The sequence below is a fragment of the Falco peregrinus genome, chromosome 1, assembly GCF_023634155.1.
Source record: "Falco peregrinus isolate bFalPer1 chromosome 1, bFalPer1.pri, whole genome shotgun sequence".
In the NCBI taxonomy this organism is placed as follows: Eukaryota; Metazoa; Chordata; class Aves; order Falconiformes; family Falconidae; genus Falco; species Falco peregrinus.
The window spans coordinates 68,616,991-68,677,938 of record NC_073721.1 but is presented as its reverse complement, the minus strand read 5'-3'; the positions used below and the strand labels follow the sequence as shown (position 1 = coordinate 68,677,938).

At 40.0% G+C, this 60,948-nt stretch overlaps 1 long non-coding RNA gene across 4 annotated transcripts; it reads right to left on the bottom strand.

Annotated features, from left to right (window-relative positions):
* Positions 1 to 457: 457 nt before the first annotated feature.
* On the bottom strand, positions 458 to 38,152 carry LOC114013972 (uncharacterized). 4 transcript variants are annotated; one of them, XR_003557276.2, is made up of 6 exons: positions 37,443 to 38,152; positions 35,281 to 35,381; positions 16,910 to 16,971; positions 12,385 to 12,588; positions 7,344 to 7,442; positions 458 to 915 (listed from the first exon to the last, which is right to left on the bottom strand). It is a non-coding gene; the product is annotated as an uncharacterized LOC114013972 (long non-coding RNA). The 4 variants fall into 4 exon arrangements; XR_003557275.2 differs by lacking the exon at positions 12,385 to 12,588 and adding an exon at positions 5,600 to 5,700 and having other exon boundaries at positions 37,443 to 38,147; XR_003557277.2 differs by lacking the exon at positions 12,385 to 12,588 and having other exon boundaries at positions 458 to 695; positions 37,443 to 38,134.
* Positions 38,153 to 60,948: the final 22,796 nt, after the last annotated feature.

Genomic DNA, 60,948 nt, shown 5'->3' with positions numbered 1-60,948 from the left:
GAGGTGGTCTGACTGATCCTCTAGATTGCTCTTGCAACTCTCTTTGTGGGAGGAATGGTTAATATTCATTAAACCACTCTTCGCTGCTACTGAGCAAGCTGTTTTTGTATGTTCCAGTAGAGCTCCTTAGCCCCTGGATCCCTCTCCTGTTTTTCAGTAGCCTGCTATTGAAGGCCCTTATAGGATGCTCTACAATTTACCTTTGTCTTATTCCTCATGCTCTCTCATTTAACACTGAGCCGCCTCTTCACGCAGTGCATGGAGAAGCCGCCTCCTGCCCTGGGTAGCAGAGCTGTGTGTGCCCTGGCATCCATGACCAGGACAACTTTCTTCCTGCCTCCAGATGGACTTCCAGGTACACCATTGCTTTATTAGCCGGTTGGATGCAATAAGCACATAGCCATCCAAATCTGCTTGCATACAGGTAATAATACGCTAAAGAAATTAAAGATTTTGTCATAAAAGTTTTATTAGTGTCTCGGAAATTGTGTTGCCATATTCCATGGGTAGCTTCTGCTTTCAAGGCCTAATAATTTTCATTTTAAACATGAAACACAAAATAAATCTAGAATTAAAGTCTCTGTAGGAAGCATGATGTGCTTTTTTTTTTTTTTCCTTTATGGTGCCAGACTGCATCTGAACAGAGGATGGTCACTGTTTCTTTGTCATGGCACGTGGCTCTACTTGAAGACTGCCTGCACAGAGAACATGCTGTTGTAAGTAGCAGAGTAGCCAAAAATACTGCAACTCAAATTTGCAAATAGACCACATTTGATGTTCAGGCTAGGTGGAAAGATGAGGTATAACATGCAATGTGGCAAATATGTACAGATGCATATTGCAAAGGTAAATGTGGTGGGATTGTTTTCTTCTGTGTCAGGAGGACAGTTCTTTACCCAAAGCATTCCAGAATATCTGCAAAAAAGCATCCTGTCAACATGAAAATGAAACTGTTTTGACAACTTAACATGGGCTCTAAAAAGAAACACTGTGATTGTTTAATCAATTAGTAAAGCACTTTACTGCTTTATAAATAAAAGGTAATAAAGGCCGTGCAGTGCATAGCATTGCCTTAACTCCTAATGGCAAGGAGATTACGGTCTAAACAGGCTGGATAAATGTGCAGGGAAGGCTGAAGAGAGAACCTGCTTGGCCACAAAAACCCATCGAGAAGGGAATCAGTGGCAAGCTAACACTTTAACCAAAAAATAGGCATAGAAAAGGAAGAAATCTATTCAAGGAGAGTATCCACACATCCCTCAAATGTCTAGCAACCAATATTGTTATGGCTTTTGCTGTTTAGGATTCAGTTATAACTTTGATATTTAGGAAGGTTACAATTCTATTAACAAATTAATGGGCCAGTTATTCTATTTTTATGGATGCATTGGATGGCTCAATTTAATAGTAAATGACAAGCAATTCCCAGCAGAATTCACTGTCATTTTTGTTATTCAATAAAATATTTCTGAAGAAGAAATCCCTTTTTTACAGTAATTTCATTTTAGTCTTTCACTTTCAGGAATTTAATTTATTCCTTTGAAAAAATTATTAAAACCTATATAAACTGGCAGCGGTACTATTCTGTTAATTTCAGGGGGGAAAAGACCAAAAGGTACATTTTAATGTGTTTCTTGATCCAGGGATTTTTTTTCTCCTTTTCGGCCAAGAGGAACATTTTTGCCTAAATGTGGGCAAATCCAGAGTTTCTCAAGCTCATGTACTTCTGGGATACAGGACTTGTCACAAGCTAAGGCAGACTTTTTTTCAAGAACATGTTGGTAAAAGCATTGGCAGAGTATGATACAGAAGGCTTAATGAATTCCTTGCTAGCCCTCTGTTAGAAAAACCTCCTCTCCTTACTGATACGTTTTAACATGTGGAGATTAAACATATCTAAAATGCAGAAAATGCAGCAAATACTTGTTAGCTTCTGTGAGTAGACATATATTCAGCAACAAAAACTTTCATTCTAATGTTTTATAGCCAGACAAGTCTCTTCAGAGCTTCTCAGCTACGCATCCTGTTGATTAAACTCTGAGTTAATTACATGCAAGAGTACTGGGGCAGAGTGTTGTCCTTGAAAACCTCACGAGGCTGGCAAGAAAAGATGTGCAGGTGATTGTCTGATACCTGGAGAACTTATCTGGCTTCTGTCTCAACTGAAACCTGTGCCTGTGCCAAGCACTCTGAGGATTCTGTTTTCAAGCATTACACTGATATTAACATGGCTTAATATTCATCAGAGGACTTATTTTTATAACTCTTTCCATGAACTCCATGAAACCACAAATAAAGTTCAGTGGTGAAATTGTAAAACAGGGTTTGCAAGATAAATAATATTTCCACTCTTCCTTCCTGGCCCCGTGTTTCTCTGGTGGTTGTGTATGGCAAGTGCTTCTGTTAGGGATGAATGGTCCAGCACGGCAGAGATGGGAGGAGGAGGTAAGAAGTATCACTTGGAGAAAAAAGACACCTGGTTTTATTTTCTTTTTTAGCAACATGCTGTTGAACAACAAAAAAGCAAAACCAGAGAAGAAAACAGCTGGCACAGTAAGATCTCTGCTGTTTTTTCTGAACTGCAAACAGGCGTAAAGATCCGTAAGCCACTAAGTTTTCTATTCATATTATTTTTAGACCACAGTGTGACAAGACTGTGCTTGGATGTAACGGACACTGAGGTACCAGGGAAAAAGGCATTTTATGCCCTGAGTACCCTCTTATGAAAGCAATGGGTGTAAACTAGCTGAGGTTGGTTTAGACAGAGGCAATGTCCCAGGCAGCATCGCTATTTGAATGCAAAGAAGTAAATCAAGAGGGGATAGAAAAAGGAGGGAAGTCAAGTAGATGAATAAAAAAATACACATGGAAATGGAGGAAGACTAATAAGAATCTAAAAATGGCAGTAAAAAAATCAGCAGGGCAAGGTATAGAGGGAAGGAGAAAACGTACTAATTTTAAAAAGGGCAGAGGAAAAGAGTTTTGTTTTTTTTTTAAATTAAAAGTTTGTTACAAAAATATATTTACGTGTAGTTGAAATTAAATTATTTTCAGTGTTGTGTGTGCATAGATTTGTGGATGCTTGCCTGTACCTTAGACTGTCTAAATTTGATTTCTCTAGAGTTCTTGCATGAGATGGTTGTGTGCAATATTTTATTATATTTTAAGTGTATTTGAAAGAAAAATATTGCTTTTCCAGCGTGAAGTGCATAGAAGGGGGCTTTGGTTGCAATCCATGTAATTACAGGATGGAAAATTCCTCTTGGCAGTGGCGCTGCCATTCTTCAGTTCCTATCATTTAAATTTCAGGTGGTCTTGGAAATTGTTGCTAGTTTCATACTCACTTAAGAAAGTAAGAGCCCCAAACATAGTCTTTAGTCACCTTTATTCATCCTTGAATTCTGTTCAAAATTTGCTTCACAGCACAGTTTTTTTAGACCACTCAATACACGTTCATGTATATGAACCTCTCCTCCTACCTGCTGTTTCTCGCTGTGCCGGGGTGGCCTTAGTGAATTTATCTCTGGGTAAAATGGACAAGGCTTGTCTTCATTCTGTTCTTATTTTGGGGGAGCTCACTGAGCTGGGGGAAAAAATGGTTGCAGGTGAAAAAAGAGGTAGAGAAAAAATTATGAAGTGCTATCCATGTCCCTGAACCAATTTAATTGTGATCCGGGTGATCTGATGACTGTCTCTGCTGAGCTGAGTCATTTGCTGACATTGACTCTTGCTGCAGCAACTCTCAGTAATTTGAAATGTGAAAAAATACAAGTCAGTATTTATATAAAATTGAGATTTTTACACTTTTGACCCTCTTTCACTTTTTTAAAAAAACACACTGCATTGAAACACATCTTGTTAAAATACTAATTTTGAATCAGTTTTTGTCTGTAGCCTTTGTTTCGCTCCAAATCCAAAGTGTCTTTTGTTGTGCTCATGCATAGGGCAGTGTTTTCAAATAACTCGAGGTCTGCCACACTCATTGGTAAAGCATGAACAGAGAAGACTGATGCTGTTTAGCACTTTATATAGATAAAAATTTGTTATGATCAACCGAAAATAAGCTTCAATTGAGTATCATTATGGCCAGTACAATGTGGCAATTACTGTCACACAGAAGAAACATTTGTTCACTAATTCACTTTTTGGGGTATTTTTCCTTTTGATATACTTAAAAATGAGAATGCAAAGGTATTTCTGACAAAAAAGTACTGAATTTTCCACTCTATGTGCAAATAATAAGAACAAGTTGCTGACAGATTGAAATAATTTCTGTGAGGTCGCTCATTTTGATAGCCACAGGTATCAAAATTGGTTTAGTACGAATTTCTTCTAAGCTCTTAACTGGAAAACTGCATTTATCTTTTTTTTTTTTTTTCTTTTCCTTTTCATCTTTAGTGGTACAAATAGCAATGAACTCTGCTTTTTTTTTCATTTCAATAATCTGGAAGACAGAGATTGCTGAAATGATAACAAGGATCTCTTTTGCTTGCAAGATTCTGTATCTTCACGTTGAATGATAAAATGCAATGTTTAATCTTTAGCCCAGGTGAAAAGTTCTGCTATTTCATTAAAAAGGCAGGATTAGTCATATTCTCAAAATAAATAAATGCTGTTTTAGCAGCAACAAAAAGGCTAGCATCATAGATTAAGACAATCATAATGTAATATTTCACAAATAATCCCAGACTCCATATGTTTTGTTCCACTTTCTTATTTAAAGGCAGTGATTTAAATAAGATTTTGATGTTAACCATGTGCCATACAGTGCATATATGCATCAGTGGTTACGAGTCTTAAGGCTGTTATTTTAATCCAGCAACAGATTATTAGAAATTCGTAATGAAAATAAAATCCATTTTATCCTTGCAATTCTTTCCTAAAATCATAATGAAGATCTGCCCTGCAATACTAGACACAGCCTTCTCAAATTCAGTATCACCAAAGGTAGAAAACCCAGAACTTCTTGCCCATCTCCCTGCCATAATATAATTTACAACAAGAAAGCACATACAAATGAAGAACTTTTCTCAAAAGAAATTAAGAGAAGCAGCCCAAAGGGGAACATCCTTGTAGGATACTGTTTAAAGCTACCAGAGACATCTTCTGTTGTGGAACTTCTCTCCAAATGAGAAAACAGAAAACCCTGGCAAGGCAATGCAAAACTGTTATGAAACTGTCCAAAAATGTTTTTGAGCCTTGACTTGCTAAAAGCATTAGCACAAGTAATAACAGCATTTAAAATGCATAAGTAAAAAACCTGACCCTGTAGTTCTGATAGAGTGTAAAAGAAGCATTCAAGAAATACAAGATTTTAGCAAAAAACCCACTTGACCCTAAATTAATTATTTCTATTGTTTTTTACCGGGAAAGAGCAAAAAAAGTTGAGTTTTTTTCATCATGGAGCCCTTCTGTATGGAGACCAAACTAAGGACCTCTGAGTTAGCTGTCATTAAAAAGGTTTAGGACAAATTGATATACGTATAGTAGCAAACCAACAGAAATAAATTGTGTTCATCTAAGAACTCTAGCAGAAATCAAACCTAAAGTGCTGAACTACTCCCTGTAATGGATAACTCTGACTTACATCAGCCCATACCTGAGGAGCAGAAAGTGATAGTTGTGAAGCCAGGCTTTTTAAAGAACCTGTAGGGTGTGAGACTGAAGTTCATTAGTGAGTCTGGGGAGCAAGCAAATTATCTGAAATTATAAAAAAGACCAGAATTAGTACGCTACAGTGTTTTAATGTGTTGTAATGGCAAAGAATTGGCACAACTTGGATATTTAATGTGTCTCACCAAAGGTAGCGAAAATTACCTGATATGGGATGTGGAATAAGTTTATTCCTGAATCAGCAATAGGTTAAAAAAAAAAAAAAAGGTGTGTGTGTGGGGGTGGGGTGGGGAGGGGAAGGAATAGGATAGATAATCTTTTTCCACAGGATTCAGCAGAGGAATGAATGGAGCTGTCTGCTATTCAACATATTCTTAACTGATCTAGAAAAGGGAATGAATGAAGAGTTTTTAGCTGATATGAAATTACTCAAGATGGCCAAAGCTTAATGTAAAGAGTTGTGGAAGGATTTTACTGTGTTGAATGATTGCGTGAGAAAAGGCCAAATTAATGCAAAGTAATCCTCCTGAGGATAAAACAGTTTTAATAATGAAGCTCTCAGTGGTGGGCTCTAAATTAGCATAGAAGATCTTGAAGCTCTTCTGATTAATTCCTTAAAAACATCAGCCCAATTCTCAGCAGCCATCAGAAGACAAACAGAGTATTAGGAAATATTGGGAAAAGAATAATAAAAAAAAAGAAACAGAAAGCTTGATTATGCACATATTGATGAGATAGGCACATAATGAATGATTTGTGGAAGTTTGTGGAAGGATATAGAACCTAGAAAGGGCAAGGAGAACAGCAGAGGGGAAGATCAGAGGTATGGAACAGCTTCTGTGTAAGAGATATAACTGTACCTGTACTCTTCAGCTTGGCAAAGAGACAACGAAAGGCGGGTGTGATAGAGGAATATAGAATTATGAATGACATGAAGAAACTGAATAGGGAATGATTACTCACTGCAGGGTACCCAGGGAAACTATTAGGCAGCAGGTTTAAAACAAACAAAAGAAAGCCCTTTCCTGCATAACAATATTACATTTTAAGATTCATTTTCATGGGATGCCAAAATTACAAAAAAGTTCAAAAAGTGATTAAGCAATTTATAAAGGAAAGACCATGAAGAGCTATTAAACATGAGATGGATGATTTTAAACAGGAGTACCTAGCAGCTACTCTCTTTCTTATGTTCTTTTTTCTAAACATCAGCTGCTGGCCACTGGCTGAGAAAAATCTTTTAGTTTGATCTAGCATGTCTGTTTTTATGGAAAACAGCACAGAAAATACGGCTTATTCAATACTAAATATGTAAGCTCTGATTCTGCTATCCTTTCTACTGGCCTATTTTCAGTATAAAAGCTAACCAGGTTTCATAAGGGTTGCATGATCAAATGTCATATAACTGAGCACTTCAGAATTGTTAATCTTTCAATAATAATCCAATGAAAAACTTCCGTCAAACTATTATTTTTAGACATTTATCATATATCTAATAGCATACAAATATTTACGATATAGCTAAGAATAAGGAATAAAATAGAATATACAGCTTGAGACTCAAAGCAGTAAGTATAGTGTGGGTTAAGGACAAATGAGAGATATGTGTCTCCCCAGTCTAGCAAGGGATGCTAATTCTGTTTTGCTACAGTCTTGCTTTAGTGAAGCAAAAATAAGGAAGGAAGGAATGGTTCAGTATTTTCAACATCTTTGTGTTTATAAAATAGTACCAGTAGAACAGTAGTCCAGGTGTTCATCATCCTTTATTGCAGTATGAATGCCGAGACTTCCATTCATTTCAAGGGCTGCCCCTACTAAATATGTGGTTTCTGTGGGAACAGAAAACAGCTTGGTCAGAGAATGTGGGTGTCTTCATGGGCCTGCAAAGCTGATATGACAATGATGCTTTCTGTCTCAAGGCTCAACGTGAACAAAAATGCAACTCTGGTATCGGCACGTGGAAGGTCTGCAAAATGTTAGCAGGGTTTTCCTCCCCCCTTTTCTGAGGAGAGAAAATGAGATTCTCCTGGCTGCAAAGCTGAGCAAGTTATAGTTTAAATTTGCTCTGCTAAGTGAAAGCATTGTGCAAAAAAAGCCCTAAATATTTGAGGCAGAATCAAACCCTCAGAGTTTGTGAAATGTGAGTAATGACAGAAAATGGAAAGGCTGGCTGTTAATGTTGCCATCAGCAACTGAAACGCTGAGATGAACTGTCAAGAATCAAGTGTTCTCCTATTTATTTAAAATTTATAGACAGGTACTATTGTATTACCTGGAATATTCACTTCTCAAAGCCGAAGAATGAAAAAACCTGTTTGAACGGGCACCCTGCTACTCAGGTGGCTTCCTAATGGGGCTGGGACTTGTGCTGCCGTTTGTTTCCAGCACAAGAGCTCTGGCCGTGCTACACCGGGCACTAGCCCCGTGAGAGGATGCGTGTGCCACACTGGGCTCGGAGAGGTGCCCAGCTGGGCTCCAGCTGTAGGGCTAGCATGGCTGGTGCAGCAGGTTGGGCCAGCTGGAGATACCGTGTGGAGGTGCATTTATTCAGTGTTGGACATACTGCACAATGCAATGGGCTGAACGGTCCTGTTGAGTGCAGTGTAAGAAGAAGCACTGTCTTGGGCACCGTATCGACATCCCGACCTTCGGGACTCGGACACTCTCTAAGAAGCCTTTCACTTTGTCCCTGAGCAGGGCTTGGGTGTCGTTGCATGTGCTTCAGCATCCACGTGTAGGTGCTTTGAGGAATTTGTGTAAAAAATTGAGATGCAAATTGAATGCAGGTATCCATGAGGATTAGATTTCCAAACTACCGTCTTGAACTTTTGCATTTAAGTTCTCATCTGCTCTGGTATGCTTGATGCATCGTGGTCACTGCCAATTGCTTTCTGATTACATTTGATGTATGTTTGCAGCTGGTGGAACCAAGTAGCTATTTGCAGAAACGTTCTGAACTCACTTCTTGAACTCCTGGAATGACAGTTCGATGAAACCAGAATAGAAATGGGATTTGCATTTATGCCGAAGTAGGAACACTCAAAATGGAAAATTCCTAGCGTGTGGTCTGGATCAGCCAGTATCAATGTCGATTCGCTTTCTATGAGCTATGGAGAGACAGTGTTGGGTGAAAAAAGCAGGATGCAGCTCCTGCTGTTATTCTGCAGTTTTGAATAGAACATCCGAGACTCCATAGGCTTTGTTTCTTCATGCTGTTAAAACGCAGGTAGTAAACCTTGGCCATATTTGTAAATGATTTTGTATTTAATGTTGATGATATAATTTGGAAATTATTTTAACAAAGAAAATGAATATGAATATGAACATGATGTTCAGGACAAAAAGTTTCCTCGAAAAATTTTGAGCATGGTGTAAAAGAAACCTATAATCTTGGTGATCATTATCTCTAAAATTTTGCTTTGGACACCAGAACTGAAGCTGGTATTTGGCTTGTACACAGTCATACAAACGCTGGCCCACTGATATGAAACTGATATAAATAAGGTATGAATAATGGTTCCTCTCCTCCTAAGATATATAATACTGATAAAATTGTTGTCAATTCTTTTAACAATATGCAGATTATAATCCCTGAAAATATCTGATCACTTTCTCTTAACCATACAGTTTCTGCTGTCAAAGTTAAGATTGTCAAACAGGCAGAGTTGATAGACTTTTCTTTGGTAGTATCCATCCAAAACTAATGCTTTGGACAACACATTTGTTCCTTGTGTTTATCTGTAAAACTTAGTTCAGCAATTTAGTATATAATACAGAATCTAGTGCTGTTGTACTGCTTGCATGCAGTTATACTAGTGATAACTAATAACTGGGTGGAGGATGGGGGGAGCAGGCATATTTCTGTTCATTTTCTAGAATAAAAATGATGGAGATAAAGTGCAAAATATTCTTCATGTTAAGGCTAATTATTGCATTTTTTTGTCCCAAAGTTTTTCATGTATGGACCACATTTTAAGATGCATTATCCTCTGTAAATTGCATGACATTTCTATGGGGAGGTAGAGCAATAAGGGTGTTGGAGAATGTGACAGGGCATGGTGCATATTTTTTTTTTTATATCCCCCAGTGCTAGCTGGCAAGGTCACTCTCTGAATGGCTTGTCTGCTTATAACCTTTTGTGTTGTACAAATTAGAGCTTTTCTGATGCAGTTCTCAGAAATTATTAAAAACTTAAATTAAATATTCTAAATTTGAACACAGATTTTGTAGCTTTCCTTTTGCATTAGCATTTTGGGTAGTCCCCAGATTTGTTTCTTGATTTGAAAACGTGCTTTCTGCTATATCCTCTGTCTGGTCGCATGTGGTAGTATTATGTTTTCCTGAAGCTGTTGTTGTTTGTGATGAACAGGAACTACTGGAATAATCTGTAACGACACTAATTCACATTCACTTGTAGTGCTGCTGCCTAGATACATAGTAATTGTTCCAGGAGCCTCCATTCTGATAAGGACAAATATTCATGATGAAGACATCACTGATTTTTAACTCATTTGTTCTTTAAGCTCAGAACACTGTTTGTTCCTAATGAAGAGAAGCAAAAGGGTAGGTGTATGATAGAGGTTTTGAGGGTGTGTATATATATGACTTTGGTAATCCTAATGTACTCTGACATGTTGGGTGAATACATATGATGTGTATTGTTTATAGATTTAGTCTTGTTATGTCGCAATGTATTTAAAGTATGAATGTCTTGGATATTTCAATGTTAATGTCTTCCCTATTTTGCAGCCCTCTCCGTCCATCACTAGTATTAAGGCACTGTTGTATAAGAAGGAGGAATTTTCCCTGAAGATGAAATGAGGAGCATTCCTCAATCAGCTCTTGGTTTTGTGTGGTAGTAGTGCACGATGTTAGGATGCACAGAACTACACCAGGCTGGGCACCTGTAGGCTGTCATTAAGTTTAAAATTACTTAGTTGCAATCCACTCTGCTGTGTTTTCAGCCTTTAAAAACCCAAAGATAACTTTTTTATTTATTCCAGAATGGTTTAGTGTATGGCATTGAAATAGTTTTAATTAAAAAAAAAATATATATAGAAGAAACTAATCATTTAGGGTGTTTTGCTTGCTTGCACGGTATGGGCACGCTAACTATGCAGCTGTCAATTGCAAATGCAGTTGTCTGTAGCCAAGTGTTTTTGCAATAGTTTTTGAGATCAGATTCAGAAACATTATTCTTGAGTGTTCACTTGAAGTCGGGATATCTGATAGAAGACAGCGGTAGAAAGAGATACAGGTAGAAAAAAGCTTGTAGAAAAAGCCATTGAGACAATATCAGCAACTTTGAAGTGACCATTTTTAACCACGAAGGTGAGGTGGTGGAATCAATACTGCCTGGCATTTAAAAATCAAAATAGCTTACCTTGCTTAAAGTCTCTGAATGCATAAAATAATCGACCCCATTTGTGTCATAACATTCTGTTGGGCTCTGACTTAATGCGGAGTTTTCTTCAGCTGCGGAGCTGCAGGCTTTGCTTTCAGAGCACTCCCCTCTGAGTTTTATCTCCAGCACTGCTGCTCAGCTCTGAGTGGCCATGGTGTTCATGAGACTGACAACCAGCAAATCTCAGAAAGTGAGAGGACTGCCTTGGTGTATTCATAATACCATATTTTGTTTATTTTACTGTATTGGAGTTTGATAAGCTGGGTATTTGTTTGGCTTTTGCTCTTCACGAGCAATTTGACATATGTTTTATCTCGTTTAACTTCCCAGCTTCAATCTTCTTGCTTTAGCTGGCAACTGTTAATTTGAACCAAACTGAGAAAATGCTGGAGAGCTTCTTTTGTAATGGCAGTTTGCTAATCTGACTTCTTTGTCCATAGAGAAGCCAGGGAATTGGCTCTCAGAATAGCTTCTCTTTGTTCTATCTATAGTACCCTTAAAGGCCTTTTAAAAATGGTGATTGGGAATTATCATATATAAAGTACAGAGAATCTATATGGGAGAAGGGAATGTAAGAGAAAATAAATTTGCATTCCAGAAAAATTGTATTCCAGAACAGAGTGGGAAACCAAGAAAAACTGGTTTTCTTTTCATCTTCTAAGACAGAATTTTATGATCTTTTACATGGCTTTGCTCCTAGGGAAATGAATACTTGAGGTTTGGATGAAGATCAATTAAAATCAAACTAAATATATATTTATTTACAGAGTATATCGATTTTAGAGGGCTTATTGATACCTGTTAGAATTTAATATAACATGTTCATTTAAGGATTACTGGTGTATGCTTTACTGGCTACCACTTCTCCATTTTAGTATTTAAATTATTTAATAAGAGGGGAACTTGGTAAACAATAAATAAGCAGTTTACCTGTTCTTCCATCAGCAATTGTGGACTGACTGCTTGTTTTTCTAACTTATACGGACTGTTACTGTTTACTGGCATTCTTCTGTTAGAAACTCATTTATAAAATACACTTCTCTACAGTTTAGGGCTTTACAGTGGTATCTCTTGGCAAAGAACACTTCTATGAGTTGTGTATCTAAGAAAACAAACACAGCTTTTCCAACTTAAAAACTAGTTATTTATTTCCACCTTACCCATATTGACTCCATTCCTTTCAGTAACTAGCATCAATAAGTTTTGCCTTTTAAAGTGCTGATGTTTCCTTGCAGTATCCTTTATTAAAGCATATTAACAAAATGCTGAGAAGCAACTGCTTTTGGATTTCCCAGAAGGTCCAGAGCCCATGTGCAGACAGACATCGTCTCGTTTGGGGAGAACAGCTGATGGAGTTATCAACTTACACAAAGATTGTAGATGGAGTAACTGCAGAATCTTTCCAAATGGGTAAGTTGTGCTTTCCCAAGTTATTCTCAGATTTGACTTGGTTCTGTGCTGACTTTACTCAACTTTTTCTGGAGACCGTGCGTGAGAACTAAGCAGCAGCCCACTTCAGGAGATCTACAATGCAGGCAATATTCTCACCAAGATAATTACCAGATAATACCCTGTTAAAAGTTTCAAGCATAAAGAACATAAAGATAGAAAAAAAGAGGCCATACTGCCAGTGAGGGAAAATAACCATGTTATGTGTTGTGCAAGGCAACAGCAGGTCCCTGACATGTACCAGCAGAGGCAGCTGTGGCCGTGCAGCCAAGCAGTCCCCACCCTGACTGCTCCCTGAATCCCCACACTGACAACTCCAGCGATTTCCACACAGTGGACCCACCCCCAATTCTTTGCACATTTGGCTTCCACATCCATTTGCCACAGGACTTGGCCTATTTCTGGCTGCACAAAGCTGACAAAATGTGTCGTGACTTTTTCTTTCTTCTCCTCTTTGCCCTTCCCTCTGTTCTCCGAGGCTAGTGAGCCTTCTGTCCTACTTTGTGCCCTACCTGATGACCACATGAGTGCTCTCCTCCAACATTGTCCATAACTTCACACTTTCCTCACAATAAACAGCACGTTTTATATCCCTGTTCTAAAATTATGAGACCTTTCTGCCCACCTACTTCTTCCTTCCTGTTCATCTCACAGATGTCTGATCTCAGAGATGCTCTGTTACCAAACTCTGCTTCAGTTTCTGTCTTCCAATTCTACCCTTGATTCTCTTCATCTGGTTTTAGGATCTACATTTGACTGATATTTCTTTCTGTCACTACAGCTTCTTTTTAGACAAATTTAGTAAACAAGTATTCTAACCATATCCTTTGGACTTGTTGTCCAAGTGTGACTGTGACATGTTTATTTCCTCTCAACCCTTCATTTGCTCAGATCCTGTCCTCTTCTGACTCTCCTACTCCTGACTGCTCCAGGAAGGATTTCCTTGGAGAAGCTGTCTGATTCACCTTTCTTACAAGTTTTGTAGTGGTTCTGTATGGACTGTGTCTATTTTCCTTAACTGTATCTCTGGATATCTGCCTGTGAAAACATGAATTTGACAACCTTTTCTAGGCTGTTGCCTCACAAACCTGTTTCTCTACTCCAGTGTTGGCTTATTTTGTCCAAATTAAAATCTTAAACCAACTTCCTTGTATGTCCTCAAAGAGGCCTGTGAAGTCAAGTTCAGTTTGGAGACAGCTACCAACCTTTGACTCTAATTGCATCTACAGTTTCATTTTCCTGAGTCTGAACACTGCTAGGCTTGTCAGCAAGGCACGTAGCGTGGGTTTGCTCAGTAGGTTATTTCTCTCATTCAGACTGTCTTGATGATTCCTGCTGCAATATTCCAAATGTTTCCTGTCTTTCTGTCCCTGTAGCAGAAGTTGGCACTATCTTGTACCTCAGTTACTATGACGTACTTTTTATCTTCTGTTGTAATTCTGTTCCTCTGTCAATTTTTCTTATTGCTGCAAAGATCGTCCTTGCATTTAATTCCGTTGCTTTGCAAAATCCACTCCCCTCCGCTTGCCTCACTACAGCTGAGTTGTTGATTCATTCTCAAGGCTTTTTGCAACCTCTTGCACCATACTTAGTACCTTATCTTCAAGACCGAGGGTGACCGCCAACCCCCAGTTAGCCCACAAGCCCAGCCTTCTCCATCTACCTGTTGAAGTTCCATGCAGATACATTTGGTTTTTTCCCCATAGTATTCTATACCTCCCCCTAAGCTGGGCAAGGGGAATGGCCCTATGAGCAGCCCCAAACTATTTTATTATCTTCCAAATCCCTGCTTAATATTCTTCTTAACTATGACTAATACATGAGACAGCATGAGAACAGTCTCCCAAGATCAAGCTGAGCCATGCTGCTTGCTTTATTTCCCCCAATGATCTCTCTGCATTAATTTCCTCGGTACTTGCAACATAAGTCATCTGGGGCAGACACAAGTACCATAAACAACTTCAAAGTGATAGAGTTGATAGGTCATGATTTTGGAAGGCTGGCTGGCACCTCTAGGAGATTTTGGAGTGGTGGCCGATGGTGTGTGAATGCTGCAGAACATGTGCTTCCAGCTGAAGACTGAGAAGGTGTTATAGGATTTGCTTTCCATTTCCTTACTTTGGTGAAAGGTTGATTTTATTTTATAGAAAACTGTATTGTTTATCAATTAAGATGTTTGTATATTAATGGTATCTATGGATAGCACAGGATGATAAATATTGAAGTGGGATGTGGAAGTGATTCATGTTTCATGAACTCTGGTCCTGACCTTCTTACAATTACCAGAACAAATTACATTAATTACACTAAATTATATGACAGGTGGAGGAACTTGTCATTAGTATCCATTACATACAGCAATATAGAAAGAAATTCTCTGATTTTCTGTAGTAATTGACTGTGAACATGACCAGTTTTACGTAACAGCAGTGCATACTCAGGAGGTGATGTTAGTTCTGCTTTTGCAGTTTTCATGTAAAAACAGCTTACTTATTGCAGAATAAAAAGATTGTTCCTGAGTGATGAAGTCAATGAAGCCTGGATTCCTATAGGTTAGGCCCCCCAGGGACCACTATTGCAGCGGCATTTATGCCTCCCTCCATGTCCTCTGTAGCATCCTTGACTGGCCAAAGGCAAGCAATGATGCGGGTGCCTGGGGTGAGGTACACTGACCTCCTGCCACTGCCTGTGTCTCAGCTGCAGAGGCTGTCTGTCCGTCCCTCAAGCAGCCAGGAGTTCCTGTCCTTTCCTCCCCATTGCTAACTGCAGGTCTTCAGGAAACCTGTAGGAGTGCAGCCATCTATAGGACTTGTAGTACCTTTTAAATTTGGGTTAATAATGGTTCTGTGTGTGACGTTAGATGAGAGATGGATACTGTGGTAACATAAACCTTTTTTTTCCTAGGCAAAGAAAAAGGCAAAAATATATTATTTTTTTTTTAATATGAAGATCAGCATCTGAAAATACAAACCTGAGAGCCGCCTAATGGGGTCAGGCAGTGTGACCCATGTGTCAGGCTGCTGTAGCACGACATTATGCTCCACCAGGAGCCCCACCAGCCCCTACCACAGTGTGGGCATCACAATTGCTTTTCCTTTCTAGACACAGTGCAATGTTTCTGAAGTGAAAGACCATAATGAAAAAGGGACATATTCTGATATGTATAAGTTTTCTTAATGCCTGCTATAGCTGAATTGTTTACTAGACAGATTGGAAATTCACATTTTACCAAAAATAAATTTTCCTTCAGTTTTTTCTATGGGAGAAAGAAGCTGAAAGGCACAGATAAGGTTTTGTTTCTCCTTCACTTTGTTTTCCAAAGCCTTTCGCTTTGTTCTTCCCTGTAGAGCTTGTAGTGCATGCTTTGCTTTTTGCTTTTTGCTTTTTTTCCTTGTTCTGTTATATATCCTTAAAAATGTTTTGTCCCTGATGTTGGATTCTGTTAAAAGAAGTAATTTTGGTTTAAATCTTTTAAGGTATTATTAAAAAAAAATATAGAAAAATATAGGAAAAAGAACTGAACAACTTCCTTTTAATAGATTAAAAAAAAATATCTCTGATTGTGAAGGGTTTAGAGAATATGACTCTAATAATATATTCTAGAGACTGGTTTATTCCATGGTCTGTTATCTATATTATTCCATTTGTTTTGTAGACTGTTTTTAATCAGCAGAAAGGTTCAAGCAGCGTAGAAAAAGTGGAGACATCTTCCTTTTCTGGATGTCTGAGCAGAGCATACTTTGACCTTGGATACAATTTATACATTAAAACATTTATACATTATACATTTTAGTAGGGCCTGTAGCAACAGGACAAGAGGTAATGGTCTTAAACTAAAAGAGGGTAGATTTACTTTAGATGTTATGAAGAAATTCTTTACTGTGAGGGTGGTGAGACACTGGCACAGGTTGCCCAGAGAAGCTGTGGGTTCCCCATCCCTGACAGTGTCCAAGGCCAGGCTGGATGGGGCTGTGAGCAACCTGCTCTTGTGGAAGGTGTCCCTGCCCATGGCAGGGGGTTGGAACTGAATGATCTTTATAGTCCCTTCAAACTCCAACCATTCTATGGATCCATGATTAACTTTTAAAATACTGGCACAGCTTTTCTTTAAAATGCATAGCAAGATTTTTCATTGAGCACTTGAGCTGAGGGGCACCAGATCTCTAAATATCTCCAAGGGCTGGGGCCTGGGACCCTGCTAAAGTAACTGACCCTTGGTACACTGCTGTGCTGAGATCCAGTCCCATGAACAGCTTCATGAAGGACCATGCGCAAAAATAACATGTACAGGTATTTGCTTGCACATACGTACATTTTTCATGCTGTAGGCATAATAAGAACAAATCAAACTGCTTCTACAAAATCCAGTTTGTTTCCTAGGTAGGCGAATGTACAATTTGGTATACGTAAAAAACCCAGCTATTAATAACAAATTGTTCTTACCTTAAAAAATGCAATGAGTCTCCTATTTGAGTGATGAAGCAGTCATCATTTCCACGTAAGGTCTGTGGTTTCAAGAATGTAATAAAACCCCATCAGCTAAGTTAGGAGCATGAGAAATCAATAAATATGTCTCAGATCTTTACAAAAAAGACAACAGAACCTGTCAGAGGAGAGGAAAGGTGTGAACGAAGGCTTAAAAAAAGAGAAAAAGCTAAAGTAGTCCTTTAAAATATGGTAAATGCACCACAGTACCTGATGCAGCAGCATTGGAGGCAGTGATGTGGTTAGCACGGGTGTCTGTGACCTTCCGGCCCACCTGGGACAGCTCGTGGTGGCCTCTGGCTTCAGTCCAGGACCAGCCATCAACCAGCGATCCCACAGAAGGGACATTGTAACAATTCTGTGATCATTATCTAGAGGGTGCCTTTAAACAATTCAAAGTTACTGTATGACCAAATAACTTTTCCTCCTGCTGTTCAAAATACTTTAGATTGATACTTTGTGGAATAAATAATGTATTTCTGCTATAGGCGCACTTTGTCACCAAGATGAAGAATGCTAAGAGAGCCCTGAGGCTGGGGACAGTTTTATTGTGTATAATGAGATTTCTGCAATAGCTAAATGTTGTAGAGATCACAGGGGTGGAAATCCTGGAGAAAAGAATAAGGTTTGTGCTTTGCCTTGCACAGACTGAAGCATGTATTTGCTGGATCTGTGCAGAAAAAGCTTTTCTTTTTGAGCTGCCTGACACAATAGAAGAACTTGCCTTACACATGAAATCAGAATTTAGAAAGCTTTTTGTATTATAACAAATACACAACCTATTAAACTACAGTGTTGTAATCCAGGCCTTCAGCAGCTTAGTCTGAAATGTCATCTGCACATGCCAGCCCAAGATGCAGAAAGAGTGGAATATACGGTGCACAGGATTTAACCCTTTCACAGTAAATTAAATAGGGCTTCTGACACCTTTTGAAACTGTGTTTATGAAATTTTGTGATTCTTAGCTTGCTATATAAATGTTAAGCCCTGATGCCCCTTTCCTGGGAAATGATGACACTAAAAGAAAATTTACTTGTTTGGTATGTTATTACCATTTTTCTTCAAGCCAGCATTGAGCTTTAGTACTTAGTACCATTTAACACTGTATAATCATTGAAATCCACTTTAATGACTTTTGTAATATAAATGTTTTAAGTATAATAACAATTATTTTAACAAGTGTTTCCTGATTCCAGGCATGTGTGAAGAAGATGGGGTATGTAATATGTCTGACCAGATAACTGCTTTTACAAATTATATTCATTCTTCTTTATTTAGCTGCAAAATTAAGAGAGTTCAGTCTAGTTCAAGGAAAGCATTGTGGTAAACAGACAGCTTAAATGTGAGCAGTGTAAAGAGCAGCAGCTTGCAGAAATATTGCTATAGATACTAAGACCGTATCCTGCCTCGCTATGGACCACACATAATTGAATCATGTTCAATAGAAGGCCATTACAAAACAGAGCTGATTTGCAATGCTAATGTGGTGAAGACAGCTGTCACTGGGAATTAAATATGATCATTCAAAGCCTGAATAAATGAGGTGCCCATTATCTTCTGGCTCTGCTGCAGCCTGCTTAAAGAACACAAATAAATGATACTGTCTCAATAACCAGCTCAGTTTTGTCTTCTAGCCATAGAAATATGAAGAAGACAGAGGGAAGAGGGAGGGCACACAACAACATCAACAACAAAAAGCAGAGTCAATTTACAAAGACATGCAGAGAACCAGTGCCCTAGGACTCCATTTTCAACAGAACAGTATTTGTGGAAAAATGGAGAAAAAGCTCCTTAACCAAGCTAACATGTTTTAGTGTGGAGCAGGCATACTTATTTATAAAGAAACGGCGAAAAAAAGAAGGTGTCTAAAAATCCCAGCCAGCGGTTTTCCAAAGAAATCAGTCAGAGAATCCAAAATGCCAGGTGAACTGGCACAGAGTCTGCAAAGAGTGATGAAGGATAGGTTAAGGCAAATTTCTTTTCCTTCTGCTACTCAGTGCCGTGTATGTTGTAAAGTACTTTGATTTTAATGTGAACCATAATCTATACACAAGGAAGATGCTGATAAAGGTGGAATAAATATGCATTTGTCTGAAGAGGAAATTTTTGGGAAGTTTGTGTCGTTTCACAGACCACATGGAAACCAACAGTAGTAAGCAGAGGGAAAAAGAAAAGTTAATATAAAAATGAAGGGTATTTCTACTTCAGGTAAGGCTGTCGCAGACAAGTTACTAGTCCCTCATGTAGCTAATTTGGTCCTAAGTGGAATCCTCCCAGTTTAAGCTGCAGCTGGGCAGTGCAGGGAAGAGGCTGAACCCAAGGGAGAGCTGCGCGGTGCCGGGGACCTGCATTCCGGAGGTGGACATCCTTGGCTGGCAGGCTCCGTGTCCCAGCCGAGCGGCACCGGGATGCTGGCAGCGGGGAGCGCTGACAGCTGCGGTGACAAGCACTGTCTTAGTTGGTATGTAATTACCAACTCATGCCTATGGAAAATACTGTGTGGAATCTGGACTTTAAAGAAGAGAGAAGACAGAAGTAACTTGCAGAAATCGTATTGATAGCATGTATGCACGTGTATGAGTGCTTCTTTAGACCTGTGATATCCCCAGAGGATAACCCTATATGAAGGACTATAGAGATGCTTTTCTTCCATCAAAGTATTTGCCCACCCACTGCCTCTTCACAAGGTTTTACATTTTGCACTAGGAAAATCAGCTGGCAGAGCCTGGAGATGGTCAATATTGGCTGGGCAAAGCGGGAGGAAAGGAGCTGAAGGCCCCTATGAGAGCTATGACCCAGGCCCCTATCTTTTGTAACCCCAGGTCCCAGGGCAAGTGACCGGTCAGAGCCCCGTGGCAGCCCTGTGTAAGTATGTGACAGGCAACAAGTTTCACAGTGGAGCTGGCTGTGCCCATGAGGAAATCAGCTAGTCTAGACCAGTGAGCTAACCGCAAAGAAAATTGAGGTATGAGCAAGAGATTAACACACACACTGCACAAGAGCAGGCAAAAAAAAAAAAAGGCTTAGAAGATATATGACTGTGAAAAATTGCATCTGACAAAATATTAAATACCAGCAAGTGTAAGGTCATACATATGGCACAGGAAAGCAAATCAATAGGATGGATAGAAATTGGGGATTAGCTCTTTAGAAGTTAGCAATTTTAGGAATAGGTGGAGTTTTAGTGATAGCAAAAATAAATGTGAAGTTGCAGATGGAAGCGCAGGCTGGTTTTGATGGAATTATTGTCAGTTGGTGCACAAATGAAAAGCAACAGCATTTTCAAGACACCTGGCGTTAATGCACCTGCACTTGAAACGCTGTTTACTTATGTCCTCACATGTACTGACATGCTTATGAAGATGAAAAGAAGGACAATTTAATACAGGGGAAAAACATAATACAGAGCACATGCAGAATGACCAACAGCACCCGTTTCTCTCTTCTTTAGAATTCAGAGGATTTGGGGACACATGTAAGTCAAGCTATACCTGAAGAAATGGAAGTATTTATATTCTGAAAGAAATCATGGATGTAAGAGACACCAGAGTAATGCAGGTGTGAGGGTTTCAAGGCCAGAATTCTTTGCTAGCTAAACATTTTGTAGGTAAACTTCTCTTGTGAAATAAAATAGAGCAACTCCAAAGAAATACAGATTTGAAGTTACTATTTTAAGTTCCTTCATCTATTGCTTACTTGATAACTATGCAGTTTGCAAACCCCTTAGCTGTGAGCCACTAAATAGAAGGCCTATTGTGTCCTACTGTTGAGAATACCTTTAATGGATTCCCTGTTTTCACAGTTTCACTTGGATTTTAGTATTTTTCCTGTTTTAAAACCCAGGGAGGGAAAACCTTATATTCACTGTTTTGAAACTCTGTGGGCGCACTATAGCACCTGTACATTTAATATCAAAGTCTAATTATGTTTAGCCGAGGGGGTTCTTCTTCCCTGCCCTATTCCTTCCAGTGTCTACTGCATGCCCTGTAGATTTATGCATTTTACCACTTCAAGAATTTCAAAATACATTTTAATTGCTAGGTAGCTTTGTCTGGAAGGCTCTGGTTGGTGCAGGTTAGTTCAGTGTTTGTAAGGGGACTGGCAATGCCCCGGGCGATACATAGCCAGAGAAGGAAGCAGGGCACAGGAAAATGGTCGCACACTGCATGATGCTGCAGCTCCGTGCCTGTGGGTACAACACCTCTCACAAACAATGGGAACATGCATGGCAAGGCCTTCCAAACCCCCTCCTCTGGCTCTCATCCTTTTTTTGATGAGACTTGCTACAGATTTCTTCTCAGATGTCTTCATTCCTCCCATCTTGCAGCCCCCCCGGCCACGGCATTATCTTTTCCTTCTTCTCCTTTTTGTTAGATGTTTTTACTACCAGACAGATTGTTACGTCCATGTGATCAGCACTTTTATCGCCAATATTATTGCATTTTTTTAATGCAGGGGCTACTGTGTTTACTTCACAGAAGGAAACACAAGTCTCATTTGACAGCCTTCTCAGGAAAGCCTTTCATGCATCACTGGATGAGAATGGACAATCCTACTGCTTTGCAAAGGAAAACCGGGATAATTCAACATTTCTCCATTTTTAATAAAGCACTCAGTGTTTTCATGCATTGTAATTGTAACGTTTAAAACTGTGGACATGGCAAATAGGAGCAATTCGTATCTTTACCAAATGGAAGTATGGCTCATCAACAAGGTACCCTGCTAGCAGTGTGAAAGCAAACTGCAGTGTTACTTAATAAATTACTGTTCTGTTAATAAATGAATGTCCTATGACCTGCCTAGCGGATGAGGAAAAGGCTGTCTATCTGGACTTCAGTAAAGCCTTTTTGACATCATTTCCCACAGCATCCTCCTGGAGAAACTGGCTGCTCATGGCTTGGACAAGCATGCTCTACACTGGGTACAAAGTTGGCTGGCTGGCCAGGCCCAGCACGTGGTGATGGATTCAGTTACACCCAGCTGCTGGCCAGCCACAAGTGGTGTTCCCCAGGGCTCAGTACTGGAGCCAGTTCTGTTTAATGTTTTTCCTGGTGATCTGGATGAGGGGATCGAGTCCACCCTCAGTAAGTTTGTAGATGACACCAAGTTGGGCAGTGAGTGTTGATTTTGAGGGTCAGAAGGCACTCCAGAGGGATCTGGACAGTCTGGACAGATGGGCTGAGGCCAATTGGATGAGGTTCAACAGGGAGAAGTGCTGGGACCTGCACCTGTGTCACAACAACCCCTCACAATGCCACAGGCTTTGGGAAGAGTGGCTGGAAAGCTGCCTGGTGGGAAAGGACCTGGGGGTGCTGGTCAACAGCCAGTTGAATATGAGTTGACAATGTGCCCAGGTGGCCAAGAAGACCAACAGCATCCTGGCTTGTATCCAAACCAGCATGGCCAGCAGGGCAAGAGCAGTGATTGTCCCCCTGTGTTCCACGCTGGAGAGGCCGCACCTCGAATCCTGTGTTCAGTGCTGGGCCCCTCACTGCAAGACAGACATGGAGGTGCTGGAGTGTGTTCCAAGAAGAGCAACAAAGCTAGTGAAGAGTCTGCAGAACAAGCCCTTTGAGGAGAGGCTGGGAAAACTGGGGTTGTGTAGCCTGGAGAAAAGGAAGCTTGGGGAGACTTTATCACTCTCTACAACTACCTGAAAGGAGGTTGTAGCAAGGTGGGTGTTGGTCTCTTCTCTGAAATAACAAGCAATAGGACAAGAGGAAATAGCCTCAAGTTGTGCCGAGGAGGTTTACATTGGATATTAGGAAACATTTCTTCACCAGAAGGGTTATTAAGCATTGGAATAGTCTGCTCAGGGAGGTGGTTGAGTCACCATCCCTGGAGGTACTTAAAAGACATGTAGATGTGGCACTGAGGGACATGGTTTAGTGGTGGACTTGGCAGTGCGGGGTTAATGGCTGGACTCAATGTTCTCAAGGGTCTTTTCCAACCTAAATGATTCCAAATACCCTCTTGTGGTTAATTTGTCAATTTAGGGTGATGCTGTCTCAGCATAGAGAGAAATAAGGAATCACAAAGCACTTTTTTAGAGAAAGTAAACTTAAATTGGCTCTGCCAGGTATGAGGACTCAAGCATATAAGGTGCTCGGAATGAAATGGAGCAATCGTCATTGTAATTGTAAGATATATATTTGATTTGTACCAGGGGAGCTACAAGAAAAATAAAACTATGCATAATGCATGCGAAAAATACAAAACCAGGAAGCTACATGTACATGTCCTACAGCAGGTGAGGACCTACCCATCTGCCTCCTTTTTGACACTAACAGAGCTAGTGAAGCCTCATTTCTCAGATTTTTGGCCTTATGCTTGAACTGCAATATACCCAGCTCTCCCCATTCCCCTTGTACTTCCCTACCATGCTGGAAAAAAAGGGACAAAGCGTGTATCTACACAGTATGTACCATTTGACTTAAAATCAAAGCACTTGCAACTAAAGACCAGGGGAAAGGGGAGAGGAATGGAGCAATGGGTGGTGCTAGCGTCAGTAGCTGGAGCATGTTTTGCATATTTCAGTTCTAAGCTAAGGTGAACCCTCTCACGTTCTTGCTGCTAGTCCTCTTTATTTCATATTCCTCTTGAATCTTGGTGAAATCCATGGAAAAATTCCTGTTCATTTCCAAGTGTTGACTGCATTTATTTTCCTGTGTTGTGGTATTTAAGTACCAGAGTCCAAATTTTCTAAAATATACTCTTCTTCATGATGACTGGGTCTTGTTTCATTTCCTATTTTATCTAGGTATCCAGAACACTTAAGAGAGAAGAGTGCAGATAATGATGGCATTGCTTCCAGATAGGAACGGGGTAAAACTCCATTTAGATTAATCTTCTTAACACAGTTAGGGAACACAGCTTGAGTCTAAGATAGAAACATGGTGGGTTTTGATGGTTTATTTTTTCAGACTTGCATAATTCTCAGATTAAATCAGCATTTACCACAGTAAATAGTAAGTCATTGATGGAGGCTCATTGCAGTATCTCATAAACAATGATTGTTGTTAAATATTGAACTTTATTGCTTACTTTTTGTATAGCACTGCAGAACTTTTTGAGGTTTCACTTTTTATAAGACAAGCTTCACTGTTTCCTAAATTCCTGAACGCATAATGCCTCATAGCTCCACATTAGGGCTTTGGGTATTGTCCAGCTCTTATCATGGTGTACGAGAGATGCAGTGCAAAGTGAGTGGAACTTCACAAAATCCTTGAAAGCTTCACGTCAGAGACATACATGCTTAGATACCTACATATTATAGCAATTGTTGCTGTTTTCCTGCTATGTATAGATAGCTACAATTGGGATAGTTAAAACCCAGCATCAAAACATTGAGTAGGTTTAATGTATTTGTTTGAACTTCTGTTACTAATCTTGTGCATAAGCTGTAATTTATTTCCTTTTCTCATTATGCATTAGATTGAATAGAAGTGTTGTGCTAAAGTGTTTGTGTCGTGTTGATAAGGCTGGGTACATAGCTATGAGGCTGTTGCACAGCAACAAAGTCTATTATCTTTACATTACGAGACCACTGTAATTTTTGCATCTTATACTCAGAATATGAAAATAAACTGTAGTAGAAGGTCTTCAGAAGAGCTTTGTTCTCAGCCTGCATTTTTTCAGTCATTTTGTCTTTCCCAAATGATCTAAACGGTATTACATTTCCTGTCAAATTTAATTTAAAAAAACAAACCAACTTCACACTAATTAGCTAATTAGGGGGCATAAAATGTTCTTTCTGTCCGTCTCTATTTTTATTCTTGTTTATTTCTGAAGTGTGAATGGGGTGGAAAATCCATCCACTAAAAGGGAGATGGAGATAATTGAACTCTTTTTATACAGTCCCAGGTAGAAATCAAATCCAAGACCCAGAGGTGAAAGGTGGGTTCTGTAACTACTATACCAAACTATTCTTGGTAATTATCAGCATGAGCGTAATTATTAAAATTTCAATTATACTCACAGTATTACATCTCTCCAAGGGGTTTAACTCCACTGATTTTCAACTTGTCTTGTTTTTTTGGTAGACATCCAGTTGGAACAAAGTTGCTGGATAATATTTTTGACACAAAGGGTAACACACTTTTCAGAATACGTGATCTATATGTTTTGTCCTCAATGACACTTGTGTGCTTCCAGATTTTGATTGCTTGGTAACACTACTTGGCATAGCGAGGTATCTACTTCAATAGATTTAAATTACTTATTACACAAGAAACAAAAAACTGCATCCAGACTTTTCTCTCTTAAAATCTAAAGTTTGAAATTGCTATCTAGATTAACAATACTGCACCTTTTGATTTTAAAATAATGTGCACTCTTTGTCTGCTAATAACTTTTTACATATCTGTTTCCTAAAATTTAATTAGCTAATGTATGAAGCCAAATAATTTATCTATTTTAAAATATTTTGTTTATATATCTTGTTAACTGTTTCTGAGTATTCAAACCTAAAATGCCTAATAAAATAAGGATTTATGATCAGTGGGAACCACATGAAATAATTCTGTTTCTTTAGTGATTTTGTATTATCATATTTGTTGCTTACACATTATGTTTGAGTTCGAGTTACTTGGTGTTTGAGCAGCTCTGAGTAAAAGTGCCATATTATTCTGTATTTACAGGAGTGATACTTTCAGTAAATGCTTATGAGAGAGACCATTCTGTCTAGAAGAGGTATGGAGACTTCAACTTGAAGACTGAATATGAAGGCAAAAGTGACTTACATCCTGAAGATGTGTGAACTCAGCACAAAACAAATTAAACAAAACAATGTTAAACAGCAGCAAAGGTATCCTATATTCCTGCTGCTCATCATATGGGCGTGAAAGAGACCTTGTTTAACAACTGTAAGATCCTTAAATCTTCATGGGAAAATGGAAAACATCCACAAGAACTGGAGGAAAGAAGACTACGGTAAGCCTGGAAGAGTACTAAAAAAATCACTTGAACTAGATGATCATTGCATACCCCTTCCAACTGATACATTCTACTCTATTTTAAAAATATTCTATTCTATTCTATTCTATTCTATTTCTATTCTATTCTATTCTATTCTATTATTCTATTCTATTCTATTCTATTCTATTCTATTCTATTCTATTCTATTCTAAGCTATGCTATTCTATGCTATTCTATGCTATGCTATGCTATGCTATTCTATGCTATTTTTTTGGGGGGTGGTGGTGGTGTTACTGTTCTTGTGTTCTTTGATGGGCATCTGCTTCTGGCCACAGGATGCTGCATTAGATGAACATTTAGACTGATACTGTATGGCCAATTTTAATGTTTTTCTGTAAGAACTATCCTTTTAACAGTTACAAGGTAAGGCTGCAATGTGGCCTGAGAACATCTGTTATACCAGCAGGATGTTGAATTTAGTGACAGGGTTTATGTGTAATCAAGAATCTAGAGAAACAATAGATGGGTGTATTGCCAGCTTGCACAAACTCTTGATTCACAATTAGCGCATTTTGAAGAGTGGACCAATTCATTGTACTTTTGTAATGTAGGGACCTAATGGAAGGTTTCAAGATCAAACACAAACTGTACCCAGTGTTACAGATATGTGCCTTGTTAGTACAACCATAAGGGGGAAACAGAAAACAAAGCACCATTAGTACAAGGGTACTTTACAGTACAAGTACTGATGCATAGAAAACCATGCAATAGCTTTGGAGGACCCTCCCTGACTCCCCCACCCAAAAGCAGAATGTTTTTAGGTACTATAATTTTTTTTTTTTACTTTTATGAGAAGATAAATCTTTGTCAAAAGGCAAGGGGTGAAATAAACCCATGATTTTAAGGATTATAGTAGGGATCTGAGCTATTTTGCGTGTACTAGTGCCATGCAAAACTTTGAAAACAACCATATGGTGCAGCTCAGAACAGGAAAACAAAGGCCAACAGATAAGCTCGGCATCTATAAACATGTAAGGCTACAACAATGTCATCGGCTCTTTGGAAGAAAAGTAATCAAAAACAACCCAATTGCAGTTGTACAATGGAGGGTTGAAGTATCACCAGGAGGAGTGTAAATTGTATTTACAATGTCAGGTAAATTTTTCAGCCTGAAATGATCATATAGGTATCAGAACTCGAAAGAATTTATTATTTTAACTAAATGGCTTTGTATAAAAATGAAATACAAGCCAAAACCATATAAAAAAATGATTAGGTACTGTGAATATACTCCAACAATTAATATAAATTTGCCAAGATGTAGTTAAGGGACAGAAATGTCTTCTGGGCACATTGCACCCAGAAAAACACGGAGCATTTCTGCAAAGTAAAACTATCTGCTAAGTAGTTTTACTATTTGCAAATATTTACTATTTGCTATCTCCAAAAATAGTTTTACTAGCAAAAATAAGTGGAAAAAAAACCCCTAGTGAAAATTAATGTAAGAATTATGTAAATTGAAAATGACTGTTTAACCGGCCGTGTGATATTGCCAGCATGTTTGGTTAACGGTGTCTTGCCAAAATCTAGCTCTGCCCCATAAACACTGGCAATGGGCTGATGGGCTGGTTCTCATTCTCTATGCAAGTAAAAAAGATTCCTTTATAACAAATGCCTCTGGCACTAGTTTGTCATGTTACCTGTCCTTCCACTTTGTCAGGGCTTCCCACCCTTGCAGCTGAGGACAATCATGCTCTGAATCCCAGCTGCTGTAGCCGACACATGAACACGGCCTGTGCTCTCTACCACCTCCGCTGTGTGAGCAGTAGCTTCCTACATAAACTGGAGGCTGCACATATGTTTATAGTAAACTTATGATTACACATATGGTTATAGTAAAGCTGGTCCTTCTCTGCCTTGGAAAGTCCTTTTGAATGAAAGCAAAAGTCTCTGGTATGTTTAGATCAACACTTTTGGTTTGTTTGGTGTACTCTGGTCTGGGGTCTAAGCCTGGATCTGGAAAGAGAGACATCTGATTTGTGAGATACAGTGGTACTTTGGTACAAGGAAACTTTGAATAAACCATAAAGACCCCCTTCCTGGACACTCACTAAGTTAAAATGAATCCAGAGTCCTGGCAAACAAGCAGAGAACATTTGGGCTGCTCTGTATCCACTGCCTGCAGGTACCGGGATGCCATAAACCAGAGGGCACTGCTAGGAATATGGAAAAGGAGAGGGAAAGGTCAGAGAGATAAATGCCAACAGTCACAACAGAGACAGATGCTGCGGGGTTAGTTGTAGTACAGAAAATGTCTTATTTTTTAAATGGGAGATGAAACTGATAATTGCAGTGTTCCTGATGTTACTGAATAGGGACTACGCCAGAATATGTTACTTTACCTTATATTACAGATGCAGATGCTGAAGGAAGACCTGGTGAATGAGATGCAGACATTTTTGTACCTCACCAGCAAACAGGTGATTCCATGGTCAAATGCTCCAAACCTTCAAGTGATAAATCCATCTCCAAACCCTAGTAATTGTTACTACAAGCACATCTCTAAATGAGATTTTTGACTTATCTATAAATACATTATTTGCCAGCTGAGTAAGCTTTATAACAGCTGAAGGCAGTAAAGGCCACAGATAAATCTGGTACTTTATCAGCGCAGCTAAAAAAACTGAGAAAGCCTTTTGTCCCTCCCCAAAACCCTGTGAAGCAACGCTGTCTTCTCTCAGATAAAACTCAGCTGGTGTAAGCCAGAAATACTTCTGAATGCATTTTGCAGGACACTGTCTTCTTGTTTATCAGTACAAGATAGTTGATGTCACATTTTCCTGGCCTCTCTACCATTCTAGTAAACTAGGTGAACTTTTATTGAAAAACATTAAGATGATAATTTTTACCAATCATTAAAAAAATAAGATAAATGAAAGAAAAGTTGTGTGAGTAACCAGGAAAGATTAGCAAGTCTGTGAGAATGGGTTTAGAATATTTTATATAGGCAAATGAACATTAACACATGCAAAGCTGTTGAGCTGTTGCATCTACCAAAAACACAGGTCAACTCACAGAAGAGTTCCTGATCACTGCAACAGAAAATTGGAACTTGGAGCAAAGTAAGCATATATGTTTTTCTGTAAGTTTAAAAAAAAAAAAATGTGCTAGCCCTAATTTCCCTGAAATAGCTTTATTAGAAAATACTGCACCTAGGGAAGTGATTATGTATCTTGAATTTATTGTCCTTTGTCATCTACAAGTCTATTGCCTGCCAGCAAGTGGCACAGTTAGGGGTAGGGAGCGAAGCAGATGGCAGACCTGTGCAGTCTCAGGTATTTGGTGCTCCTGCCCGTTCTCAGCCTAGCTACCTGCGGAAAACGGTGTACAAAATTGCAATTAAAATAGTGGCTGCCACAGATTGCCTGTTGTGTTTATGTCTGATTAAATTACAGCATGTTAGCACTACAGCAGCAGTGGATTCACCCTGAACCTGGTGGTAACAGGAAACATGAGCTGCAGAACCGATGGTGGCTTTGCCATGAAATCTGGGCAGATACATACATCGTACGAGCTCACGTTTGTGGCTGTATCCAGTTTTTGCTTCTTCCCAGTAAATGCATGCTCACTCCCTGAGCCACCATCCATGTGTGAGCATAATGCTGCAAATCTCTGTGGTGCCCACACCTAGGAGGATGTTGTAGAGTTGCTGTACTCCAGATGGCGAAGCTGCACTGTCCCCAAGACCAACTAATGTGATGAAGGTTAGCAAGGACCTGCTTTTTTTGCCAGAGAAAGCCTCAGGTAAATGATAGCTGCCTAAAACATAGGAAGCAGAGCAAATGGTCTGACCATCTCTTAATAGTACTGGTGTTTGACGGGAAGGGTTTGGATGTCGGGTATCCACACAAGGCACCGCACAAAGCACTTCAAAGGCTATCCTGAAAGTTGTTAAGAAATTAACTTGATAGTATAGGTGGCTTAAGGATATATCCATATCTTTTTCTCTAAATGCTTTGTGGAGGTTTAGAAGGGAAGTTGTGACACTGGGAACTTAACTGCAATGTCCACAATTATTGAGGGTAAATGTTGCTGTGGAAATCTAGTTACAGCTCACTAGAAATGGTCAAAGAATAAATCAGCTCTTTTGCAAGATGTGTATTAAGAGACATGACTGGCTAGCACAGGAGGAGCTGGAGACAAGCTGTTACATGGCCAAGAGCAGGAGTTTGGATTTTGGCAAAGGGTCAGAGGGATGGAGTGAATGGCACAGGAGGAATGCTGCCTTAGCTGCTGGCAGTTGGGCAGCACGTAGAGGGGGGAGCCAAGAGTAAGGCATATTAGAAGGGAAGTTGCTATATTAGAGGAAAACAAAATCATGAAATGGGGCTGCAATGGTAACAGGAACAGTGGTCTCATTTTCTTCATGCAGTGTGGAAATGGATGAAATATGAATAAGGTCAGTGTCGAATGTATTGCCGTGAATGAGAATCTAATGAAAATGAGGAGTCTAATCCCAGGAACAGGCAGTGTAAGTGAAGTACAGATGCTTTTATAGTGTACAGGATGGTGGATCTCTCAATCCTCCATAATCATACTTCTGACCTTAAGTGATGTATATGCATGGGCAAGCCTATGTGTACAAATGCACATGCGCAGTAGGGATGTGCATTGTCATAACTACTTGTTACAAAGCAAAAATTGCCATCCGATCATTTCGCACAACAGAATCTCCTGTGTCAATGGTAGCTCCTATGGATTTAATCGAGTCAGCAGGTTCTGCCTGTATTGCCCAAGGCATGATGGCAGCACCTGCCAGCAAAGCACCCCAGTGTCATTGCTCCTCGCACCCTCTCTTGTATCTGACCCTGGAACCTTTGATTTTGAAAGGACACTGTTTTCTGCCAGACTTGAGAAATTAGGATTGTACCACTTGCATGCTCCACCTTCCCTACAAATCCATTTTTTTCTTTTAGAATAGTTTGTTTTCAACTCTTTTTTGTCTAATGTTTACAGACATGGTGTGAGTATCTAACCGAGGATGCAGAGCTACATCATTATACTCCACTGTATCCAGCAAAACCAGTTCCCAATGCAACTTGGAAACCTGAAAAAACCAAACTGCTTTCCCTACCATACCCCAAGCTTCCAATGGTATGTCAAAAAATTCCAAACACTCAAACCTATCCGACATAAGACTGTGTAACTCTACTGCCTTAAGTCAAGCATATTTTAAAGTATATGATGACCTTGTGCTAGGACTCATAGCCTGAGCATGTAAGGACATCTGCCTTAATCAGATAAATATCAATGTTTTCAGTGGGTTTTGCACTGGTGGTAGCTCTAAAAATCTGCCTGTTGGTAAGCTGTCATAAAGAAATTCAGTATTTGCCCTGGTTCTTCCGTTACTTTGTTTAAAACCAGCCAACCAATCCACAAACCAATGACCAAAAAAAGCTGTCTCCCTTGATATGTTATTTTTTAATCCACATTTTGATTACATTATATCATTTTTCCTGCACAGAAAAAAATAGTGTAGGGAAGTTTTAGAACACCTGTGCTGATGTTAGCTAGACACGTAGGTATGTCTGTACCTGCTGCTCTAGATGGTTTGGCTCTATGTCTGTGTGCAACATAGGCTTTGACAGTATTTCTGTATTTATGTGTTATATTTGATCATGAGGCAGTAATTTATTAAGCAATGACAACAAGGGATATACCTGTATAAATAAAAGGATGAAAACAGAATCCCTAGATGACTGCAGAAACATACAGAGATACTCCAAGCTCTCTGCTCTTCCCATTGTCACTGACAGGAGATGGTGCTATGCTGGGGATTTGTTCTTAACCACAAAACCATAAAAAGAGTTACTAGACTTGTCATATAATCATTATATTGGATAAAAACATACAGGTAAATTCAATAAATAACAGCCATCTTCATTTTTTTTCAGTTTCCACTAATTCTTCTGTACAAATAGGTATTTAAATAACATAGGCTATAAAGCAGCAGCAACCAGCCAGAGTGTATGTGTATAGAAACTCTCCAATATAAATTAGTGCCTTTTAAAAATCACTGTAAACTCTGTTTTCTGTAATTATAACAAACACTAGAGTTTTACACATGTAATAGTAATTTTTTAGTGTCTTCACCGTTATTTTCCTTTTGATTTATTTAACTAATCTAACTTGAGCAAACAATGTTAAGTGGGGAAACAGATGTGGTTAAATAGCCCATAATTATGCCTTTAGTCATCTGTTACCATCACAAGGCTCCTCCTGCTACTCTGACCAGAAAAAGTGACCTAACTGATTTCACCAGCAGCCTTGCCAGTGCCTGATGCAGAATAGATGGCCTTATTAAGCAATCAGAAAAAAAAAAATAAATAAAAATCAACCATTACAGTGGAATAGTAATCAGCAGTGTTTATACTAGCCCCACAATGCACAATCAGAACCATGAATTCTGCTAATTGGGTACCTTCTGCATCCAGAGGTGCCTGCAATGGGAAACAAAAGGGACTTGAAAATTAGTGTTTGTAGCAATTAGTTTCTGCCTAAAGGCTTAGCCCAGTTCATGGAAGCCATGATTCAAACAGGGATTATTATAGTAACTATGGTATTTAAATGTCCTCTGTCATTATTTAGCATCAAATTTAGCATAGCAAGACTAATTTGGATTTACTCTTTAAGACTAATTTGGATTTACTCTTTAAAATATGATTGTTGGGAATTTTTAAAGTCCCAAACTGCAAACCATTTATTTTATGCTTTTTTACATTTCCCACATCAGTTGTTTTCTTTTAAAGATTATGAGCCTGTTTCAGACTAACTGTAGAGGTGATTAAATGTGTTTGCTATTGAATGGCTGAGATTTAACAAATGGTATATTGGAGACTGTTGGACTATTGTTTTTCACAGAATGATCTGTGCTATATTGGCACGTTGAGGGATTTCATACTTCATATAAATGTAAAGACTGCAAGTTTATTGTTTATAAACACAGCCACAAATTCACACCAGTGAGTAGCAGTATACAAATGTCTAAGAAGAGAAATTTAGGTATGCAATTTTCTGAGTAAACTGCTAGTGCATTTACAGATGGGCCTCGGTGAAAGCTCAGTGGATTATATTAAATTGGTTACAAAAAGCCTTTTGCCCTTTTCTTTCCTTTGAATCTTTAGCATTTCTGACGTAATAATCTGATAGACAAATGTCCGTGCTTCAGTTCTTACCATTATAGACTCCCTGCTGTAGGTGCTTAAAGGACAAATTAACAGTAGCACAATTCGAGTAACCTCTTCACCTTTTCTATCAAAGCATCAGCTGCATGTTCTTGCTTTGCTAAAGCTCTCCATATGGTTACAGCAGGACTGTGACAATAGTATACAAAAAAACCTTAGAATTCAGGGGGGAAAAAAACAACTCGGGAAGAAATAGGAAAAGGGAGGCAAAAAGTCTTTAAGTCAACCCTTAGTCTTAGCTCTGCTCTTTAAAGGTTACACTGAATAACAGAAATGTAGCATCTACAATTTATTAATAAGTTGCCATCCTCATTAGTTAACTGCTGTTTAATCAGTATGTGATTAACTGTGTGACCTTAAAAAGATTGTTATTAATACAAAACATTACATTACGAAACCATTAAGTTATAGGAAAATATTGGTACTTTGAAGACAATCAGAATGATAAGTGTGATAGTTTTTAGAGATACTGTACCAACATTTCCTCTGACTGATTGCATTACATATTGATATTAGCAAGTATCAGTATGTAGTGCAATCAGTCAGTGGAAAATGAGTGAAATGTGAACTAATGAGAGCTAATTGTCTCATATAATAGCAAGGACACAGAATTCTATCAATTAAATTAGTCTGAGTTGGAACAACTATCAGTGTAATAATGTTGATAATATCAACCAAATTAGATGTAATGAAATAAATGGTATGCTAAAGATCAAGGATACCCATCGGCCTCGACCCCCACCTCCTGCTAACTCGTGAGCAAGCCTCCTGACTTTGGGCTCAGTTTGCTCCGAGTTCTGCCTGACGCACAGCCTGAAACGTGCGGTTCTGCGTTGGGAGCACAGGTACAGCAGGCAGTTTTACAATTCTTGCAATTTGCATCTGGCAAATGGGGGAACCCCTCTGGGAAGGCGAGGCAGTGAGCAACAAGCAGTAGAGTTATGCCATTAAAGACTATTTCTAGCTTCGGCACAGCTCTTGGTGAAACCAGGGGATGTGTTGGGTGAGAAATGCTGGCTTGAGCACACCGGGTGTGGAGGCTTTTGTTTTTCCCTTTGGGAATTACAACCGAACATCTGCATTGCGTGACCAGTAATGACTCATGGTGATCAGCACTGTTTTCTCTCTCCTTGCTTAGTCCCATTCCTTCCAGTTGCTGTTGGGCAAGGCTACTGAAGGTGTTCCACAGCTGTTCACAAACAGGTCCCAGACTCTAAATGCACACAGGACACTGAATGGCCGTTTTCAGAGACGCTGAGCATACAGCAGCTCCCACTGAGGCAGAGGGAAGAACTGGGGCCATCAGTCTTTCAAGTCTTGGTATTCAGGAGTTCAAATGGACCTAGAAGCCTGACTTCACCAGCTTCTGAGGTTCCAGCCTCTGAAATTTCTGTTTATTGTGTATTTAAGCACTGTATACCGCTCTGTTTCACCCCCCCCACTGTCAGTCTTTCTAATTCTGTGATCACTATGACCAAGAGATGCACGTTGAAAGACCAAGTAATCTATCAGTCGCTCCTGTAACAGGGCTTGGGATTATTAACAATATGAATTCGCAAAAGGAATAGAGAACATTGATCTGGGTTTATGAAATGAGACAGAAAGACATTTAATTGATTTTAACAGTCCTAATCACCTGTTAACTGCAAATCCCTCCTCAGTTAACACCCTAGAAATGTATCCTGATAAAATAAAAAACAACTAAGGCCAGAAATTGGATGTTCAATGGTCAGAGACATTTTCAAGTTTAAGATAAAGACCAGACCACCAGTTTTTGACTCACATAAAATTAGTTTCAAATTGTTATAACAGAGTCACAGCTTCTGGACTTTCTCAGAAACATGTGAAACAACTTGATGTCCAGACTGAGTGTGAGCACCATGAAGGGTTAAAAGGTGAAAATCCCAAATGAACTTTGTGTTGCAGTGAAAAATTATCTGTAAAGCCCACTTGCTGCTGCAAGGCCTTTGGACCACGCTATCATGCAAGTATTTGAGCTGGTGAGATATGGTTAAAAGTAACTCACATATAAAGAGCAGATACAGGACAGGGACCATAGAAGCAAGTGAGCTGGTAAAGGTTGGCAAAATAGGACAGAGAAAATGCATGCAACTTGTGAAGCGAAAAAGGGAGAAATAATAATAAAAAGGTCTGTGAGTCTAGACTTACCACAGCCTTTTTTTCTGGCTGAATATCGTAAAAGGTGAACGCTGGCACTGTTGCAGAATTCACTTTGCCAATCTGCATTCCTTCCTGGAGCTACTCTCAGTCTAGGATGGCAGAAACACGGAAAAAAGTCAGGGCCACACAGGCAATCAGTTCTACCAGGGATGTGATGCGTGCTTATCTGAAATTGCAGCTTGGGAAAGCATGATAGAGAGAGAATGCCCTAGCAAAATTGCAAGGTTTGTCCAATGACTGTTATGTTATCCTTTAAAAAACCTGCAGCTGTGTAGGAATGTTTAAAAATCAGCCATACAACTGGATGAAGGGAATTTTTCTAGCCATATCAAATGAAGTGGACGTAAGAGTGTTACAACTGAGCCATCTCACTGATATCCCTTTGAGGTAAAATTCACCTCCCTGTATTACAGGATCACAGGAGGCAAATGCTGGAAATGTCACCGTGCTACAGAAAGCTTGTGTCAGAGAAGGGTAAGGCACCTAATCCATGTGTGGTGCTGAAACCACATCACTGAAAAACATGACTGCCCACTAGCTGCATGTTTTATTTATTATTTATTATTTAGAAAGCATTTGACACCTTTCTACCTCAAAGGCTTAGAGGGATGCTGGCAGCTGTCAAGATTCAACAACACACCACTGAACTCACCACAGACCTCTGCTGTCAGTACCAAATCCCAGTGTGAAGAGCAACAGGTGAGACTGGATTGCTTCCATTGGGCTAGGCATAAACCCCCCACCATCTCAACAGGAATACTGAATTTATTTGGAAACTGCTGTGAAAGGATTTTGACATATAGAAGGAGCAGAAGTTTCCATTGGTGGGACTGTCCTAACTGATCTCTGACACACTAACAGCGTGATGACTGTACCACAGTGACTGAACAGACGTGAACTGTCCTGAATATGTTGAAAAGATCAAGCACATACACTGACATAAGTTGTAAAGATACAATGCTTTTTAGTAGTAGAAATACGGTTAGAGAAAAAGGGACTCTGCCAAAAACTAGCTGATAATCTTACTTAAACTTTGTATGGATGGGAAAAAAAATCAGGAAAGGAATTACAGAAGCACTAAGGGTGGAAAGGCCTAGGGAAGGCTAGCCGACATGAAGATCAGATAGATGATGGATGGACCGGTGAGGCCACAAGGATACCAGTCTGACTAGAGAAGTACCTGGAAACTCTGCTACAATATCATCACAGGTCATGCGTGATCACACAGATGTATTTGTTGAAGTTATAACAATCAGTGAGTGAATAAATTTGTCAGCTAATTCTCTTAATACATAAGGATAAGTGAAATATTTAATGTAGAGTCTTACATGTGATTACCAATGGTTATTTTCAGTGGACCTTCCAGGTCCTTATTGTTCCTTCTACTTTTCATTTAGGAAGACTATTATCTCATCCATTTTTGAGTTGCCATTAATTTCACCCCCCTCATCTGTTAATGGACTTTCTTTCTCTTTTGTATTTACTTCCCTAGCCATAAAAGCCTTTTTAATCCTCCCGAGCCCCTTTTTATTCATTCTGGGATTGATTGTAATGCTACGCTGTGCCCTGGGTAAGTAGCTACATTGCCCCAGGAGCAGGCCAGAGAATTAACTAGGGCTTGGAGCTCTGGTCTCTCCCTGCGCTCTGCTCCTGAAGGCAGGGCTGGGTTGTGGCTATGCAACTTCCAATCTAACCAGTAACTTCGGCTGGCAAACCAGAGGGAAAAGCATTTTGCAGATACAGTGCCTTCTTTTGCTTGCAGGCGATGGGTCCTGCTCTCCATGCCAAATCTCTTGCTGCACAAGAGAGCAACACGCAGCCGGTAATGTAACACTTTTCTGTCTCTGTTAGTCTCAGCTTCAACATTTTAATTTTTCATACCCTTGAGCTAGACAAAGAAGTTGCGATGCTGTGCTGGTCAGCAGGCACACAGGTACTATTAAAAAGCCACAGTCGGGCAGCCTAGGTAGGGAAACAGCATCATGTCCTGGTGCATCGTTGGTGGGTAACGCCTCAAATAGTTCACCTTCTGCTTTTTGGCTCCCCATGTCAACTTTCTCTATTTAAGTCTGGATGTTTTAGATTGGTTTGCTAAATGGACCTTCTAGGATTTGACTGCATGTGTGTGTGTGCAATGTCTGTCTGCCTACCTTTTAGATATTCCTGTTCTCCCTTTCTCTCCTTCCCTCTCCTCTGTAGTTTGCCAGCCTTTCTTGCAAATCCATTCACACAGGAATCGAGAATCCAAAGGTGTTAGGGACACAGGTGATCAGGCCAGGACAAGAAATCCTGTGAATGCCATCTCTGAGGGAAGTGCTGCAGCCAGTGCTTCATTAGGCATGAGGGAATCCACTGCTTGGTGAAGTTCTACCTCCCGTATGGGTTGTCTGGTATCTAATCAAGGGAAACTTCTGTTTGAAGCTTTTCCCGTGGCTGGGCTGCCAGTAAGGGCTTGTGTATGTGCCTTCTCTAACGTCAAGTAAGCTCATGCTGTATGTTAACATTAACTCTGTCAAAAGAGCAGTTGGCCACAACACAAAAATCCATCAGCTTCATTAGTTTAGTTTAACTGTGGGCTGAACAACTGCTTTCTTTTCTACTTTTACAACTCTTTATAATCTCAGGTATATCAGCAATACTTCACAAAGGCAGTGTTTAGGTTTCATTTCCCCCTGCCCCCAATTTTCTTTTTCACAGGAGCTATCTGTGGTACATACATTAATTCAAACTTAATATTCACCTTTTTTGAGGGCTCCCTTGCCATCTTTAGTACGTTTGTTTTTATGAAATCAGATAGCTTTTAATTTATGTCTTACTGGTATGTTTTCAGATCACTTCCGATGGCTGTTTCTTTTTCTCTAGGAATTAACGTGGTTTCTTGTTCTGGGTAATAAAAGTTTGTAACTTGAGAACCTCCTTAATACATGTGTGATTGTATTTGTTATCCAACAGAGAAATGGGAGGTCAGGATTTCTCCATAATGGTTTTTACAGGCTGGAGAAATAATTATCCTTCCTTGGCTCCGTGTGCTTTGTAGTAGGAGCTGTTCTTCCCTCCAGGTTTGCTCAGTGTGTGTCATTCCCCATGCTCAGTGGGGTAGGAGGGTTGCCATATGTGGCCACTAGTCTGCCTTGTATAAAATCCAGCCTGTTGCACTGCATTGCCATAAAAACCTGAAACGTTGTCTGTATAACTGCATGCAACTTGCAGGGGAAAACCAGTGGGACTAGTTAATCTGTAGAATGAAAGAGGAGAAACTGGTTGGGTATTTTCTCCGTAGTTATTAACGATCAAAAATGATGGTATGGAAATGTGTCACAATATTTATGAAAATGAAGGATAAAATTGCAGATAATCTTTACTTGGCTCTTTCTACATTTCTGCCTTTAGCCTTCTGTCCCGAATACTCTTGTGAAATACACAGCAGTTATGACATCTGAACATGATGGATTTAATGACCAAAAAAATATGCTATTGTTCACAACTGTAACTGCTTTCAAGTAACCTTCACATTTGGCTGCTGCTATGTTTTATCATGTATATTGTGAGTCTTTTTTTTCTCCCTTTGCTTTTGTATTGCTTTAAAAAGACAACAGAACATGCTGTGAGTTAATGTTTCACTTGTAAAAGGTTATGGATTAAGCTCAGCTGGTTTCTCAGGCTGACACAGGGTTCATGATTAGAAGAATGAAAACAAACATGAATTGAAAATGTCACTAACCTTTATTGGGCCCTGAAAATCCCTGAGCCTGCATGACAGGAGGCTTTCCTGTTTTCAACAGGATAAAGAAGATTGAAACAAAACAGCACGGATCTTGGCTATTTACATCTTTTAATGAATGCTCTTCACGTTTGGGTCCCTTTGTCAATCTCCCAGTTTTCAAGGGTTTAGCTGTGAAAAGTGCGGATGGTATCACATACTCTTATAAACCATGGAGTAGACATCTGTCTAGGATGCTTTTTCCTCCAAATTATGCTTAGTGTAAAGGACCACGTTTTAAGCTTCATTTACGACTATGCATGTATAAGGTAGCCAATTATCCAGTCTGAGTGTTCAATAGCAGAAAGGCTGAATAAAACCATCTTTAAATAATGCAGTGAATTTTATTTTATTAAATTAAACCAGAAAAAAAAAAAAGTATGAATTCTAGGTAGAAGTGCATTTCAAACTTTAAAACAGTTTGATGAAAAGAATACCCTTTCCCTTAAAAAAACGAATCGGTCTTGCTCTAGCTGCTGTGGAAGAACTTGCCCTGCCTTAGCCAAGGTGGGAGGAACTCAAAGCCAACTCAAACTGGCCATAGTGGCATCCGAAAATGCCACTGACCTGGGGTGCTGTGTTTTATCAAGAGCACAGATTCTGGCCCAATGTCTTAGACCTGCAAACTGAAGGAGCCTATTGCACAGTATGACCGCCCTTCCCATGCATTAGGGAAGAATTAAGCATCACCCTTGGCCTTACAGACCCAGATATTCCCTGCTTCTTTATTACCTTACACTGCTCAGCTGACTTTTTTCCCAGTCAAATTACTGAAAACAAAAGAATTGTCAAGTGTTTTTTTCATCTAAGCTGTGAAGAAACAAAGTGTACATTTTTATTTGTTTTAAAATTTTTAGCTGCATGTTTTAGTAACAGCTGTGCCATTGCTTCACTGATTTCATAGGTAACCTGAGAAAATGCTTTATGGAGGAAGAACACCAGGGGATCCTGCAGCCAAATCTGTTTCCTTCTCCTGATCTATAAATGTCTGGTGGATATGGAATTTTTGCCTCACAAAATCACATTTACCTTTTTCACAAAGTGAAGTGAGGCAATATAGACCCACACTTAGTACATAATTATTTAACATATCCCACTATTTCATGGTGCAACTCTGACCTGTAACTGAGATTTAATGAAGTGCTTTGGCAAAGAATTAATATTAGGGGGAACATAAACCTGCAATTTTTTAGTCTCACTTCATCCAATTATAGTTTGTTCTTGCATTACATAATCTATTTTAGTTTTTGGTGTAGGGGCAGAGTGAGATCTTACAATACTTTAATGAGGACTAAGTTTTTTTATCTCTAGCTATTTCAGTCTTTTGCAAATATTGAGGAATGTCTTATCTGATAAAATTTCCTATGGTTTCTTAATGATATAGGACCCTAAACTACAGCTTCAAAATCAGCCCAGGCCTCAGTCTCTAAAGGTATGTGGACATGTGAGTCCTGTTTATTGAAAGTGATAAGCCAGATTGATTGAGTTAACTGAAAATTAAAGAAATGGCTATCAGGTGCTCAAAACCTAGGCTGTTAGCTCCTTAAATGGGCTTAGGTTGACAAAGGAGGTTTTGCAAGGCAACATCCAACTTTTAGGTGTCTTGCTATGCAGTGAACTCGCATCTATAACTTTGTGTTTTTTAAATATGTGGAGAAAGTAGGGAGCACAGCAGAGAGCTACCCAAATTACCTGTGGGAAGAAATACCAGCAAGTACTAAGGATGTGACTGCATCTTATGCTGCCGGGTGAGTACAATGCCTTGCCACCGACTGAATTTCCTCTCTTTCACCTCTTCAAAGTCAGCTTGGAGAGAAGGAGCGTGAGCCTCTTCTTTGTAACCCTGTAAATCCTGAATTGTGTATGAAGGGTGAGGTGTGCCTCTGACAGGCTTCTAGAGAACAGGACAGCTTGCTGCAGTTTGACAGTTAAGATGCTCACATGGAGAACAGGATTTTAAAGGGGTTTGACCCTGCATCCCAAGGAAACGCTTCTGATGGTACCAATGACTGGAATGAGATGGGTTGGAATGAAGGAATGGACGGCTTCTCCCCCTGGCTGTGTTTTGTCAGAGGCTAGACGTCCTCAGCATGTATCTGATGCGTCAGCTCTTGAAGATAAAGCAAGTGGTAGAAAGTCTTGTCTGGGAGCATCAGTGGGTTTAGGTGTGGGATAGACACCAAATTGCCAAGTGCTTTCAGGACCCAAGCACTTCTGCTTGTTCCTCATGCAGAAACTTAATCTCCTTGGAGATTTCTCTTGCAGAAACTTGAGAAAGTTTTGAGGGTCTGAATTTTTGATTTGGGTGCCTAAAGTGGTGTTAAGATGCTTGCGTTCTCCTCTTGAATCTAATTCATGGAGGCAACTTTTTTTAAAGATACACAGTGCGTAAAAGTACATGGAAGTGCTTTATTTTGATTTGTCAAAGGTGCATGGGCAATTCTCTTTAATTTTGGTGCTATTTGTCTGGAACACATGGGGATTTTCAGTAGAAATCAGTCAGAACTAGACGCTTGGGCCCTTCAGTATCCTTATCTCTCTATGTGCCTTAGTATATGTATAGGCACTGTATACATTTGTGAAATTAGCCATAAAAGCCCAATGGGCCAAGGCTCCAAAGGCACTTATGTGCCTTTGGAAAAAAATTTTATGGCATTTTACTGCTGCATTATCTGTTCTGTGGTAACACAAGATGCAGAAAAGAAAAGAGTAAGTGCTGGCTTTTTCATTTTGTCTCCAGCTATAATAGTTAAAATCATATGTTACTTCTCTGGGGAAAAAAGAAAAGAACCACGCTGAGAGCACTTGGAGCAATGTAAGATTGTTTAGTTTAATTTGCTAAGCTCTTGAGAGCAGTTTCACTTAATATATGGTGCTATATAATGTCTTGGCTTAGCTTGGACTGTGTGAGAGTGAAGCATGAACTCGGACATAACTCGGTAACTGTTGTTTTTAGTTTTGAAAATACATGGGCACACCTGATTTATAATCAAAGTGAAGAGCTGGTGATACTTGGCATGTGGAAATTGCCATTTAGCTTGCTGCCAGTTTCTGCTAAACTCTCCAATGTACTTTTGTCTTGGCCCCAGTACTTCTGACTGTTCAAGCAGAAAGGTTCCCTTCAGTGGAGAGCTCAGCCAACTGTTTAAAGGGTGTTTTTTTCCCTAATAAAACTTTACAGCATTTTTATGTGAATTTAGTGTTTGTGAAAGACTCTGCACTGACAGCCCAGGGAACAGAGGCCCTAAGTTCACTCGCGGACCATGCGCAGTGCAGGCAGGGGTGCCAGCAATGCTCCTGCCCTGCCATACTCACGTGCCCTTCGCAGCCCAAACACTATTGCCTGTGGTGGGTAAAAGGTTGATTTGGTCTCTGATGCTCTTCAGCCATCTGATTTTCAGCTGAGACTGTCACAGGGCTGCAGTCTGATTCCAACTGTGGAGAGGTTTTGTGGTGGGAACGTTTCCACGTTACCTTCCTCTTCACAAGGTGAACAATAGCTTTTACCGGGTAGTATTTTTTTTTTTTTTTTACTTTAATACTGAAACCAGCTGCATTTGTACCAATTATTTGTAGTAAGTGGAACATCTTTCATTTAATAGTCCAGCTCTTTAGCTCAGTTGAAATGTGACAATTAAAACAGTGGAGGAAATGTCCTTATGCACTAGAATTAAAATAAAAATACTTATGTAGGCATCAGCAGTGCTGGTTCTAACACACAGTCTAGGGGTAAACTTGTATTAAAATGTATTGAAATCAGTATGCACCTCAGAAGCTGCTTTTGATGTATTCAAAGGCTATAACTCAAGCCAGCAAAGATGCTAAAGGCAAGGAGCCCTATCAGGTTTAGTTGGACTGCACATACACTGAAGCTTTGTTTGATGTACATATCCCCTTGCTTTAGCTGGACAGGCTGCCCCACTAAAGCCCCATTCTGATCCAAGGAGGTCACATCACTGCCTTCCTCTAAAATGAGAGGAGGATGCCTGCTGTTCATCGAGAGCCTGGCACTGGGAGTGATGCTCAGGAACTGGGGGAGAAAGGTGTTGCCACCACCACCGGTGTGGGAGGCATTGGGGACCGAGTGGAGCCTTGAGCATCTCAGGCAGGAAAATCAGTATGCAGGTGGTTCAGCAGAGGCATGGTACTTTTAGGTATCAGAAATGGTATGGCTCTGAGTATCTAGGGCACTTTTGCAGATACCTTGAAGCTTTATGCGTTGAGTACTGATGCAAATGATGGGTGAGTTTTGTGGACTGCTCTTAGGAAGTTAAGCAGAGAAATTGTGCCATTTCAGGCTTTGTTCTGTCTTCTCTTTGAGCAATTTTGAAATTACCCAAATTATGGTCTGTGAAACAGTTATGGTGAGGTAATTAATGTTTTCACCGGGGCTTTAAAATGTAGGAGGAATGAAACACTTAAGAATGGAAAATGCAGTTCTCCTGGTCTGGCATGGGCATTTACTGGAGCTCACAGGAATACTTTCTAAGGGGGTGTGGGATATATATAAAAAAAATCTTGTTCTTTGAGGGGGTGATATCACGATGACTGGTTCTCTTGGGGAACTATCTCATAGTGATCTGAGATTAAATGCCTCACTTCATGTTTCCCTGGCGAGTCAGCTCTGTGTCTTCATTAATAATTTCCCTTAAAGAGTAATTAAAAACTATTAAAACTCAATTGATTTGAGGCTGAATTCAGTACAAGTGATTATTTAGAATTAAATGCAACAATACAAAGAACTTCTCTCACAACAGCGTTGCATTTTGTGATGATATTATTTCAGAGTATAAACAAAAATATGGCTGATTATTTCCTTATTTTTTTCTATGCTATGTTTGTACTTCTCAAAGGCCTACTGGAATTGTATTAATTTTTATGCTTATTTTTGCATATATTGAGAGAAGCAGAAGAATTTGATAGAATTAATGTTATGTACCTCATTCAGCTGTCCACCAAAATCCCACCAATGAAGCATGCTTCCTAAATGGCACTGAAATCTCTGTGTTTCCAAGCTGCAGCTTGTCTTAGACAAGCTTATTTCATTGCATTTCATTTCATGGTTCCCTCCAAATGCCTTGTACATAGTACTCCTATATGTTTTCTCATTTAGAAAGACTTGCCAGAGAAGTTAAGATATTTCAAGTAATTCTGTTCGTGATCCACAGCAGGATTATTATAGATTGATGCGTGACGGTATCTTGGATTCCTAATGGAACAACGTCCTTAGGATATGAACCTGCATACGCACATAATACTGAGAGGCTAATTGTATTTGGTTTAACAACACTAATTTATTGAAACAGGCTTATTATCTGCCCTATAATTTACAACCTAAGTTTAATGAGTCCTTTTCTCTTTTATTTCTCTTTTCCCTCTCTCCTTTCTTTCCCTCTACCTCGCTCCCCCATTTTATTTCTCTCTCATCCCCTTGCCCCTGCCCTCTGTCTCCCCCTAAAAGCATGGACAAGCAGTAGAACCCTGAGCCACCATCATCCCTAGTCTGAAAGATGAGCCTGTGCAGATAACGGTCCCTTAAAGTTGTGTAGCATCATCAGTGGCTTTTGGAACCTCGTTGTCCTTGGGACACTTCACTGAGATGACTGAGAACTCCTATAAATCTGGGCCACCTAAAAATAGGGCAGCTACTTGGTGACTAAGTGCTCACTGTGCTTTGCTGCCCATAAGGGGCGAGGCTTAAGTGCATTAAGGCCAGCAAAAAGTCCCTGTGCACTATTTACCAACCTCAAAATAGAGCTCACACTGCACGTAAGTGGTTCCAAAGAGTTATCCTGGTCCTCTGTACTGGAATGACTGTCGTGCAGCACGTGTGCAGTGACTGCCTCCTGATGAGGAGTGCTGTCATCTGATGCTAAATGACAAGGGAGCAAACCGAACACAGGAAGGTCTTAGCTTGCTGCAACAGCTGCTTCTGCTGCTAATTGATGCTGTGTATCTGTGGCATCATCCCAGTGCCTATTTTAGGTTGTTTCCAGCTGTGAAGGTTTTTGTCTCACAGCTAGTGGTATCTCTGCAGCTGGCAGAGCAAGGTAAAAATAAACACAACTAATTCAGCAAAGCAATGAGGAAAATGTACAAAGAAATGTAAAAATAATATAAGCCAAGGTTATTTGGGAGAGAGATCTGAGTTTGTGTGAGGAAAGGCTGATGTGGCATGGAAAAGGGCTGATCACCTGCCAGTAACTACCAAGAAAAGGGAAATATTTTAGTGTGAATGTTGGGCTTATGAAGTGTGTTGGGTGCTGAAATTTTCTGGAGACCAAGGTCTGATGGCACTGTTGGCAGTTCCTCTACGATGTCCTATACATATATTTACTGAGAGGGAGGCGTTTTGAAGAATAGGAGTATAGTTATTAATTTGTCATTTTCTATAAACTCCCTGCCTCTTTCCTGAGCAATAGTTAACTACCACTAGTTAGAGGGCTTTCTGTTCCCTCTTAGTTTGAATGTTTCTCTTTCAGAAATGAAACTTGTACCACCAAACTCACCTTGGTTTCCTCACATTTCTTCCAGTAGTGCCCACAAAACCCTGCTTAAATTCCTAACAGCTTTAGGGATGGCTGTACAGATATAAGGTAGCACCATCCCCGCTGAGACCCTAACCACGAGCTTCCCCTATCTACAAGGGAAGACAAAACCAACTGGCTTTGTTCTACAGTTTAATATATAACCTGTTTGAATCCAGCTCCTGTGAGGGTGATTTTAGATAAAAAAAGATCAAAGTGGATTTCCGACTAATCCTTCATAATATTTAGAGTTCCTAGCTGTTGTAAGAACTTTGACTTTGGAAAATTCTCTGAAAAGAGGAAATCTGAGACACAAATAACCTATGCCTCGGGTACTGTGTTTAGGTACTCTTAAGTGTCTTATCCATTGGTCAAAACGCTATAAATACATGTAACCAGAATAATTTTAGACTTCATTAGACATTTTAATGTAGGCACTTCTGGCAATTTGTCTTGAATTTTAGTGACAAGAAGCATAAATCATTATAAATATTAAAAATAAATATATTCCAACAGTACCTGCCCTGGTGTAGGTCTCGGTTAAATCTAGGAAGTTTTCCTCTTTAAAATATGATTTGATCTATTTTATTTTGGTAAGTTTTTTCCAGACGTATTTGCATTTATTTGAAATACTTATAGTTGGCTACAGTTTTGTGAAAACTTGTGTAGGTCATGTGTGTGTTAATGCCAAAACCACCATGTCCTTTCTATAACTTAGGAAATTAATTTTAGGTTTTCCAAAGGAAAATTCTGACTACAACCCAAAATATTTTTAATTCTCTGGCTGAAGATCTGTTTTTTTCTTCCTTTGCTTCCATGTTTCTAAATATTTACTCCTACTGTTTTGCCTTGGTGTTTTGGATACAACATCATGAGCTGTGTATCTGTACTGTGGGTGGGGGGGACCCTACTGGAATGGTGCCACATTCTAGCCTGGAAATTCTAACCCCTGCTCATTTTTTAAAATCTAATAAATTTCTTCCTGCCTGAACTTGGGGAACTGGCATTCATGAGTCAGTCACATTACCTAGAATGCAAATATATTCTACTTGTAGTAGTGAGGCATGAACTAACAGAAAGTTAAAATAAATGAACCTTACTAGCTTTTATCAAGTTAGCTTGCTCAACTATTCTGTTTACAATGCAGTTAAGTGTTTCGTAATATGTTCTGAACTGTTCCGTTTCATAAGGACAAATGGTACCTAGAAACACAGAAACAAACATTGCAACAGAAATGAAGCAAGTTTGTAAAATAATATTTGGTTAATCTGCAAATATAGAGCAATTCCTACTTTGTCTCTGTTTCAGGATATCCATTTCTGAAAGTTTCCTGTAAATCTGGATCTTACTAGAGAGCCATATTAATACTGTTGAGCTATATTAAAGTTGTTACATGTCAGTAGAATATGTAATGAAGTCATATCTATTTATGTAAGCTGCAAATTGAAGCAGCCTGTCCATCGTCACCATGTTTGGTGAATTTTAGTATACAATACAATTTTTAAAATTTGCTAAAAATCAGTGAGTTTAATATTCTACCACAGTGTCCACTTTGAAATAGTATTGAGTAGGAAGGAAATTTGTCACATTTCACTCAAAAGAATATCTTAATGTTCTCATTTAGGAACAGCTCAGTTGTAGGTATGTGAGTAAATAAGTAGAAGCTATATAGTCACTCTTATTTCACATTCAAACATCTTCGGTTTAAGAAAAAACAAAGTCCTTTCTTACTTTTACAGAAAAGTATATGAGTAAAGCTGACTGTAAATGGATTTACACTGAATGAGCCCCAAACTGGTAAATGGGACTTTGTCTCTTGGGGAAACTGCGTGCAGTGGTTAAGCTTTCAAAAAACACTATTAAAATCATTACGTTGCTCTGGAATTTTTTTTTTTTCAGTGCATGTTTTGTAATGCGTCCATTTCTTAAACCTGGACAATGTTCTTCCTCTTAGTGAAGCTTTCAAGAATACTTGTTTGCATAGCTGGAGGACAGATGACATCTCTGCCTCAAGGGGAGGTTTTGTCATTAGCTCCATCAAGACGAGTGTTTTATTCAGTGAGTTTGCATTTTGCTGGAGGCTGGGAGTGTTGAGTTGAGGGCTCACATAACAATGCAGCTCCTGTAAAAGTCACTTGCTGCCTGCCAGGCTGCCGTTTTGTAGCCAGAGAGAAACACCATGGTCGATAGGAACAGAAAAGCATCAAAGTGTAATCTACATCACTCCTTAAATTCTGACTTCTGTTCTACAGTGCTTTCCAAATCCTGTATCTGATGGGGCTGTATCTCACCTGCTTGTGCCACGCCGCCAAAAGGCAGCAGAGAGATATCCACAGCCTTTTCTCACAAGCCTGAAATTGCTGCAGTGGAATCCTGCTGAATGAGAGGTCTCCCCATCGCTAAAACACTATCCTTAATGCATCCTGTCTCAAATAAATCACTCGGGAAGATTTCCATGGATGTCCTACCTAAAGGAACAGTGACCCAAGGGGGGAAAAAAAGCCTGATTGTTGGGGAGATGAAAAACTTTCTAGGATAAATAAGAAACAATGTGGGTTTTTTTATTTTTTTTATTTTTCTTAAAGCATCCCATTCCTTTTATCAAGCCACCTACGTAGATTCTTGAATCCACCTCCTGGAAAGGAGGCATAAACCTGCTGCCTGAGCTGTCTTAAGAGCTTGAACAAGCAGTGAGTTAAGTGTCTTTTACTACAAAGAAACTACAAGGTCAGAAGGGGAAAAAGTACTGACGAGATGATGATTATGAGCATTAATCATAATAATATCAAGGTCTTATATAGCACTTTTCATCAGGAGATTTTAAAGCGCTGTACAAGAGAGATGAGTCTCATTATCTTCATATTTTAGATCTAAAATGTGACCTCCAATGCCTTAAGGCTTGTTCTCTGGGGGGGGGGGGGGGGAAGACTTCTGGAATCAACAATACTTATTCTCTGTTAAATTTCTAATCACCACAATGACAATTTTTTAAATCTACTTGTTCTGTGGGCTCTGTAATGGAATTTTAATTGCTTTACTAGCAGCTTGAGATATAATGAATGAATAAATGTAATTCTTATCAGGACGCTGCCATCAGCTGATTGAAGCAGTACATTGGCGTTTGCAGGGCATATTCAGACAATTACGTTAGCATGTTCAATTATGTTGCTGGTTCTTGCCTCATTTGTTGGGGAATGGTAATTGAATTTACAGCTGTTACAATGCACATTAAAATGGATCAGCTTAAACTACCTTCAGAATGGGTTTAAGACAGTCCTCCTTTGCCTTTGCAAACAACTGATGCATAGATCTTTCAGAGCATCCTAAGATCTTGCAACTAACTAGCAACTCAGAGGTGTTTTTTTAATTAAAACAGGCTAGCGCTACCACAAACAGCTAACTATGCCCTGAATGCCCCACTAAATAGTTAATGCTGTGCAAAACAATTTTGTTCCTCTCTGGGGCCAAGAGTGAGTCTTAATGAGAAGAGAAATTTTTCAGAGTTGTGGGGAGTTTTATGTATCAGGAAGGAAAGTCAGACAAATAAAATTTGTCTGTGTTCAGACAAATGGCACTAGTGAGGCAGTATTTGGGAAGGTTTAAAAGCCACCCCATGGAAAATGCAGTTTTGAGACCTTTGCTCCTTAGCAATGTCATTTCACAAAATAGTTTCTTTTAAGAAAGTCAGTTTTGAACAATGATGTGCACATGGGCTGTTAAAGCTGCTGCTTCTGATATAGGGCTTGTGCCATTTTCGTTTAAGCAAAGAAGATTTGAGATGTGAAGTACATGCGGAAGAAAAACTGCTGGGATATGCTACATTTCAGGGGATTACCTATCTTCTCCAAAGGGTGAGACCTTTTGTCTAGGAACTGAAACATTTGTATCTAATAGCGAGCTATCATGTATTCTCCCTTTGGCTAAAAATAACACTAATGACAGACACAAGGCCTGAAGTACCATCTGCTCATTTTTATTTAGAATTTCTCTTTTCATTTGGATGACTTTTGTTTGCAAGAATAAGGAATAAATAAGACTGATCACTTAAAGCTGTGTTCATCAGACTTGTCAGCTCTGTTGGAGCTGGTGATGGACCTTACAGATCCTGCACTGTGGCGAGGGTGGAAGGACAGAATGCAAGAAACAAGAATCAAAAATGGTGGGGCAAGTGCGGTGTTTTGTTAGCAAGAGTCATGGTTTAATCTGGCAGGTAACTAAATACCACACAGCTGCTTGCTTACTTGGTACATCAAGTGGGGTAGGGAAAAGAAATGCAGTGGAGGAGGAATTGAAATTCATGGGATGAGATAAAGACAGTTTAATAGGAAAGAAATAAGAGGAATAATAATAAAAGAATTAGAATATACAAAACAAGTGATGCACAATGCAGTCACTGACCTATGCCCAGCCAGTCCCCGAGCAGCTTTCCCCCTGGCTTACATCCTGAGCATGATGGCATATGGTATGGAATATCCCTTTGGCCAGTTTGGGTCAGCAGCCCTGGCTGTGTCTTCTCCTAACTTCTTGTGCCCTTCAGCCTACTCACTGGTGGGGTGGTGAGAGAAGCTGAGAAGTCCTTGACTTAGTATAAATACAGCTTAGCACCAACTGAAACATCAGTGTGTTATCAACATTGTTCTCATCCTAAATCCAAAACACAGCACTGCACTGTACCAGTTACTAGGAAGAAAATTAAATCTGTCCTAGCCAAAACCAGGATAGCAAGGCAAATGGAGTGTTAATGGTTCAACATTTTTTGTTTTGGTTAATAAAATAGGTAAGGACTGTATTACTGGTGGAAACTGGGAAATCACACACAGAATCGTGCAGAATGGTCAGGGTTGGAAGGCACCTCTGGTGATCATCTAGCCCAGCCCCTGCTAAAGCAGGTGCACCCAGAGCAGGCTGCACGGAATCACATCCCAGCAGGTTTTGAATGTCCCCAGAGAAGGAGACCCCACAGCCTCTCTGGGCAGCCTGTCCCGGGGCTCGGTCACCCTCAGAGAAGTTTTTACTCATATTCAGATGGAACCTCCTGAGTTGCAGTTTGTGCCCGTTGCCCCTTGTCCATCACTGGGCACCACTGAAACCAGCCTGGCTCCATCCTCTTAGCCCTTGCCCTTAAGATATTGGTAGGCAGTGACAAGATCCTCTCTCCATCTTCTCCAGGCTGAACAGGCCCAGCTCTCCCAGCCTTTCCTCATCAGGGAGATGCTCCAGTCCCCTCAGCATCTCCGTAGCCTCTGCTGGACCCTCTCCAGTAGTTCCCTGTCCCTGTAGAACTGGGGAGCCCAGCACTGGGCCCAGCACTCCAGATGCACCTCCCCAGGGCAGAGCAGAGGGGCAGGATCACCTCCCTCGACCTGCTGGCCACGGTCCTCCTAATGCCCCCCAGGGACCCGTTGGCCTTCTTGGCCACCAGGCCACACTGCTGGCTCGTGGGCAACTTGCTGCCCACCAGAGCTCCCAGGTCCTTCTCTGCAGAGGTGCCCCCCAGCAGGTTCCCCCCCAGCTTGTACTGGTGCATGGGGTTGTTTTCCAGGTGGGCAAGTCAGAAATTACTTAGCTGCAATTCTTGTTTTGGAAGCGGTTTGTTTAAGAAACCATGAAAACAAACCCTGAACATCCACATAGAGCAGAAATTTTGGTTTTCAGAGGACAAGGAAGAAAACACTGATTTCATTAGGAGCCCATGGCCCACAGATTTCGTGCTGTTATTGTCCCTTGAGGGCCAGGGTGCCACATCCCATGGCAGTGAAGTGACTCTGGAGAGGAATGAATCACAGCCTGTCACACCACAGGGTGACGAATGACATCAGACACCCTGTGCTGACTTAAGTGGACAGCACCAAGTGGAGCTGCCAGCTGTAACCGCTGAGGGTTTTACTGTCGATGGAGGCTGGCACTTTCCTGCTGAAGCTAAAGCCCAGCCTCTTTGAGCACTCCTTGGAGGATGACAGATAGTGTCTCTCATTTTGTATTACCTGTAGCTTGCTCTTTACCACCTCTCAGAGAGCACAATCCCTCTTGAGCAGCCTCTCAACTATTCCTTCTCCTGGTTGTCTCTTTGGAAAGCAGGTTTTGGGGACATCTGCTGTTTCCTCCTCCTATTATTATTCCATCTCTTTGCAGAGTCTTACAATGCACCATTAGTTACAGTTCGTAAGTGAATACATACGAAAACATTATATCTATCCTGGGAGGTCTCCATGCCATTTATTTAAGCAGTCAGTATTGACTTTGACCTTATTTCAATATGATATTATATCTCACTCAACCTGTGAGAATTTGCAGCTGTGAATATTTAACAACCGATTTTCCAAGCTGGTGATGTTGGTCATCAGGTCAGGATGCCATGGTGTCTTGATTAGTTTAGTGTGTCTCCCCTTTCTTTGTTTGATCTGAATGATGATTGCAGGGTAAGTACCCTGTTTTGTCACTGTCCCAGTACAGCAAATTATGTTCTTGTTATTTGTCATATTGCTAATTTTTGTGAATGGATGGCATTGATGAAAAACTACTTAGCGAACAAGACTTAATTTGTGAATGTAATAAGCTTATTCTGGAAGAAATCTACTTTTTTTCCCCCTGCTCATTGGATAAAATATGCTAAACAAAATTAATTCTGCTGTGGTGCAATACTTTGACAAATGCTGAACTCCTTATATCTAAGACAAAGGTACAGCTAGATTTGGACAAGTGAAATAAAAATGAACATGTGCTCAGAGAATTAGGTCTTAAGGCCAGATTATTCACCTTCTAGACTCACATTCTTTTTGTTCAACCTATTTAATTACAGATTTAAAACACTGAACAGATGTGCAGTGCACATGCACCCCAGGTCAGACTCAACTCGTTAATAACTCTGAAAAAAATTAAATTTAGCTCTATATCTTCAAGGCTGAAAATGAAAGTTGGGCTCTTTTAGACCAGTGGTTTTGGATCTCTCTCACACATCCCCACAGGAATTCCTCCGTGGTTTGTTGTGCACCCAAAGACCTCTAGACCTGGTCAAGACTAGACATACTAGGCTGAAGATGTTAAGGAGAGGTATTGAAGCAATTGTAAATAATACAGCAACAGGTTGTGAGTAAAAAAGTAAAAAAAATTAGAAATCGTTAGTGCATGTGTTGGAATCTCCTGAGTTGAAGTTTGAATTTCTGTTTCACAACAGCTTTTAAGTGGCTGGAATAGTTGGATGAAGTTTAGAAAAAAACCAAACCAAACCAAAAACAAAAAAAACCACATCACACCACTTTAAGAGAAACTTGGTCTAAGTTTCCTGCAGCATCCAAAATGGCTTTTCTACTATTTTTCTCTTTCTTTGTCAGGAAACCTGATGAACAATTAGGGCCATGTTTTCTTCCAAAAGTGTTTTGGAAAATTAGTTTTTTAAGACAAAATTTATGAGTTAAGTATATTTCTTGATACCGTACTAGTGCACATAAAAGATTTTTCTGGGTTTTTTCCTCCTGTTTCTGTGCTTTCCATGGTTCCCATCTCTCTTAGCAGGCAACAGACCGCTAAAACATCTGATTGCTTTGCTACTTTTGGGAAAATCAGGTAGATTGCTTTTCTGTGTGCTGAAGAAACGCAATGCAAGTTTTCACACCACTAAAACTCCTTCTGTGAGTCAATCCATTTCTTGAGAGTGTACCTGAGCATGCTGGTTAATTCACTCCAATTGCTACTACTCGCATTTTCCCTTTCTAGGTCTTCTCTCCAATTGTAATCAGCTGCTCTGAGATAATTTGTATCAAAGTGAAATGGATGTAGCATGATTTTTTCTCTTTTTTTTATTACTATTTATTTATTTATTTGTCCCTGTGTGTTACCATTCCAAACACCAGCAAAAAGCATGCCAGGGTCACAGAGACATTTTGGCAGTTCTTGGAAGGCAGAAGGAAGATACTAGGCTTTAGAAAATACGTTACGATAAGCCTTGCTAAAGGAGAAAAAAAAAACCAACAAACCCAAACTTTCTTCTTTCGACATTTTTCAATGATACATTTACCACCTAAAACAAATAACAGAAACCTACTTTATTGCAGAGCTGACCATATGAAAATAAAATATGTTTTAAATTGTTTAAAAAACTTAAGCTTATGGAAGGAAGTATAGTGTAGTGTGAAAATTATCAGGGAAAACCTGTCTGGGAGCAAATGTTTCCCTATATTCCAGCTGCACCAGAAAGCATTGTGTATTGAAGACGTAAAATCAGACCAGACAAGCCCTATCACACCAGGGAGGTTTTGTCATATAACACTAAAGGCATTACACTACTATGTTTCAAGAGCTTATAAGGAGGATCAAGACATCCCATCATCTTCTGTTCCATGGAACAATGGAACAGCACCTGAAAGAGAAAGCAATCTTATATGTGGGGGACTTGACAAGTTTGTTTCTGTGGTAGTCAGTCAATTTTCAGCCGTTCTCCAGCTTATCTCTGGTACCCTTCAATCTCTGATAGCATGAGAGACTCTTTATTCACTGAGGAGTTGTTGATTAATGAAATTATGCAAGGAGTTGTCTGAATTTCCTTCTTACAATTCAAATACTCTAATGCAATTATTCTGTGAAAAATATACATGCTCTCTCTGGTGCTGATCGCTGCTGTGGTTGATGTGCTCTGGTAAAGTCCAGTGTTTCTAGGAATATACTTGGATCTAAAGTAAGAGTTTTTTTAATGATCAGTGAAGACATGGAAGGTCATAGTCCTAATGCCAAGATTTTTTTGAAGATGATGCTAAAATGACTTAAGCTGTAATCGTGTTAAAAATTCTGGTATTTTTTGGAGTTTGCCCTCCAAAGTACTAATCCAGCCAGAAACCTGGAGTTGAACTAACCAAAGTGGTGCTACCTTTGGCTAGAGCGTGGCAGACCTGGAGAGGTACGGTGAAGGTCAGTTGACCGAAGAGTCACATAGTCCTAGAGAAGGTGCAGGCATCTCCTGCCGCTGCATCTGCCTGCCCTGGGATGCTTGGGCTCTGATGGGCTCTCAGCTGTGGGCTCTGACGTTTAGGGAACTGGCTGGTGCCCTCAGTGCTCAGCAAGGTTTGTGGTCAGACCTTTGAATGCATAAATCTGCTTAAAATAAATGAGCAGCAGAAGATGGCCAAAATCTTCATTTGACTGCAGTTTTGCTTTGGTTAATTGGAGAAAATGAGCAGAAAGCAAAAATACAGAAAGTAAAGCACATGCAATGCTTGCTCTTTATATGCAGGTTTCCATTTTGCTCTTCTTACGAATGATGGTGCCATTCTGAATTTTTTCAATGCCAGAGAAAGAAATGTAAGTTGGGGGGGGTTTTGGGGGGGTCTAGTCCTGGTAGAAAGAAAACATAATATAATAGTTTTGAATAACATTTGAATGCTACATATTTTAAGAAGAAACTTGCTTTCTTCTTTTTGGTGAGGTTTCTTACATTCATTTTTTTAGTGCAATATCAATAACTGAACCTTTTCTTCTTAATCTCCACAGTATGATTTCCTGTAAGTACTCTGTTGTGTTTATAAGATTAAAAATCAGATAAAAAAACCTTATCAGACTAGGTTTAGGAATAGAACTAGCCAAAAATGGGGAATTTGTACTCCATAAGAAATTCTGGTACTTTGAACATTTTTTTTTGTTTATGAAAATACACAACACCAATACCCCAAAATTGATGTTGGTTTCTTTTGGATTAAATATTACTGTATGTTTTTCTGAGGTTTTCAAATGCTCACTGTGATCAGGTGGGGTGCTCAGAGCTGTACTTCTCTGGGCATCTCATGAAATGCAACCCAACAGTGGGGAGTCCCTCCACATAGGGATGCAGGGGCTATAAGCAACTGACCCATGCTTCCTGCAAAGCCCAGTGGTAACTTAAATAGATGCATATATGCATATTTCATATGAAACACAATGTTTGTTTGCAAAAAAACCCCTAACTCTTTTGACTGGAACCAGCTTGAGCCTCACAGAAATACTTTTCAGTGGAAAACAGAAAATGAAAACAAGACTGAAGTAATCGGGCTAATTCCAGTTCTGCAAAAAAGCCATTTTCCAAAATAATAGTATATGTAGGAAAGGGCCTGACCAGCTCTTCTTTGATTGTCTTCATGACATGACATATCTAAATTTTACAGAAGAATGGAACATTTCCCCCAAAACCTGCAGGGTTTTTGTTCTATGACAATCCTGAGAGGTGAGAAGCAACAGAGAGGAAAAAAAATACAAACCAAGATTAAAGCTGGAGGCTCAAATCTTGCCGTCAGTTTACGCACAGTGCAGGGCTGTGCAGAAAACACCCAAATACAATGGGCACAGGGAGAATCTCTTCCTTTAAAGTTCAACCCAGAGGCCACAAGAATCTCTATTAGATTTTAGCTCAGGCAAAACTGATGTAACTTTAACGAAGGGTAAGTCACTTGAGTGTATTTATATATCTATCCCCAAACACACTGAATGAAATTTAGAAGATGGAAAGAGGGAGAAACTGCAAACATGCATATGAAGAGTTTGCCTACTATCAGGTGAAATTCAAAGTTATAACTGTTTGACTTGGGAAATGTGATCTTTCTCTTTAAGTTCATCCTTAAAATTTTAAAGCATAATTTGTTTTGATTTAATTTCTAATGTTAATTAGTGAGGCTTGCACAATTAAAGGCATCAAGGACATATAATTATGTTCCTTATAATTATACCATAATTGTTTTAGTACGTTAAATGATCTAATAGATTTTTTCCTGTTTCAACAGCAGCATTGCAGCAATCTCTGTTTTATGAAATAACTGGCAAACATTCAGTAGGTACTTCCAAGCATTTTAAGTAAAGTTTTGATGAGTATTCATCTACTAATGAAATATTCATGCATTATATTTTTCTCTATTACAAGTGACTTTCACTGAAGCCCCTTAATGCTTGGTTTGCGTACAGATATAACATTCAATCAAACTAATGGAAACTGTGGAGTACTGTTATACTGGATATTATTAAATCAAATGCTCTTGATAAATATTGAGTCTCTGATGTTAAAAAGCATTTCTAGCATGATGCATGGATAGTAAAACAATACTCTGGCCCCTTGTTAATAATGTTAATATTACAGCTGTCACCATTTGACAACTAATATGATTTCCTACATTCATAAATGCCTTATTCTTAAGAGCATTAAAATATACTGTCCATATGTTGTTTAAGATTTTCCACCTTGTGTACGCATTCACTCCCAGTGCAGAGCAGTTGGGCAAGTTTGCATTACCAGCAAAATATGTATACTTTGTCTGTTTAAAATTTAATATTTCTTTAAATAGTATAACTTGCACCCACACCAATAGGAAGAGATCAGTTTTGGTAATTTCATAGGCAGGAAGCTAATGATCCTCTTACAAAACAATTGCTAAAGGCCTTTGGAGAATTGTTTGGGCATGTTGATGCTCTTTCTCCTACTTGTTCTCTGGATGCTAAATTTCATTACATGAAACTAAAATAGATCAAATGTTTTCCTGCAATACTTTTCCACATGAGTTCTTTTGATGATTTTTGCAAGAAAAACAGGGTGCAAATGTGAAGTGGTTGACAAAACAATGAATAAAACATGCTTCGTGCCAGGTTTTTAATGAATAAAATTAAAGATCAGAGCTTAATATTATGCTTAGTTTTACCACTTCTGCATATGTGAAAGTTGTGACTCCATCAACTTAATATATCCCCAGTCACCATGAACTCTGAGTTCATTTCTTTTTCGATGGCACTGTATTGGCTTCTTCCAGGGACCAGAAAGGACTCGTTAGAGTAAGAGCCAGCTCAGCTGGGAAGGTGGCAAGGGAATACTGGGAAAGAAGATGCAGAGAAGATCAGTAATGAAATTGCACTTTTTAATACCAGTTAAAGGAGTGACCAGACACGTAAAAATATTTCACCTGAGTCACCCAGAAGGTAGACACCTTAAGTGACACTGGCTATAAATACATACAACTCACAGGCCCTGGTGAAAAACCTGTCCTTTCTCCTCATGTGCCATGAAGGTGTATGGCTCTCTGCCTTCACAACAGATAACGTGGATGTCGTGCATACGCAGTGAGCCGTATTCTGGGATCGGGCAACCCCTGCTCAAAGTTACAAATAAGATCCAGATGTATTCTGAGGTCTGTATGAATGAGCTTGGAAAAGTGCCTAAAGTCTAAGTTACCCTATTGAGTCACCAGCATGTGGCAGCCTCCTTTGCCACCCTGCAGGCTGGTGAAGCAGTGAAAAGGCGTCAAAACCAGGACTGAAACGTATTCCTTCTTGTGGGCCCAATTCCGTCATTTTTACATTGAGTTATTTGATTTAAAATACTATTATACAGTACTTGGGGACCAGCTGAATAGTTCTTTTGAGATTGCTGGTTTATTTTTTTACATTTAATTTTAGAAAGGCAAAGCATGGTGCTAGGAAAATTAGGAAATGTGTATAAAATTACGGAGCAGTGACTCTGTAGGGAAAATGTTTACTCTGCAGGCTTTTCTCTTTAAAACACAACTGCTTTAAAGCATCACATTAAATTCTAATGTGTGTGTATTTAGAGAAGGTACAATATATGTGAGAAAAAAGCATATGAAGTGCGTGAGGTGAGGCTGCTGTGGCTAAGCACTCCTTGTAGCAGAATACTGCAGTGGTGCCATGAAATCCTACGTAAGTGGTCAGAACACAAGTAAGAGCTGCCTGTGGGTAGTCCCGACCTATTCACAAGCTCTTTTGAACAATTTTCCTACTTTTGTAAATACTGTTTTTGGCAAACATTTGACACTTGAAATACAAAATGCATGAGTCACCTACTGGGATAGGCCCAGTATGTGGTTTATTGAATTTAGCTAAATTGTGAGTCATCTATCAATAGTCTTCATAGTGAACATACTTGTAATAATTTCACACATTACAAACAAGAGTAGGTATGATTTTTCAAGATTTTTTCAATTATTTTTTATTTGGAGTTTTTACTCTCTTCACTGTGCTCCATTTGCTGCTGTAGAAAATTGTTAACTTTTTAGTGATGGAGGATAAAAAGAGAAGGTAGCTTAGTGCTCGTCAGTTTAAACAACAAAGACCAGAAATGCAAACCCTGACATAAGATAAAATACTGTCTCACAAAGCAGAGTCCTCAACGTGGGGTTGAATGAATACAAATTCTTCTCAAACAGCCATCGAGATGTACTCTTCTACCAGCATACCGATTTCTGTTGAGATCAATAGTTTTAAAATTCAGAGGCAGTGGTTCTGAGGGGGAGAGCTGCAAATTACGCCAGATTCTGACTTGCCAAAAACACATGGTAATTTTTGGTGTGGGGTTTTTTTGGTGTTTGTTTGTTTTTGGGGGGGCTGTTGCTTTTAAGGGAAAAACTAGTTGAGTAGAAGAGAAAGAGGCGAAAAGTATGTATGTACACAGTAGCATCGTAACTGTGGTCTGTTGGATATGGGGAATTTCATCTCTTTACCACAGAAAAACACGAACATTCAGGCATAAAAGCACAGAGGAGCTTTCCAGAGTCCTTAGAGGACCAGGAATTCGGCATCCCTGTGATACAAGCGATTGAGCGGTCAGCCCCCACAGCCCCTCCCTTCGGAGCCAGCCTGGGGTGAGGCCCTTCCCCTCGTGGGCACGGGTGGTCCCGGGGCAGCGGGGTGAGGGCTGGGGCTGCGAGCCCCTCGCTCAGGGCTTCTCTCCAGCCCCCGACTTCGCTCCTGGAAGACGGGGCGCCCGGCGCGCGCAGAGCCCTGCTGGCCGCGCACGACCCTCCGCGAAGGGGTCTGCCCTGCGGGGTGGGGCTGCTCTGTTAGGGTAAACCCGCACCTTGCCATAAAATCCCTCCCGGAGTTACGTTTTTCCGTGGGGGGAGTATTTTTTTCTCCTGCCTTTGCCCTTGCGCTGCCGGCGGGGCTCTGCCCTGGGCCCCTCGCCTCTAGCGCGGCTCCTGTGGGGTTTTGCCCCGCGGCCGGGGCGCCGGGAGGGGAGGGAGGGCGGCGGCGCCCGCCGCAGCCGCCAGATGGCGCCCTTGCACAAGCCACGGCGCAGCGGGGGCGCGCAGCGGGGGCGCGCAGCGGGGGCGCGCAGCGGGGGCGCGCAGCGGGGGCGCGCAGCGGGGGCGCGCAGCGGGGGCGCGCAGCGGGGGCGCGCAGCGGGGGCGCGCAGCGGGGGCGCGCAGCGGGGGCGCGCAGCGGGGGCGCGCAGCGGGGGCGTCCCTTCGGTGCCCCCCGGGCCGGCGGCGGGGTGAAGACCCCCCCCGCTTCTCTCGCGCGGCTTTATCACCCCGAAGCGCGCGCCCCGTCGGCTTTACGCAGCTCGGCTTTCACACCGCCTCCGCCGCTGCGCACCCGCTCTTTCCTTAGGAAATTGCAGGATGCTTACCAGTGTGGAGGAGGAGCGATTTGACAGAAGGGGGGGATGAGGCTGAAAATGAGGATGCAGGTCTATATTGAGCAAAGTGCGCTGGTGATCCATAAATGGGGAATGTAGGGAGGAAAAGGAGGGGTGAACCAAGCCAGAGGGATGCAAACATCAGGGTAGCACCTCTGCACAAACCCTCTGGCACGCTGGTCATGCAGTGCTTCTTGTTTTATTAATTAAACATATATATATATCTTCTTTTTTCTTGCAGTCACTGTTAAAGAAGATGTTGCTAACTATTAGTGCAATTTTCTGCCCAGAATGTTATTGCTGAATTGCTAGTGTTTTATGTTCTTTCTCTTTTTAACTCAGCTGTAGCTGGTTATCATAGGAGCTAAATAAATCCTTGTCTGGTTTATGTTGGGGTTTTTTTGCTTGTTTTGTTTTTAAGAATTAATAACTATTGAGTTACTAGAGTGAGCGAAAAGGCTGGTAGAATGGTTTGTGTGTATGCATAAATACCTGTGCACTTAAATCATAGAGAAACTCAAGCAAATGTGGCTACTCCTGCTGGTTCTGTAGCCATCGGCATTGAAACTTGAATGTAGTGTGAGTAGATAGAAGAAAAGCAACATGAACTTCTTCCCTTTTTTCCCTATTCAGCCTCATCTTTGACTCTTTTTAAATTTCCTGAATTTTTAGGCACAAATTGTCATGTGGGTAAAGCACTTTACCTTTGTTAAGCAGCATGGAGACCTCAGAGGAGGTGAAGATAGCGCAGGGACCTGGAGGACCACAGTTAGACAAGCTGTTTGAAAAACTGAATTATAAGAATCAGGTGAAGCTGGCTTTTACGTTTGTAAGCTTTACTCTTTGTATGTCTGTCTTATTTCATGCTGGGTTTGAGTTGCAATAAAGAATGCTTTAGGAGACAGAAAATGGTTTTCTGTTAAATGGCTAAGTCAAAACATAAAATGCAAATACTGTGGTGTTGAAGGTACAGGTCTCTGGTTAACTTGGGT